This window comes from Entelurus aequoreus, linkage group LG28 (genome assembly GCF_033978785.1).
Source record: "Entelurus aequoreus isolate RoL-2023_Sb linkage group LG28, RoL_Eaeq_v1.1, whole genome shotgun sequence".
Taxonomy (NCBI): Eukaryota; Metazoa; Chordata; class Actinopteri; order Syngnathiformes; family Syngnathidae; genus Entelurus; species Entelurus aequoreus.
Window position 1 is genome coordinate 10,924,430 of NC_084758.1, and position 72,089 is coordinate 10,996,518.

General features: G+C 39.1%; 1 protein-coding gene across 1 annotated transcript; it reads left to right on the forward strand.

Moving 5' to 3' along the window:
* The first annotated feature begins 19,404 nt into the window (after positions 1-19,404).
* Positions 19,405-52,150, forward strand: qdpra (quinoid dihydropteridine reductase a). The gene is made up of 7 exons (XM_062040144.1): positions 19,405-19,592; positions 19,744-19,836; positions 31,793-31,889; positions 35,615-35,755; positions 39,400-39,508; positions 42,810-42,893; positions 51,798-52,150. Exons 1-7 carry the CDS (start codon positions 19,509-19,511, stop codon positions 51,898-51,900), a joined length of 711 nt encoding a protein of 236 aa, XP_061896128.1. The 5' UTR covers positions 19,405-19,508; the 3' UTR covers positions 51,901-52,150.
* Positions 52,151-72,089: the final 19,939 nt, after the last annotated feature.

Sequence of the window (72,089 nt, forward strand, 5' to 3'; positions counted from 1 at the left end):
ATATTTTTTAAAATCATATTTTACAACAGTTGCTTATTTGAGCTTGCTTTTCTGTCTGCGGTAGGTAGATGCGCTTTCTCCATAAGTGATATCGTACCTGCCCAGTCGACTTGATACGCCTCCAAACACACTCAAGCATGATGAACATCTCGTCAGAATGTGTTCTTCAACATTCCTCTTAAAAAGCCATCGGCTTATTATTAGGGACCGAGTCCCTTTGGGACAGAGGACCCTTTTGTATTTCTAGCATTTTATTATTATACCGCCACCTCTTTGAGCTGTAATTTGACCCCCTTAACATGCTTCAAAACTCACCAAATTGGACACACACATCAGGACTCTAATCAAAAAACCAAACCCCAAAACTCAAAATTGTGCTCTAGCGCCCCCTAGGAAGAAAACACAGACAAAACTGCCTGTAACTCCCAGTAGGAATGTCGTAGAGACATGAAACAAAAACATCTATGTAGGTCTCACTTAGACCTATATTTCATACACTGACAACCCCCAGCAAAAATCAACAGGAAGTTTGCAATTCCCCCTTCAAAACAAAAGTTGTGTAAAAACAGTCACCTTTTTTCAAACATGTTCTCCTCTGAGCGCGTTTGTCGTGCCGGCTTCAAATTAGCACAGGAGAGAGATTGAACCCTTCTGATTAAAAGTTGATAAACGAGTTTCAATTACTGCTCCGGTTTGGATTTTATGAGCCCTCAAAGTCGGTCCCGTCCATCGCTGCTTGCAGCTTTAATTGTTTGTACTTTCTTCTAGAAGTCAACTATCGTGACTGGTTTCCATCATGGCCGATGGATGGTCTATGTTCGATCTTTTTTTCATATATAAGGCGCACCGGATTATAAGGCGCATTAAAGGAGTCATATTATTATTTATTTTTTCTAAATATAAAAGACTTCCTTGTGGTCTACATAACATGTGATGGTGGTTCTTTGCTCAAAATGTTGCCTAGATGATGTTTTACACATCATCTTCAAGTCGCTTTCTGACAGTCTCTTCAGGATGCACCGTTTTGTGGGCGGTCTTATTTACGTGCCTCCACTTCGACAGCGTCTTCTTCTCCCCGTCATCTTTGTTGTAGCAGTGTAGCGTGCAAGGACGGGAGTGGAAGAAGTGTCAAAAGATGGCGCTAACTGTTTTAATGACATTCACACTTTACTTCAATCAATAACGGAGCAGCATCACCTCATCCGTGGCTCACTAGTGCAACAACAACGCCCGAAATGTGTCCCGTGGGAAAAAAACGTCCGAGCGGAACTCTCTAATAACTAAAGTTCCTTGGGTGAATAATGTAAACTCACTACAACGGTATGTTTTAGTGCTTTCCTGGTGAGTTTACTGACAGATATAAGTAAGAACTTTACACTACTTTATATTAGAAATGGCAGCAGTGGAGGATGAATGTCACATAACAAGAAGATAGAGAAAAAGAAGAAGCTTATCCACTACGGAATCGGCACGGACTACAAAGGCGGAGGTGCACAAATTTTCAGGGCTTATGCAGATCCCAAATACAGATCAGCAGGTACCAGAAGGAAAGAAAAGTCAGTTTTGCATAATATTGCAAAACAAAACGCCAGATAATATGTCTGCTAATATGTGCCATTTTGCTGTCCTTATACACACACCATAATAATACTTCTATGTTTAATGCGCTGACAATCCATCAAGCGGTGCGGCTTCATAGCCTACCAAAGTCCTACTAAAAACATTTTGACAGATTTTTGAGTGCCGTGAGTAATGTTCTATATTTTCAATGGAACATTTAAAGTTTTGGTGGTTTTTACTACCATCATATTGCAGTCTACACGTATCTCTTATGTGTGACTGCCATCATATTGCAGTCTACACATATCTCTTATGAGTGACTGCCATCATATTGCAGTCTACACATATCTCTTATGTGTGACTGCCATCATATTGCAGTCTACACATATCTCTTATGTGTGACTGCCATCATATTGCAGTCTACACGTATCTCTTATGTGTGACTGCCATCATATTGCAGTCTACACGTATCTCTTATGTGTGACTGCCATCATATTGCAGTCTACACGTATCTCTTATGTGTGACTGTCATCAGATTGCAGTCTACACGTATCTCTTATGTGTGACTGCCATCATATTGCAGTCCACACATATCTCTTATGTGTGACTGCCATCATGTTGCAGTCTACACGTATCTCTTATGTGTGACTGCCATCATATTGCAGTCTACACGTATCTCTTATGTGTGACTGCCATCATATTGCAGTCTACACGTATCTCTTATGTGTGACTGTCATCAGATTGCAGTCTACACGTATCTCTTATGTGTGACTGCCATCATATTGCAGTCCACACATATCTCTTATGTGTGACTGCCATCATATTGCATTCTACACGTATCTCTTATGTGTGACTGTCATCAGATTGCAGTCTACACGTATCTCTTATGTGTGACTGCCATCATATTGCAGTCCACACGTATCTCTTATGTGTGACTGTCATCAGATTGCAGTCTACACGTATCTCTTATGTGTGACTGTCATCATATTGCAGTCTACACGTATCTCTTATGTGTGACTGCCATCATATTGCATTCTACACGTATCTCTTATGTGTGACTGTCATCAGATTGCAGTCTACACGTATCTCTTATGTGTGACTGCCATCATATTGCAGTCCACACATATCTCTTATGTGTGACTGCCATCATGTTGCAGTCTACACGTATCTCTTATGTGTGACTGCCATCATATTGCAGTCTACACGTATCTCTTATGTGTGACTGTCATCAGATTGCAGTCTACACGTATCTCTTATGTGTGACTGCCATCATATTGCAGTCTACACGTATCTCTTATGTGTGACTGTCATCAGATTGCAGTCTACACGTATCTCTTATGTGTGACTGCCATCATATTGCAGTCCACACATATCTCTTATGTGTGACTGCCATCATGTTGCAGTCTACACGTATCCCTTATGTGTGACTGCCATCATATTGCAGTCTACACGTATCTCTTTTGTGTGACTGCCATCATATTGCAGTCTACACGTATCTCTTATGTGTGACTGTCATCAGATTGCAGTCTACACGTATCTCTTATGTGTGACTGCCATCATATTGCAGTCCACACATATCTCTTATGTGTGACTGCCATCATATTGCAGTCTACACGTATCTCTTATGTGTGACTGTCATCAGATTGCAGTCTACACGTATCTCTTATGTGTGACTGCCATCATATTGCAGTCTACACGTATCTCTTATGTGTGACTGTCATCAGATTGCAGTCTACACGTATCTCTTATGTGTGACTGCCATCATATTGCAGTCCACACGTATCTCTTATGTGTGACTGCCATCAGATTGCAGTCTACACGTATCTCTTATGTGTGATTGCCATCATATTGCAGTCTACACGTATCTTTTATGTGTGACTGTCATCAGATTGCAGTCTACACGTATCTCTTATGTGTGACTGCCATCATATTGCAGTCCACACGTATCTCGTATGTGTGACTGCCATCATATTGCAGTCTACATGTATCTCTTATGTGTGACTGCCATCATATTGCAGTCCACACATATCTCTTATGTGTGACAGCCATCATATTGCAGTCTAGACGTATCTGTCATGTGTGACAGCCATCATATTGCAGTCCACACATATCTCTTATGTGTGACAGCCATCATATTGCAGTCTAGACGTATCTGTCATGTGTGACTGCCATCATATTGCAGTCCACACATATCTCTTATGTGTGACAGCCATCATATTGCAGTCTAGACGTATCTGTCATGTGTGACAGCCATCATATTGCAGCCTACACTTATCTCTTATGTGTGACTGCCATCATATTGCAGTCTACACGTATCTCTTATGTGCGACTGCCATCTATTGGTCACACTTATCAACACATTCCACTCATCCTGTATATTCAAACTACCATTTTTCCAAGTTCAAAAAAATTCCAGGAATTCCCAGAATTCACGTTTTTTTCAAACGCTTTTTCTCTCTTTTTTTTTTTTGTCGATTACAACTTCCTTATTTTTCAACCCACTTAAAATAATTTCTCTTAATCAGGACAAAAAACGAAGTTGCTTTTTGAACTGGAAAAATTCCTGGTTTTCCCAAAATTCCAGGAATTCCGTAACACCATTTCTCAATTAAAAATGTTACTACTTCAACATTTCTTGACCGTTTCGAAAAAAAATTCCAACACCAACCATTTCAGCTCATCCAGACCATTAAAGTTTTTTATTTTGTTTACCATTTTCTAAAAAATTCCCTCTTTTCCCAAAATTCACAAATGTTCATGAAATTCCCATTAAAATGAATTGGACAAGTTCCACAATTCCATTTCTTATCCGATGCAAACCGTTCCAACTTCAAAATAATCAGCCTGTTCAGGAATTGTGTGCTCTACTTCAACAATTCTAAAAAAAAATAATCCCGGATTTCCTAGAATTCTTAGTTTTTAGGGACATTTTCCCCATTCAAAAATGAATTATGCATTTTTCAAACTTCCACCATTTCCACATTTTTTTCACCGATTCAAACCATTCCACCTTCAACACATTCAATTCAACCAGAAAATTCAAACAACCAATTTTTCCACATTCAACTCATTTCCAGGAATTCCTGTTTTTTCTAACCTTATTTCCAACCTTTTTTAGTGCGATGACTCATTTCACTATTGTTAATTCAGTTTGCAAATACATCAAAGATGCTATTATAATCCATTTCTAATGGATAAAGCTTTGGCCTGGACAAGAGGTCATCGGGTGGTTCCCAACGTTCACCGAGTGTTTCGACCCTTAACCACAACACTCTCCGGTTGGAGGGTCAGCAGTGATTGGCCAGATCACTGCCCCTCTCATCCAGGCTTCCAGCTATTGTCCTCTCTTTTATGCCAGAGCCAACAGGAGGCTCTCTCTGCCGTTTCTCCCAGCCTACGAACGGCTGTTTTTCTCAAGTGACCTCTCAATCCGACTTTTGTCATCAGATTCCACACAGATTGAGCAGGGAATTCTCGACATCCAACTTCCACTGTCATCAGCCATGCTGTCCAACCCTTGTTCCGGCAGTCCTGGACAAGTTGTTGGTACTTTGTTTTCTTCCTCTCTGCCGCTTCCTCATATCCCTCCTCCCACGGGACAGTAAGTTCCACCAGGATGATTGTCTTTCCCTCTGGGAACCACATAACTATGTCTGGTCTCAGAGTGGTGGACAGTACTGCCTCTGGGAAGAGGAGCTTCCTCCCCAGGTCGACCTCCATCTCCCATCCCTGGGCCAACTGCAGGAGGTTTTGCTTAGCTTGGCTTTAGACAACTGGTCTATGACCCTCTTTCATGAAGGTGATGGTCCTCAGCAGTGGCTTAGTTTTGGCTGGGTGTTTCTTTCTCCTCTCTTGCTCCAAGATATCTGCGAGCATTGCCAACACCTTGTCATGGCGCCACCTGTATCTTCCCTGGGTCAATGTTGTTTTTCACCCAGAAAGAATGTGCACCACAGTTCCTTTACTGCCACACAACCTGCACAGCGGGTCCTCCCTCATTCCCCACCTACGCAGGTTGACTGGGGTCGGCAGGGTGTCGTATACTGCCCGGAGCAGAAACGAGATACGAAACGGCACCAGCCTCCACAGTTCACTCCACGTCACGTTCCTCTCATCCAGGCTTAAAGCTATTGTCCTCTCTTTTATGCCAGAGCCAACAGGAGGCTCTCTCTGCCGCTTCTCCCAGCCTACGAACGGCTGTTTTCCTCAATTGACCGCTCAATCCGACCTTTGTCATCAGATTCCACACAGATTGAGCAGGGAATCCTCGACATCCAACTTCCACTGTCATCAGCCATGCTGTCCACCCCTTGTCCCGGCAGTCCTGGACAAGTTGTTGGTACTTTGTTTTCTTCCTCTCTGCCGCTTCCTCACATCCCTCCCCCCACGGGACAGTAAGTTCCACCAGGATGACTTTCTTTCCCTCTGGGGACCACATAACTATGTCTGGTCTCAGAGTGGTGGACAGTACCACCTCTGGGAAGAGGAGTTTCCTCCCCAGGTCGACTTCCATCTGTAGTGGATTGTCCGAAGCTTAAACAGGCAACAAAAGTAGTTTAGTACGGAGTAAACAAGACACACACAAGCCAAAATCACTGTCGAGTTCCGGTCTTCTGCCATTTTTTATATGTCTCTTGTGTGTCATTGTTTCTTATCGAGTACGTCAATGTCTTTTATCTAGTGCGTCAATGTCTTTGTTTTCCCTATCTGTTCCATAACAACTCGAATCCTTTAGACAGTCAACACATTCTGTAGACAGGTTGGCATGACTTAATATTCACTTTTGTCCCACTGGCACAGAATAGAAGAGAAATTAAATGAGCGTACATTCTTATTAGACATGCAATATAGGTCAAAGGTCAGAAATTCTACTACACATCTCCCGGAGGTTTTGCTTGGCTTGGCCTTGGACAACTGGTCTATGACCATCTTTCACAAAGGTGATGGTCCTCAGCAGTGGCTTAGTTTTGGCTGGATGTTTCTTTCTCCTCTCTTGCTCCAAGATGTCTGCGAGCATTGCCAACACCTTGTCATGGCGCCACCTGTATCTTCCCTGGGTCAATGTTGTTTTGCACCCAGAAAGAATGTGCACCGCAGTTCCTTTACTGCCACACAACCTGCACAGCGGGTCCTCCCTCATTCCCCACCTACGCAGGTTGACTGGGGTCGGCAGGGTGTCGTATACTGCCCGGAGCAGAAACGAGATACGAAACGGCACCAGCCTCCACAGTTCACTCCACGTCACGTTCCTCTCATCCAGGCTTCCAGCTATTGTCCTCTCTTTTATGCCAGAGCCAACAGGAGGCTCTCTCTGCCGCTTCTCCCAGCCTACGAACGGCTGTTTTCCTCAATTGACCGCCCAATCCGACCTTTGTCATCAGATTCCACACAGATTGAGCAGGGAGTCCTCGACATCCAACTTCCACTGTCATCAGCCACGCTGTCCACCCCTTGTCCCGGCAGTCCTGGACAAGTTGTTGGTACTTTGTTTTCTTCCTCTCTGCCGCTTCCTCACAGCCCTCCCCCCACGGGACAGTAAGTTCCACCAGGATGACTTTCTTTCCCTCTGGGGACCACATAACTATGTCTGGTCTCAGAGTGGTGGACAGTACCGCCTCTGGGAAGAGGAGTTTCCTCCCCAGGTCGACTTCCATCTCCCAGAGGTTTTGCTTGGCTTGGCCTTGGACAACTGGTCTATGACCCTCTTTCACACAAGTGATGGTCCTCAGCAGTGGCTTAGTTTTGGCTGGATGTTTCTTTCTCCTCTCTTGCTCCAAGATGTCTGCGAGCATTGCCAACACCTTGTCATGGCGCCACCTGTATCTTCCCTGGGTCAATGTTGTTTTGCACCCAGAAAGAATGTGCGCCACAGTTCCATTACCGCCACACAACCTGCACAGCGGGTCCTCCCTCATTCCCCACCTATGCAGGTTGACTGGGGTCGGCAGGGTGTCGTATACTGCCTGGAGCAGAAATGAGATACGAAACGGCTCCAGCCTCCACAGTTCACTCCACGTCACGTTCCTCTTGGGAAGATTCCACCTTGTCCAGGCACCTTGGGTTGCGAGCTCGATGGCTTTAGCTCTTCTTCCTTCTTCCTCAAGGTTTCGAACGTCATCCTGGATCATGGTCCTCTTTTCCCTGGGAGTGGACTTGGACCACTGCTGGAAATGTGATGTTCCTAGACCCTGTCTTCCAGTGCAGGGGCTTCCGATGGTATCTTTGGTCCTGAGAGATGATTCTGCCTGGATAACAGCAGTGCTGGCGGCCCACTTCCTGCCAGATCTTGTTCTTATTCCAGCTTCCCTGATCAGTCGATCTTGGGAGTCCCTATACGTCAGGGAAAGTCTGCATTTTGCCACTTTAAACTCCTCCAGCACTGAAGACAGGGGGAGCTGTAGCTGACCCGACCTTATGTAGAGCCCCGTAGATGTAAAGCTCGGGAGTATTCCCAACCATTTCCTAAGGAGCTTGTTGAACTTCGTCTCCAATCCTTCAACTGTTGTTATCGCCACTTCGTACACGGTGAGAACCCACATAAGTCTTTGGAGTAGGCCATGCTGGTAGATCCAGCACTTGTATTTCCCAGGCAGACCAGACTTGTCAATCCTTTTCAACCATTCTTCAACTTGCTGGAGATGCGGTTTTTATCCGTCATGGACTCATCATACCACTTTCCAAGGCATTTAATTGGGTTCCCCTGGATGTTCGGGATTGCTTCCCCCTGAACAAGCAGCTTGAACTTTCCCGTTGTTTTCCCCTTTTGGAACAAATTGTTCAGAGAGCTTAGCATTAATTAACCTAAAATTGATTGGTTTTAGCATACTTAATGCACAACATTGAATGGCGGCACCTCCTTGTGGACAGAGAGCCATCAGGAACTCTGTATTAAATATAAAACTCATATTGGAAACACTTACAATGGACATCTGTGTTAGTGGTAATGGTTAAGGTTAAGTGTTGTCATGTAAAATGACAACAACAAACATCTGTGTTGTTGTTGTCGTGTTAACTATGTAAGATGACACAAAGCCAGCATGTATTTGTCACAGTCGTGTGTGTGTGTGTGTGTGTGTGTGTGTGTGTGTGTGTGTGTGTGTGTGTGTGTGTGTGTGTGTGTGTGTGTGTGTGTGTGTGTGTGTGTGTGTGTGTGTGTGTGTGTGTGTGTGTGTGTGTGTCACACACAACACAGCTTGGATACAAATGTGTGTATTATTCACGAGAAGCAAGCAAGGCGCGTTGACACTCGGATCACAACACCTCGCTGTGTCATCAGCATCACGCTGGCATTGTGAGCGCAGACTGAATGCAAATGATAGCATCCAACTGTATTTATAAAACACCTTCAAACAACCACACAGAGCCAAAATGTGCAGGGAATACAGACATACTATACTTTAGTGTAGTATACTATAGTATAGTGTAGTATACAGTATACAGGATTTTACTTGGTTCAGTTTGCTGTCATTGTTTGTGCACAACAGGATCATAATATATTCTAATTTTCTATTTATTCCATTTACATTACAAACCCCAAAAGCAGTGAAGTTGTCACGTTGTGTAAATGGTAAATAAAAAGAGAATACAATGATTTGCAAATCCTTTTCGACTTATATTCAATTGAATGGACTGCAAAGACAAGATATTTCATGTTCACACTGGAAAATTTTATTTTTTTGCAAATATTAGCTCATTTGGAACACACCTGCTCTAATCAGAGACTATTATTTAAGCCTGTTTTTCCAGTTAGTCGTGCTGGCGACATTGCTCTGTACATGTTTTTTTCTTGCTCTGTTGATGATCTTTTCATGCTCTGTTCATGCTGGTATTCTTGCTATTGCTCTTCTCGTGCTTCATGCCGTGCCAAGTAAGTTTTTGTTTATTCATGCCACAGTTAGCGACTTTTGTTTCATGTCCATAGTTCAGTCTAAGTGTTAGTTTTTGTTTCCTGCGTGAAGTTGTGCTTTCGCCTTGTGCGCCTTTTTGTTTTCACCTTTTTTGAGTCAAGATTCATTTGATTTGATTTTGATTTTTATTAAGGATCCCCATTAGCTGGTTGCCTCAACAACCCACTAGTCTTCCTGGGGTCCACAATTCAATACAATTACAAGTAAAAGCATATAATTATAACTACACAATACAGAAAAAAATAACAAATAAAAGCATCAATAAGAAAACAAGCAAACAATTTACAGTCACAGAATAATAATTACCATATAAATATAACTACACAATATAGTGCAGGTAAATCATGTTTTTACCTGCACGCCATGTCCGGAGTAGTCCATTTGCTTCATGGGAAAAAAATCCTCGCAGTAAGCTGCGAAAAACTCCATGTCATGACAGAATGTCGCCAGCAATCCATTTTCCCGCAACGAACATGGATGAGATGGAGGAAGATACGTGGGAGGTGTTACGTGCCATGGAGCATCAGGATCCGATGTGGGGTCATGACAGAATTTAGGGATTTCACCATCTACGGTCTGTAATATCATCAAAAGGTTCAGAGAATCTGGATCGTAAGCGATGATGTTATGGACCTTCGATCCCTCAGGCGGTATTGCATCAAAAAGCGACATCAGTGTGTAAAGGATATCACCACATGGGCTCAGGAACACTTCAGAAAACCACTGTCAGTAACTACAGTTGGTCGCTACATCTGTAAGTGCAAGTTAAAACTCTACTATGCAAAGCCAAAACCATTTATCAACAACACCCAGAGCCGCTTCAGTGGGCCCGAGCTCATCTAAGAGGGACCGATGCAAAGTGGAAAAGTGTTCTCATTGTATTCTGTTTTTATTTACCAATTACACAACGTCCCAACTTCACTGGGTTTGTGTTTCGTATATATTGTTTTAACCTGTATGTATATCCTATTCTATTTAAATCATACCTCATTTTGTGCTTGTGGCCAATTACATGCCATCTCATGTGTGCTGGTATGACAATACATTTCCTTGAATCATTCAATATACTAACAAAACAACTGTAGAAGAAAGAGAATCGTTTTTGAAAAATAAATTAGATATGGATGGATACTAGAATGATCTTTTTAACGTATATTCATGTGGTTTCTATACATTGTGTTACAAAAGGATGTTGTCATTTTCCACAGGCAATTTAGTTGAAATAATCATTCTCACTTCAATGCCGTGATTTGTTTACCTTCATAATCATAATAATAAGTCATGGTTCCTATTCTTTCCCTTCACATCACATGCTTTGCTTGTTTTTTCAACATTTTGAAATCATTCTAAAAAAAAATCAGAGGTGTCCAAAGTGCGGCCCGGGCGCCATTTGCGACATGCAGCTATTTTTTAACGGCCCGCAGACCATTCTAAAAATACTTTAAAAAAATAAAAAAAGTGGGATAAAAAGAGCAAACAGGTGAAATGTAACGAAAAAAAAGTTGCAATGTTGACTCTAATAACCCAAAGCTTCAATGCTGTTTTTTTTTTGTTTTGTTTTCTTTCTTCTTTCTTTCTTTTTATTTTGTCATTGTTAAAAATAATAATGAATCAAAATCAATGTTGTTATGAATGATTGACTTATTCACGGCTCCAATTACTTCACATTAAATATTCCACTTTGAACATTTTTTGGGGAAAATAATGCATATTTTGTGTGTTTTCCATATTAGAAATAAAAAAACAAACTAAAGGGCATAAAGGGCAAAAAGGGCATAAAACATACCAATAAGAAAATCCATGAAAAAAATTATAAAAAATGTATCGTCTACTGATGAATCTGAAGTTAACTTTAGTGTTGAAAGTTTAAAAAAATTAAAAAATGTGTGACTTATTTTCAACAGAGCCCTTTTGGAGCCCCAATCATTTTAGAGGGATTTTTTTTCACCCTGGGTCCCAGAGTCGGGAGTCTGGGTGGACCGCTCGCCTGTGAATTGGTTGGGGACATCTCTGCGCTGCTGACCCGTCTCCGCTTGGGATGGTCTCCTGCTGGCCCCACTATGGACTGGACTCTCACTATTATGTTAGATCCACTATGGACTGGACTCTCACACTATTATGTTAGATCCACTATGGACTGGACTCTCACACTATTATGTTAGATCCACTATGGACTGGACTCTCACTATTATGTTAGATCCACTATGGACTAAACTCTCACTACTATGTTAGATCCTCTATGGACTGGACTCTCACTATTATGTTAGATCCACTGTGGACTGGACTCTCACTATTATGTTAGATCCACTATGGACTATGGACTGGACTCTCACTATTATGTTAGATCCACTATGGACTAGACTCTCACTATTATGTTAGATCCACTATGGACTGGACTCTCACTATTATGTTAGATCCACTATGGACTAAACTCTCACTACTATGTTAGATCCACTATGGACTGGACTCTCACTATTATGTTAGATCCACTATGGACTGGACTCTCACTATTATGTTAGATCCACTATGGACTGGACTTTCACACTATTATGTTAGATCCACTATGGACTGGACTCTCACTATTATGTTAGATCTACTATGGATTGGACTCTCACTATTATGTTAGATCCACTATGGACTGGACTCTCACTATTATGTTAGATCCACTATGGACTGGACTCTCACTATTATGTTAGATCCACTATGGACTAGACTCTCACTATTATGTTAGATCCACTATGGACTAGACTCTCACTATTATGTTAGATCCACTATGGACTGGACTCTCACTATTATGCTGGATCCACTATGGACTGGACTCTCACTATTATGTTAGATCCACTATGGACTGGACTCTCACTGTTATGTTAGATCCACTATGAACTGGACTCTCACTATTATGTTAGATCCACTATAGACTAGACTCTCACTACTATGTTAGATCCACTATGGACTAGACTCTCACTACTATGTTAGATCCACTATGGACTGGACTTTCACTACTATGTTAGATCCACTATGGACTGGACTCTCACTATTATGTTAGATCCACTATGGACTGGACTCTCCCACTATTATGTTAGATCCACTATGGACTGGACTCTCCCAGTATTATGTTAGATCCACTATGGACTGGACTCTCACACTATTATGTTAGATCCACTATGGACTGGAATCTCACTATTATGTTGGATCTACTATGGACTGGACTCTCACTATTATGTTAGATCCACTATGGACTGGACTCTCACTATTATGCTAGATCCACTATGGACTAGACTCTCACTATTATGTTAGATCCACTATGGACTGGGCTCTTACTATTATGTTGGATCCACTATGGACTGGACTCTCACTATTATGTTAGATCTACTATGGACTGGACTCTCACACTATTAATTTTTATCTTTGACAAAAAGGGCATAAAACATAAACAAAAGGTTTTTAAAAGTATATCAACAAATGAACCTGAAGTTGATCTGGAGATTTACTGTAAAGGTTGAAAAAACTATTTAAAAATAATAAAATATGCCTTATTTTTTACATGTTTATGACTGAGACCCTTTGGAGCCCCCGGAACTCGGGGGTAGGTGGGGTGGTTGGGGGCGGGGGCGTGGTTGGTGGCGTGGCTATTTACAGCTAGAATTCACCAACTCGAGTATTATACATACATATATATATATATATATATATATATATATATATATATATATATATATATATATATATATATATATATATATATATATATATATGAAATACTTGACTTTCAGTGAATTCTAGCTCGGGAGTTTGTCGGGAGAAAATCTCTGCCGGGAGGTTGTCAGGAGAGCCGCTGAATACCGGGATTCTCCCGCTAAAAACGGGAGGGTTGGCAAGTATGCCCTAAGAAAAGGCATTGAAGCTTAGGGAAGGCTATGCAGAACTAAACTAAAACAGAACTGGCTACAAAGGGAAAAAAACACAATGGTGGACGACAGCAAAGACTTACTGTGGAGCAAAGACGGCGTCCACAATGTACATCCGAACATGACATGACAATCAACAATGTCCCCACAAAGAAGGATAAAAACAACTGAAATATTCTTGATTGCTAAAACAAAGTAGATGCGGGAAATATCACTCAAAGGAAGACATGAAACTGATTCAGGAAAATACCAACAAAACAGGAAAAGCCACCAAAATAGGAGCGCAAGACAAGAACTAAAACACATGTGCGAGAAAACACCAAAAAACTCTAAATAAGTCACGACAATAGTCATATTGATGCATGGTTGGTTATGATTTAAATTCGCCTTTTTATTGTCTACTTAGTTTCATTTTTTAATGATTTCTGCTGGTGGTGTGCCTCCGCATTTTTTCAAAGGAAAAAAATGCAGTTTTTTTCTACTGATATCATTTCCATAGCTTGTGTATACCAGTCAGAATGAAACTGCATTTAGTTTAGATGATAATGAGTCATATATTGGAATATGGGATCCATTATTTCAATTTGTTTTAACTATTAAATGAACTTAAAATATGTCTTCTTTTTTTTTTAATCTTTGTGTAAAATATTGGACACAATGTGTTGTCAAGCTTATGTGACACTATTGTTCATTTTTTAAATGTTTTTTTTTTTTTTTTTAATGGCTGTGATGAGAATGCCAATGAGGGATTCATAATCACTGCTATGTGGGAATTATTATTAATATTTATACTGTTGTTGATATTATTCATTTTTAGTCCGACCGGTAGGAGGCCACGGGGAAGACCCAGGACACGTTGGGAAGACTATGTCTCCCGGCTGGCCTGGGAACGCCTCGGGATGCCCCGGGAAGAGCTGGACGAAGTGGCTGGGGAGAGGGAAGTCCGGGCTTCCCTGCTTAGGCTGCTGCCCCCGCGACCCGACCTCGGATAAGCGGAAGAAGATGGATGGATGGATACTTTTGGATTGTTTTGTGTCATGTTCAATCATCAATCAATCAATGTTTATTTATATAGCCCTAAATCACAAGTGTCTCAAGTCTGGACGGTCCGATGGGGTATTCATATGGATATTAAAGTCCCCCATTATGATTATATTGTCGGCGTGCGTCACTCGATCAGCAACAAACTCTGAGAATTCACTGATAAAGTCCGAATAGGGCCCTGGGGGGCGGTAGATAACAGCCAGGTAGAGAGGCAGCGGTGTGACAGATCTCATAGTAAGCACCTCAAACGATTGATATTTATTATTTAGGTGAGGGGTAAGGTTAAAGTTTTCATTGTACATTAGTGCGACCCCCCCACCCCTTTTAAGGGGACGGGCAATATGTGTATTCGTATAGTTAGGAGAAGATGCCTCATTTAGCGCAAAAAAATCGTCTGGCTTGAGCCAGGTCTCGGCGAGACCAATGACGTTAAGATTGTTGTCTCTAATGACCTCATTAACTAATAACGTTTTGGGAGACAATGATCTTATGTTTAAAAAGCCCATATTACAGGTATTGGGCTGTTTAGAGGAGTTTTTGTTGAAATTATCCGTAGTAGCAATATTAATAATGTTGCGTTTATTATGCGTAGTGCACTTTAAATAATTTCGACCATATGTTTGGGTGTCCTCTCAACTACTCTGTTGATTGCTATTCGGAATGTTGCTGGGCCGGGTTTGGTTTTGGAATTGGAATTGTATCATTATGGTATTATTGTGTATTATTTTGTTGGATTGACATACTTGCCAACCCTCCCGAATTTTCCGGGAGACTCCCGAAATTCAGCGCCTATTCAGCGCAAATATTCTCCCGAAAATCTTCCGATTTTCAGCCGGAGCTGGAGGCCACGCCCCCTCCAGCTCCATGCGGACCTGAGTGAGGACACCTTTTTTTCACGTCCGCTTTCCCACGATACAAACAGCGTGCCTGCCCAATCATGTTATTCCATACGAGGCGTCCGGTATACTGCCGATGAGCATGGTGCAGATGGAGAAGATCTTTGCAGCGTCCATGTTGGCGCACACGTTGCCAAAGCCGACGCTGGTCAGGCTGCTGAGGGTGAAGTAGAGGGCAGCGATGTACGAGCTGCGCACCGACGGGCCGCCGACCGTGTTGTTGAAGTAGGGCATCTGCAGGCGTTTGCCAAGTTCATGGAGCCATCCTCGGGGAAGATTGATTGATTGATTGAGACTTTTATTAGTAGGTTGCACAGTGAAGTACATATTCCGTACAATTGACCACTAAATGGTAACACCCGAATAAGTTTAAGTCGGGGTCCACTTAAATTGATTCATGATGCAGATATATATTATCAGATATATACTATCATCATAATACAGTCATCACACAAGATAATCACATTGAATTATTTACATTATTTACAATCAGGGGTGTGGAGGGGGGGGGGGGTATGGACAGCAAGTAGTGGACATAGAGAGAGAGAGAGAGAGAGAGAGAGAGAGCGAGAGAGACGGGAGGACAACAGGGTGACAAGAACTAAATCATCCAGACTAGAGATAAATTGTATTATTATGTTTATCTTACCTAGAAATAAATATATTTATTAATTAAAAAAAAAAAAAAAAAAATACATTTTTACTATATTTTGATAAAAACATCAAAATTAATTGTATTTTTATTTGTATTGTTTCTGACTCCTTATTACATCCAGCCTTAGAATTATACATTAAAATAAACATATTTGAAATAATTAATTTTAAATGATCATAATAATTCATTTAAAATGACCATATTTAATTATTAAAATAATTGCTTGTTTATCAACAACTTTAGCATTTTATTCATTACATTTTGAAGCTCTCGGAAGCCAAGTTATGTTATATTCCTTAAGATTTATTCATGCAAGTTTGAAGTATCAATTATCTAAACACAGTTTTGTTTGCATATTTTCAGGATGTAGATATATATATATATATATATATATATATATATATATATATATATATATATATATATATATATATATATATATATATATATATATATATATATATATATATATATATATATATATCAGTGACGTGCAGTCAGGGGAGGCAGGTGAGGCGGGGCCTCACGTGCCATCATGGAAAGAAAAAAAATGTAAAAAGAAAAACATTAATTAAATTGTTATATGTATCCAGTGATTATACTATAAAGTTATTTCCCATTTAACTTCACCAGTTTTAGATTATTTTTTATTCAAAATCACTGAATTTTCACATTTTCCACTCAAATACTGAGAAGAGACTTGCGGTGAGTCAGCAGCCAGTTGAGCCTCGCCATGGATTGCGCAATGACTCGGCTAACTGCTGGCCTGCTGTGCAGTGAGACTGTTTTGCTATATGAATTATATTATACATTTCCATAGTTTAGTTAGCTGAGGTATATAATGTACAGTGTATTTTGTCAACAACTGAATGTGTGTAACGTATTTCTTGTGCTGAGCAATCATAAAACGGCTGCAAACGACGCACTGGGTAATCCCGCCTCCTGGTGGTAGAGGGCGGTAGTGATCCCAGATATCATTCTTGCGACTACTCGGCTGCAGAAGAAGTGACAACAAGCAGCAACAGTTAGCAGAGATCGTTTATTTTTTCGTCTCGCCTGGACTTTTAACATGAAGGATTACATATCTAAAATAAAACAGTTTTCTAAATAGGTAATAATTAAAGGAAAATCTCCATCGAGACAGAGAGACTTTTAAAACTGAAGAAAGATAAGGAAGACTTCTATAAACAAGTTATCGATGCTTTTGTTCAGAAGGAGCGGCGCATGGACTTCATTTATAAGTAAAGGTAAGACCATAATAAAGTTTTTTTTTATTAAATGTGCTTTTTTGTGTGCTACAGTTTGTATGTGTAAAGTTAAAGTTAAGTTAAAGTACCAATGATTGTCACACACACACTAGGTGTGGTGAAATGTGTCCTCTGCATTTGACCCATCCCCTTGCTCACCCCCTGAGAGGTGAGGGGAGCAGTGGGCAGCAGCGGCGCCGCGCCCGGGAATCATTTTTGGTGATTTAACCCCCAATTCCAACCCTTGATGCAGAGTGCCCAGCAGGGAAGAATGCTGGTATGAGCTTTTAAACATTACCCGTTAACTGCTGCCAATCAAATGGTGAATAAGATACTCTTTAGGGTTCATATGTTTGTAAATCTGACTGTGATGAAGTCAGTGCCTCACCAGCCATGAACCTCACCGCACGTCACTGATATATACACTACCGTTCAATAGTTTGGGGTCACCCAAACAATTTTGTGTTATAGCCTTCATTTCTAAGAACAAGAATAGACTGTCGAGTTTCAGATGAAAGTTCTCTTTTTCTGGCCATTTTGAGCGTTTAATTGACCCCACAAATGTGATGCTCCAGAAAGTCAATCTGCTCAAAGGAAGGTCAGTTTTGTAGCTTCTGTAACGAGCTAAACTGTTTTCAGATGTGTGAACATGATTGCACAAGGGTTTTCTAATCATCAATTAGCCTTCTGAGCCAATGAGCAAACACATTGTACCATTAGAACACTGGAGTGATAGTTGCTGGAAATGGGCCTCTATACACCTATGTAGATATTGCACCAAAAAACAGACATTTGCAGCTAGAATAGTCATTTACCACATTAGCAATGTATAGAGTGTATTTCTTTAAAGTTAAGACTAGTTTAAAGTTATCTTCATGGAAAAGTACAGTGCTTTTCCTTCAAAAATAAGGACATTTCAATGTGACCCCAAACTTTTGAACGGTAGTGTATATATATAAATATATATATAGATATATATATATACATATATCAGTGGCGTGCGGTGAGGTTAATGTCTGGTGAGGCACGACTGCATCATCACAGTCAGATTTACAAACATATGAACCTGCAGTGCAGTTGTACCTAATGTTGTGTCCCTGCGGTCGTTCGCGACTCCTGCAGCGCGAGCATTGTTGTTTTTGCACTTTTTGGCTTCTTGTTAAGTGACTTTTTTTGGGTGGATTCGGTCTTGCACGTGGAGGGTTTGGGTGTGGGCTTTGGTTGGTGTGGCGCTCCCGTCGGGCGGTGCATTCTGCTGCGGAGGTGCTTGGCACCAGGAGGCGGGGTTATGAGATGAGCCTCACACAGTGCGTCTTCGCAGCAGTTTTATGAATGCTCAGCACTAAAAATACGTTTCACACATACAGTTGTTGACAAAATACACTGTACATCATATACCTCAGCTAACTAAACTATGGAAATGTATAATATAATTCATATAGCAATACGATCTCACTGCACAGCAGCTCGGCAGTTAGCCTAGTCATTGCGCACAATCCATGTTGAGGCACAAATCAGTGACGTGCCTCAACTGGCTGCTGATCACCGCACCGTCTCTTCTCAGAATTTGAACGGCAAATGTGAAAATAAAAAATAAAAAAATCTAAAACTGGTGAAGTTAAATGGAAAATAACTTTAGTATAATCACTGGATACATATAACAATTTAATTAATTTTTTTTTCTTTTTACTTTTTTTTTCTTTACATGATGGCAGGTGAGGCCCTGCCCCCCCTGCCTCTAGTGACTGCACGCCACTGACATATATATATATATATATATATATATATATATATATATATATATATATATATATATATATATATATATATATATATATATATATATATATATATATATATATATATATATATATATATATATATATATATATATATATATATATGAAATACTTGACTCCCGCACCTCCCGAAATCAGAGGTCTCAAGGTTGGCAAGTATGTGAATTAATTAATAAATAAATACAAAATAAAAACAATGAAAACGAAAAAAATGCGCCTTGGCTCAAAAAAGGTTGAAACACACTGTTTTATTGTATTTAAAACCCAAGAGATAATTATCATGTTGCATCATTTTATTTTCCGTTTTGGTGTGTGCATACAATTGTCAAACATGCGAATGAAAGTCATGTTTTTCCGCGTGTTCTTGAACGCACCACACAACCAGCTCCACCCACCTGTTGCTGTGCCGGGGGAAACGCCTCCTTGCTGCCGCCTTCACTCTCTGCTCAGCAGCCTGTGTCTGTCCTGCCTCGGCTCGTCCCACAAGAAGCAATGTCTGCGAACAAGGTGGTAGTTTACGGCGGAAGAGGAGCGCTGGGCTCCAAGTGTGTCCAGCATTTCAAGTCCAAAGGATGGGTGAGTGTGAACACGTGTTAGCAGCGAGCTAACAGGCTAGCTGGCTAGTTAGCTTCTATTTGAATGTGTTCTTCTGACCTACTACTACCTTCATGAATGACTTTGGAGTCAAAATGTTGAATTAAAGTATGTTTTATTTTGAACCCACCAGTGGGTCGCCAGCATTGACTTGGCTGCCAACGAGGAAGCGAACGAGAACGTGATTGTCAAGTTGACAGACTCCTTCTGCGAGCAGGCCGGTCAGGTGAGTAGTGACAGAAACGCTAATAAAAGCTACTAAGATCAGTAATAATCAGGTGAGTAGTGACAGAAACGCTAATAAAAGCTACTAAGATCAGTAATAATCAGGTGACTAGTGACAGAAACGCTAATAAAAGCTACTAAGATCAGTAATAATCAGGTGAGTAGTGTCAGAAGCGCTAATAAAAGCTACTAAGATCAGTAATAATCAGGTGAGTAGTTACAGAAATGCTAATAAAAGCTACTAAGATCAGTAATAATCAGGTGAGTAGTGACAGAAACGCTAATAAAAGCTACTAAGATCAGTAATAATCAGGTGACTAGTGACAGAAACGCTAATAAAAGCTACTAAGATCAGTAATAATCAGGTGAGTAGTGTCAGAAGCGCTAATAAAAGCTACTAAGATCAGTAATAATCAGGTGAGTAGTTACAGAAATGCTAATAAAAGCTACTAAGATCAGTAATAATCAGGGGAGTAGTGACAGAAACGCTAATAAAAGCTACTAAGATCAGTAATAATCAGGTGAGTAGTGACAGAAACGCTAATAAAAGCTACTAAGATCAGTAATAATCAGGTGAGTAGTGACAGAAACGCTAATAAAAGCTACTAAGATCAGTAATAATCAGGTGAGTAGTGACAGAAACGCTAATAAAAAGTACTAAGATCAGTAATAATCAGGGGAGTAGTGACAGAAACGCTAATAAAAGCTACTAAGATCAGTAATAATCAGGTGAGTAGTGACAGAAACGCTAATAAAAGCTACTAAGATCAGTAATAATCAGGTGAGTAGTGACAGAAACGCTAATAAAAGTTACTAAGATCAGTAATAATCAGGTGAGTAGTGACAGAAACGCTAATAAAAGCTACTAAGATCAGTAATAATCAGGTGAGTAGTGACAGAAACGCTAATAAAAGCAACTAAGATCAGTAATAATCAGGTGAGTAGTGACAGAAACGCTAATAAAAGTTACTAAGATCAGTAATAATCAGGTGAGTAGTGACAGAAACGCTAATAAAAGCTACTAAGATCAGTAATAATCAGGGGAGTAGTGACAGAAACGCTAATAAAAGCTACTAAGATCAGTAATAATCAGGTGAGTAGTGACAGAAACGCTAATAAAAGCTACTAAGATCAGTAATAATCAGGTGAGTAGTGACAGAAACGCTAATAAAAGCTACTAAGATCAGTAATAATCAGGTGAGTAGTGACAGAAACGCTAATAAAAGTTACTAAGATCAGTAATAATCAGTTGTTGATTAAAAAAACATGGCGCTAGTAATGTTTTTCTTCCAAAAAACACGGTTGAGATTGTGTACTTATGACTAGGGATGATGTTTGATAAGAAATTAACGAGTTCGAGCCTATTATCGAATCCTCTTATCGAACCGATTCCTTATCGATTCTCTTATCGATTCTCTTATCGAGTCCAGATAGGTTGTTGTATATGGAAAAAAACACAATATTTGGTTGAACAAATCACTTCACATTCTCTACTGCTCGCTACTATAGTATTACCATATCTGAGTTATTGTGCAGAAATGTGGGGAAATAACTACAAATGTGCGCTACATTCGTTAACCGTGTTACAAAAAAGATCAATTAGACTGATACATAATGTTGGATCAGGGCCGGCCCGTGGCATAGGCCGTATAGGCAAATGCTAAGGGCGCCGTCCATCAGGGGGCGCCACGCCAGTGCCACAAATGTTGGAGAAAAAAAAAGAAAAAAAAAAGTTGGTATTATTATTTCTAAATACAAAAAAACAATCCCACGTTAATTAAAATGCAAAGTAAATCCTATTTAATAGAAATATTATTTGTTACAACGTTACGCCCCCCCCTCCCTCCGCACGGTGCGCCCCCTCCCTTCCCGTATCATGACTCTTTTTGGACGTCACCACATCAAAAAACTACACAAGATGTCAAAACGGCCAAAACTGTCAGGTGCCCAGGGAAGAAAAAAGAGAAAAGAAGAGGACGAGAAACGAGAAAAAGACAGAGGTAGCAGGTAGGTAACGTTAGCCTACATGTAATTATTTGTCTGTTACAGAATGTGATAGTAACCTGGCTTTAAAGGCCCACTACTACCGACCACGCAGTCTGATAGTTTACATATCAATGATGAAATCTTAACATTGCAACACATGCCAATACGGCCGGGTTAACTTATAAAGTGACATTTAAAACTTCCCGGGAAATATCCGGCTGAAACGTCGCGGTATGATGACGTATGCGCGTGACGAAGTCAGAGTAACGGAAGTTATGGTACCCGTAGAATCCTATACAAAAAGCTCTGTTTTCATTTCATAATTCCACAGTATTCTGGACATCTTTTGCAATTTGTTTAATGAACAATGAAGGCTGCAAAGAAGACAGTTGTAGGTGGGATCGGTGTATTAGCAGCGGACTACAGCAACACAACCAGGAGGACTTTGTTGGAGCGCTAGCCGCGCTAGCCGCGCTAGCCGCCGACCTCACCTTGACTTCCTACGTCTCCGGGCCGCCAAACGCATCGGGTGAAGTCCTTCGTCCTTCTGCCGATCGCTGGAACGCAGGTGAGCACGGGTGTTGATGAGTAGATGAGGGCTGGCTGGCGTAGGTGGAGAGCTAATGTTTTTAGCATAGCTCTGTGAGGTCCCGTTGCTAAGTTGCTAAGTTAGCTTCAATGGCGTCGTTAGCACAGCATTGTTAACCTTCGCCACCCCGGAAAGCATTAACCGTGTATTTACATGTCCACGGTTTAATAGTATTGTTGATTTTCTATCTATCCTTGCAGTCAGGGGTTTATTTTTTTGTTTCTATATGCAGTTAAAGCACGATGCTATCACATTAGCTCGTAGCTAAAGCATTTCGCCGATGTATTGTCGTGGAGATAAAAGGCACTGAATGTCCATTTCGCGTTCTCGACTCTCATTTTCAAGAGGATATAGTATCCGAGGTGGTTTAAAATACAAATCCGTGATCCACAATAAAAAAAGGAGAGTGTGGAATCCAATGAGCCAGCTTGTACCTAAGTTACGGTCAGAGCGAAAAAAGATACGTCCATCACTGTCTCTCAAGTCCTTCACTGTAACGTTCCTCATCTACGAATCTTTCATCCTCGCTCAAATTAATGGGGTAATCATCACTTTCTCGGTCCGAATCTCTCTCGCTCCATTGTAAACAACGGGGAATTGTGAGGAATACTAGCTCCTGTGACGTCACGCTACTTCCGGTACAGGCAAGGCTTTTTTTTTATCAGCGAGCAAAAGTTGCGAACTTTATCGTCGATTTTCTCTACTAAATCCTTTCAGCAAAAATATGGCAATATCGCGAAATGATCAAGTATGACACATAGAATGGATCTGCTATTCCCGTTTAAATAAAAAAAAATCATTTCAGTAGGCCTTTAAGCTAATGTTACATGATTCGGCAATTGCTAACCAATAAATAGCTAGTTCTGTTTTAACGTCGGGTTAATATTGTGGAGGGGGCTAAATTGTTATGGAAAATAATAATGTAACGTTAGGTAATTACAGTACTCCCTGGTGTACAGTAATTTGTAAGTCATTCTAGTTAATGCAATGTTAATAAGCACAAATAGAGAACTCTGTAGGATCTCCTTTTTTTGTAATATAGTTGTTAAAGTCATACTGGTTTGATATCTTGTTTTGATCAGTGCCTTATTTATATTGTATTTTTAATTTATTTTATGCAACTTGTTGACACATTTTATTTTGTGTTTATGTATGTAAAAAATATTGTATTTCATATATTTATTTTTTGTATTCATTTATTTATTCATATTTTTTTTAATCTTGTTAACTATTCTGATTGTTAATTTGCTTTCTTTAAGTAAAAAAAAAGGTCAAAGACAAAGCTATTCGGTTTCTTGTGAGTATATACACTTCACTGCCGATGTGGGAGGGGGCGCCACCAAAAATCTTGCCTAGGGCGCCATATTGGTTAGGGCCAGGCCTGTGTTGGATATAGAGAACATATAAACACTTTCTTTATTGAGTCAAAAATATTAAAGTTTGATGATTTGGTAAAATTGCAAACAGCTAAAATGATGTGGAATTAAATGATGGAATGGATTAAGTAAAGAAGTTAAACATTGTACTGATATGATCCAGTTTAAGAGGTTGTTCAAATGAATAGTGCTTACAAAGTACAAAGAAGAAGAATTATGAGAAATACTTTCAACCTTATTGAAAATAAGATATTCTTCATCTCAGTATATTAATAATGACTGAATTAATTAATTACATATTACAAAACTGCTGTATATACTAGGGGTGTAACGGTACGTGTATTTATATTGAACCGTTTCGGTACGGGGGTTTCGGTTCGGTTCGGTTCGGAGGTGTACCGAACGAGTTTCCACACGGACATATTAAGTAGTGCACCGCACGTTGTGTAAACAATGCACACCGAGGCACAACACACGGCATGCTAGCAATGACCGGGCGAGGACAACATGCAAAAGCCAGAGCTAGAAGACCCTCCTGCCTCGTTAAGATCTCCCGTTTGGGAACACTTCGGTGCAATACAACAATGGACGACGGAGGTTTGCCGACATTGTTCAGCAGCAGCAGTTATGCTTCTGACAACACGTCAAACATGCTAACCCATTTGAAGCGTCACCACCGCATTCAAGCAGCCTCTCTTCGGCGAGTCAGGCAGGGCTAAAGCAATAACAAATGTTTTTATAGCAGAAGATTTAAGACCATATTGTATGAAAAACTAGATTTTGACCCACTTCTATGGTGGAAGAACAATGAGCCCATATATCCTCTTACTGCCAAGTTAGGCAGGCTGGGGGGGAAGAAAAGTTAATCTGAGGCTGAGTTGACTTGAAACTGTTTAATGTTGCACTTTTTATATGTAGAAGAAAAATTGTGTCATTTTATTTAATCTGAGCAACAACTTGAGGCAGTTTAATGTTGATTAACGTGGACCCCGACTTAAAAGTTGAAAAATGTATTGGGGTGTTACCATTAAGTGGTCAATTGTACGGAACATGTACTGTACTGTGCAATCTACTAATAAAAGTCTCAATCAATCAATCAAAAAAAGCACTTTATATGTGGAAAGGTTTTGTTAAGAAACCATTCTGAGCCTTATCTTATTTAGTTTTTATTTTATATATGTTGACCACATTAACCCTGGCAATGGACCCTGTGTGTATATGTATGTTATGCCATTGTTTACACATTTGGTAAATAAATAACCAAAAATTTTATATTTTGTTGTTTTCTTACTGTACCGAAAATGAACTGAATCGTGACATCTAAACCAAGGTACGCACCGAACCGAATTTTTTGTGTACCGTTACACCCCTAGTATATACTAATTCACAAATATTTTATTATAAAAAGGTCAGTAAATGATGTATATATTTGACGGATCATGTTTTGTTTAGTTATGTTCTGTTAGTTTTGGACTTCCTTAGTTGTTTTGTGCACTTTGGGGGTTTGTTTTAGTCACCATGGTTACTTATGATTTTCACCTGCCTTGTACGCGCACCTGTTGCTCATCAGAGACTCTATTTAAGCCTGCCTTTTCCGGTCACTCGTCGTGGCTTCATTGTTTGCATTTGCAACAGTTACGTTGGCATTCTGGTTTTCGAGCTCATGATTCCTGTGCTAAGTTACCTTAGCTTCTTGTATTCCTGTGCTAAGTAAGTTTTTGCTTTAGCTTCTCGTGCGAACGGCACGCTTTCCTTTTGTTTCGTTCCTGTCTGTTGTAATGTGTATGATTTATGAGAAATAAATCATCTCCTACCTGCACGCTTTCGTCCGGAGCCGTCAGTTTTGCGTCCCGGGAACGAACCGCAGCACGCTGCACCCCACCGTGACAAATGACTGAGCTACGTGACGTCATTTCTTGTGATGTCTCACGGGGCATTTCTTGTCGGGACGGGATTTGTTCCCAGGGATTCGAATAAAGAACCAACTCTTTTTCTTTACTATAGTGGTCTCGATAACGGGTACCGGTTCTCAAAAAGGGATTCGAGTCCGAGGATTCGGTTCTTTTCTTATCGAACAACCGGGAGCATCATCCCTACTTATGACCGAGTTAGCTTTGGTGGGGTGTTCAAGTGTAACTCAGAGCGCTCGAAACTATTTACCCACTGCGCCTGTTGCGTTCAAGTCACATGCGGAAAAGTCACGTGCTTGCCTTTAGCGAAAAGCTCTATTTATTGTCAAATGTGCGGTGGCCATGTTGACCATCCATCCATCCATCCATCCATTTTCTACCGCTTGTCCCGTTTGGGGTCGCGGGGGGGATGCTGGAGCCTATCTCAGCTGCATTCGGGCGGAAGGCGGGATACGCCCTGGATAAGTCGCCACCTCATCGCTTACACGCCAGAAACAACAATGATCCAAAAACACACAATTGCGTAAATATTGTCACAAAAATGCTGCAAATGACACAAACATACACGTGTAACAGGGTCAATTATCTCATGAAATAAGTTTTAGAAGCCGAGTGCTAAACAGCTGCAGCTTTATTACAAAACTATAGCGTCATACAGCATTATTAGATGCTACACATACAAATGAACCGTAATAAAATAAACACTTATTGCACAATTTCAACTTTCACTGCTGACCGACAGGATTTCGTTTAGATGAAGATTCAATCACAACCCTCACAACGGTTTAAAAAAAAAGTTGCCGCAACAAGGGTATTTGTGTGTTTTTCGCCATCTTGGGGGATATGAAAGTGGACCAGCGTCTCAGTCCATGGCCACGTTTGTCTACTAGCAGGTGAGCGATGCATGAATTATTATCTGTAATTTACTTTTAGCAAGTTGAAGACCAGCAAAAGCAGCCGCCAGTTCAGTGTGTCAACAATAGCAGCATAAACTAGCATTAGCTCACTGCTATCAATGGGCTGCTAAAATAGTCCGTCTGCGTATGCGCTTAAAATAACAATATCACTCAAATGTGGTTAATTTGACATGTAAATGGAGTATTGCGAGCGGTTTCTAGATATTTTTAGAGTGAGTATACTGAGGCCCCTTCATCTGTTGACTCAATTGTTAGCTTTTTATTTACGATTTCTAATGCATAAAAAAGCCAAACATATGTGTTCTTGTCTTACATAAGGATTGTGAATGATAAACAGCACAAATGTCTTTCCAAATAGTTGCATATTTCCAGCATGACTGATCTGATAGTATGGTCAGAGTGCAGAAGTGTTACTATAGTGACGTAGAATCCACGGAAATTGTCAAACACATTCGGAGCCGAATATTCAAAATGGCCGACTGAATTTGTGGCATTTCGTAATGTTTAGACGGTATTTTCACATACTTTGCGGATTTTAAATACAATTGGATATGGTTTAATCCAGGGGTGTCAAACTCATTTTATCCCAGGGGCCGCATGGAGGAAAATCTATTCCAACGCTGGCCGGACTAGTAAACTCATGGCATGATAACTTAAAAATAAAGAAAAACTTCAAAATTGTTTTCTTTGGGCAAAAATTGAACAAGCATATTCGGAAAATGTACACATGACAAAAAATCCTCTTGGCAAAACACTTCAAGTTAGTGGAAAACTCTGAGGAAAAAAATTTTGAATTTTCCAAAACTATGTCTCAATGTTTTTACAAAGCCATTTGACTTTAAGCACGTACTGTTCAGTATTATTATGTTGGCAGTACATTAAAGACCTGTTTGGAATAGTGTTTCCTCAAACAGTCACATTGGTGACATCCACAACTGCCAAAACACATTATTTTACCATCATTCAAATATTACAATTATAATATAATCAAAACAATGATCAAAATGACAACATAATAGCTATATTAAAGGTAACATAACTACAAACTTAACCAATGTGAACATGGTAGATTTAATCATAAAAAAGAACACACAACAAATGTAGAAACACACATTTTTACAATGGAGTTCAGGGTGCACCTCGTGCCGTCAACAAACTGCGAGCACTGCATGGATATCTAACTACAAACCCCGTTTCCATATGAGTTGGGAAATTGTGTTAGATGTAAATATAAACGGAATACAGTGATTTCCAAATCCTTTTCAACCCATATTCAGTTGAATATGCTACAAAGACAACATATTTGATGTTCAAACTGATAAACATTTTTTTTTTTGCAAAGAATCATTTAACTTTAGAATTTGATGCCAGCAACACGTGACAAAGAAGTTGGGAAAGGTGGCAATAAATACTGATAAAGTTGAGGAATGCTCATCAAACACTTATTTGGAACATCCCACAGGTGTGCAGGCTAATTGGGAACAGGTGGGTGCCATGATTGGGTATAAAAGTAGATTCCATGAAATGCTCAGTCATTCACAAACAAGGATGGGGCAAGGGTCACCACTTTGTCAACAAATGGTGAGCAAATTGTTGAACAGTTTAAGAAAAACCTTTCTCAACCAGCTTTTGCAGAGAATTTAGGGATTTCAACAACAGCGGCATGGCCGGAAACCATCATTGAATGACCGTGACCACTGTATCAAAAACCGACATCAATCTCTAAAGGATATCACCACATGGGCTCAGGAACACTTCAGAAAACCACTGTCACTAAATACAGTTGGTCGCTACACCTGTAAGTGCAAGTTAAAGCTCTACTATGCAAAGCGAAAGCCATTTATCAACAACATCCAGAAACGCCGCCGGCTTCTCTGGGCCCGAGATCATCTAAGATGGACTCGTGGAAAAGTGTTCTGTGGTCTGACGAGTCCACATTTCAATTTGTTTTTGGAAATATTCGACATTGTGTCATCCGGACCAAAGGGGAAGCGAACCATCCAGACTGTTATCGACGCAAAGTGTAAAGCCAGCATGTGTGATGGTATGGGGGTGTATTAGTGCCCAAGACATGGGTAACTTACACATCTGTGAAAGCACCATTAATGCTGAAAGGTACATACAGCTTTTGGAACAACATATGATGCCATCTAAGCGCCGTCTTTTTCATGGACGCCCCTGCTTATTTCAGCAAGACAATGCCAAGCCACATTCAGCACGTGTTACAACAGCGTGGCTTCGTAAAAAAAGAGTGCGGGTACTTTCCTGGCCCGCCTGCAGTCCAGACCTGTCTCCCATCGAAAATGTGTGGCGCATTATGAAGCCTAAAATACGACAGCGGAGACCCCGGACTGTTGAACAACTGAAGCTCTACATAAAACAAGAATGGGAAAGAATTCCACTTTCAAAGCTTCAACAATTAGTTTCCTCAGTTCCCAAACGTTTACTGAGTGTTGTTAAAAGGAAAGGCCATGTAACACAGTGGTGAACATGCCCTTTCCCAACTACTTTGGCACGTGTTGCAGCCATGAAATTATAAGTTAATTATTATTTGCAACAAAAAAAAAGAAATTTATGAGTTTGAACATCAAATATCTTGTTTTTGTATCAATCAATCAATCAATGTTTATTTATATAGCCCTAAATCACAAAAGTCTCAAAGGGCTGCACAAGCCACAACGACATCCTCGGCACAGAGCCCACACAAGGGACGTCGATGTGAATGACTATGAGAAACCTTGGAGGGGACCGCATATGTGGGTAACCCCCCCTCTAAGTACAGTCCCTAGTGGATCCACATAACAGTGAGAGTCCAGTCCATAGTGGGGCCAGCAGGAGACCATCTCGAGCGGAGACAGGTCAGTAGCGCAGAGACGTCCCCAACCGATGCACAGACGAGTGGTCCACCCCGGGTCCCAACTCTGGACAGCCAGCATCTCATCCATGGTCACCGGAACCGGAAATAACCCGGCGAGGGGGCAAAGGAGAAAAGAAAACAGCAGATCAACTGGTCTAAAAAAGGGGGGTCTATTTAAAGGCTAGAGTATACAAATGAGTTTTAAGATGGGACTTAAATGCTTCTACTGAGGTGGCATCTCTAACTTTTACCGGGAGGGCATTCCATAGTACTGGAGCCCCAATAGAAAACGCTCTATAGCCCGCAGACTTTTTTTGGGCTCTGGGAATCACTAATAAGCCGGAGTTCTTTGAACGCAGATTTCTTGCCGGGACATATGGTACAATACAGTCAGCAAGATAGGCTGGAGCTAAACCGTGTAGTATTTTATACGTAAGTATTAAAACCTTAAAGTCGCATCTTAAGTGCACAGGAAGCCAGTGCAGGTGAGCCAGTATAGGTATATGTATATATGTATATAAAGGTATATACAGTATAGGTGTAATATGATCAAACTTTCTTGTTCTTGTCTAAAGTCTAGCAGCTGCATTTTGTACCAACTGTAATCTTTTAATGCTAGACATAGGGAGACCCGAAAATAATACGTTACAGTAATCGAGACGAGACGTGACGAACGCATGAATAATGATCTCAGCGTCGCTTGTGGACAAAATGGAACGAATTTTAGCGATATTACGGAGATGAAAGAAGGCCGTTTTAGTAACACTCTTAATGTGTGACTCAAACGAGAGAGTTGTTTTAGTAACACTCTTAATGTATGACTCAAACGAGAGAGTTGTTTTAGTAACACTCTTAATGTGTGACTCAAACGAGAGAGTTGTTTTAGTAACACTCTTAATGTGTGACTCAAACGAGAGAGTTGTTTTAGTAACACTCTTAATGTGTGACTCAAACGAGAGAGTTGGGTCGAAAATAATACCCAGATTCTTTACCGAGTCGGCTTGTGTAATTGTTTGGTTGTCAAATGTTAAAGTGGTATTATTAAATAGATGTCGGTGTTGAGCAGGACCGATAATCAGCATTTCCGTTTTCTTAGCGTTGAGTTGCAAAAATTTAGCGGACATCCATTGTTTAATTTCATTAAGACACGCCTCCAGCTGACTACAATCCGGCGTGTTGGTCAGCTTTAGGGGCATGTAGAGTTGGGTGTCATCAGCATAACAGTGAAAGCTAACACCGTATTTGCGTATGATGTCACCTAGCGGCAGCATGTAAATATTATAAACATAAATATAAATAATATATATTATACATTTTGTAGTGCATTCAATTGAATATGGGTTGAAAAGGATTTGCAAATCATTGTATTCCGTTTATATTTACATCTAACACATTTTCCCAACTCATGGAAACGGGGTTTGTACAAAGATGTTGACTTTGCATTTTACTGTTTCGTTATTTTTATCTGTTGAGTGGATAATTTACAAAAGAAAATGGTGCGTCGCTACAGCATTAGTCTGTCGGCAGCCACAATCGACGCTGATTGGAGTAACGGCAGCCAATCCAGAGGGTGCTTAAAGTCAGCAGATACGTCACCTTTAAACAGTGCCATGTGTGACGTGGCTTACACTTGAATTGCTATTGCGACATCCAGTGGACAAATTTTAGAACAACAGTTTCTTTCATCATAAAATTGCAGCTGATGTTATACTTCAACTTATTTTGCAGGCCGTGGGCCGGATTAAACCTATTCGCGGGTGTGATACGGCCCCCGGTTCGTACGTTTGACATCACCGGTTTAATGGATACAATGACACATAATTGACCATATAAAGTCAACTTGTTTTTCCATTTCACTGCTACTTTAACACTCTTGTATATATATATATATTTTTTTTAAACATACTTGCTGCTCTCTAACAAGATGAACGACAAAATCCACACAGATTATAATTTTCATTCTTTGACTCTTTCTGTTGCAACTCAAAAGTCCCTAAATTAAAAGTCGTGACAAACTGAATACAAATATGACATGAAAAGACAACACAAGTAATAATATTTTTGTTATCGGTCCATTGATGCTCTAACATTTTTACTAATGTCAACACGAGCTGATTAAGATGCCGTGTGACCGCAGACATCAGCTGATGCAGATTATCCTTTCATAAGGGAAAATAAGGGACTAATCCTATGTTTATCACTAGAGGACATGACGTGTTTTTCCAGTGCCCTCTAATTGTAATTGCATTTGCTCATCATTGATAATATTTACTACTACAACTATGTGATGTACCGATTAACAAGGCTTCTGGCTTCTTGTAGGTCACAACAGACATCGGCCAGCTGCTCGGGGAGCAGAAAGTTGACGCCATTCTGTGTGTGGCGGGTGGATGGGCAGGAGGAAACTGCAGTTCTAAAGGTTAGATGCCCACCTAAGTTTGCTTTAAGATGCAGTATTTCTTTCACTTTCCAGAAATAAACAGTGATAGTGATTGTTTTTGTTTTCCAGATATTTTGATTTACCGATATATTGTATTTATGATAAAATACGCTTGAACATTCGACATCTAAACACAATTTGCTCTGCAAATAGTTTGACTTTCTTTTGCGTCCGAAGGTAATAATGGAAATTGTCTGTTCCAGGGTAAAACAGATGATAAATAAATGATAAATGGGTTATACTTGTATAGCGCTTTTCTACCTTCAAGGTACTCAAAGCGCTTTGACAGTATTTCCACATTTACCCATTCACACACACATTCACACACTGATGGCGGGAGCTGCCATGCAAGGCGCTAACCAGCAGCCATCAGAGGCAAAGGGTGAAGTGTCTTGCCCAAGGACACAACGGACGTGACTAGGAAGGTAGAAGGTGGGGATTGAACCCCAGTAACCAGCAACACTCCGATTGCTGGCACAGCCACTCTACCAACTTCGCCACGCCGCCCCTTGCCATCATTAAAGTTTTATTAACTGTACAGGCAATGTCAGAGTCATTAAATGGAATTTACGAAAATTAAGGCTTTAAATGGCATTAAATACAATGTACTGGGGCTTTTAACACATTTTATAAAAGTGGGCTTGAAAATGTGATGTAGTGAACGCAATGCATTGTGGTTCTTGCGGGCCTCTGAATAGTTGTTTTTATACGGTTGAAAGACAGACTTTGTGCCAAAGTTGTGTTCTTTTCTTTAACAAGTTCAAAACATGGCGCGAAGGTGCCGCATCATTAACTGTCACAATCAATTCAGGAAAAAAAAAAGATTTGGTGAGATTTGTCTCATTCCAGCGTGAAAGCCAAGCAAAGGAACTCGAATAGTCTGGATAGCAGCTGTGAGATGATCAAACATGACTTGTAACGCTATCACCTGGCACATGTTGGTGTGATCACTGCATTTTCACACTGGTAAGTTTCAATAAAAGCATACGCTAGACTGTTTCACACATAGCATTAAGTAGGCTGTTAGCGGTAGCTGCAGGCTACAAACATCCATCCATCTACATCCGCTTATCCGAGGTCGGGTCGCGGGGGGCAGCAGCCTATGCAGGGAAGCCCAGACTTTCCTCTCCCCAGCCACTTCGTTCCCAGGCCAGCCGGGAGAGATAGTCTTCCCAACGTGTCCTGGGTCTTCCCCGTGGCCTCCTACCGGTCGGTTGTACCCTAAACACCTCCCTCGGGAGGCGTTCTGGTGGCATCCTGAGCAGATGCCCGAACCACCTCATCTGGCTCCTCTCCATGTGGAGGAGCAGCGGCTTTACTTTGAGTTCCTCCCGGATGGCAGAGCTTCTCACCCTATCTCTAAGGGAGAGCCCCGCCACCCGGCGGAGGAAACTCATTTGGGACGCTTGTACCCGTGATCTTGTCCTTTCGGTCATAACCCAAAGCTCATGACCATAGGTGAGGATGGGAACGTAGATCGACCGGTAAATTGAGAGCTTTGCCTTCCGGCTCAGCTCCTTCTTCACCACAACGGATGGATACAGCGTCCGCATTACTGAAGATGCGGCACCGATCCGCCTGTCGATCTCACCATCGACTCTTCCCTCACTCGTGAACAAGACTCCGAGGTACTTGAACTCCTCCACTTGGGGAAGGGTCTCCTCCCCAACCCGGAGATGGCACTCCACCCTTCTCCGGGCGAGAACCATGGACTCGGACTTGGAGGTGCTGAATCTCAGCCCAGTCGAACGGGCATTACATTTGTTTTAAGTTGCATTCAAACCATTAAATTTGATTAAACCCTAAATGTTTTTAACGTTCTTTACTGCCATGCAAGTGTCAAAATAAGTTGAATCATCTATAAGTTATAAAATTAAACAACTTAAAACATGTCATCCCCAATTAAAATGAACTTTTATTGACTTCCCAAAAAAGCCAGAAACATTTTGTTTTGAAATTGCAGATAAAAAACTTTTGCAGAAGTACAGTAATTAGAAGTTGTTTACTTTTATATTTGACTTACACTGACCCCCTCAAAAAATAATTGGGCTACATAAATATTAGGGCTGCGAATCTTTGGGTGTCCCACGATTCGATTCAATATCGATTCCTGGGGTCACGATTCGATTCAACGCGATTCTCGATTCAAAAACGATATTTTCCCGATTCAAAAGTATTCTCTATTCATTCAATACATAGGATTTCAGCAGGATCTACCCGTCTGCTGACATGCAAGCAGAGTAGTAGATTTTTGTAAAAAGCTTTTATAATTGTAAAGGACAATGTTTTATCAACTGATTTCAATAATGTAAATTTGTTTGAACTATTAAATGAACCAAAAATATGACTTCAGTGTTTCCCATAAACTGCCAAGATACCTGTGGCGGTGGGGGTGTGGCTATTAGCGTGGCTATGGGCGTGGTCATCATGACATCATCGAGTAATTTGCATAATTTACTACAATGATATGATTTTCTCTAAAAAGGCTCAAAAAATGTATACTTACTAATTAATAATAACAGTTTTGTTTTAAACGTCCATCCATCCATCCATTTTACAATATAATTACAACACTTAATGTACATATTTATATACAGATTTGAACAATAAGTTATTCACTGAAATATATGTATTAATTGTGGTTCTTACAAAAAATATATCTTATAAAATATAAAAGCTAAAATGTCTCTTAAAGCTCTGACCCTTTAATTAGTGCATACTAAATAATTTAACTTTAGCCTACTACTACAACCATATTATTTACCAGCAACATAAAGTGAAACAGAGGCAGAGGTGTCCTGCCACAGTCAGTAACAAATAAACAGAAAACCGTAGTGGTCAAATACAAATAAGGCAACAAGAGAAGTATCCTACACTTCTCTTTTGTAAAGTAAATCTGAACAGCCTATATGGGCATCTACATCAACTATATGATTTGCCTGAGAAGCTGGACAGGACAAGAAAAATAAATAAATACATTAAAAAATGTATATATATATTTGTGGCGGACGTAATTCTTTCGTGGCGCCACAAATAAATGAATGTGTGGGAAACACTGGACTTATTTTATCATTGTGAAAATATTGGACACAGTGTGTTGTCAAGCTTATGAGATGCGATGCAAGTGTAAGCCACTGTGACACTATTGTTCTTTTTTTTAAATTTTTTTATAAATGTCTAATGATAATGTCAATGAGGGATTTTTAATCACTGATAAATTGAAATTGTAACTAATATTGATGCTGTTGTTGATAATATTCATTTTTGTTTCACTACTTTTGGTTTGTTCTGTGTCGTGTTTGTGTCTCCCCTCAATTGCTCTGTTTATTGCAGTTCTGAGTGTTGCTGGGTCGGCTTTGATTTTGGAATTGGATTGCATTGTTATGGTATTGCTGTGTATTGTTTTGTTGGATTGATTAATTAAAAATAAAATAAATAATCGATTTAAAAAAAATGAGAATCGATTCTGAATCGCACAACGTGACAATCGCGATTCGAATTTGAATCGTTTTTTTTCCCACACCCCTAATAAATATTGCATTTGTATAACCAAGAAATGTATTGATAATGAAAGTTTTAGGTGGAAAAAATGAATAGGTTTGTATTTTGTGTGTAGAGTCAAGAATATTTAACTGTTTAAATGTTCAAGGTACAAGAGAAGTATAACGATATCTGAAAAGGTGACGTGTGTTTTTCCCTGTTAGATTTGTACAAAAACTCAGATCTGTTGTGGAAACAAAGCGTGTGGACCTCCACCATCTCCAGCCACCTGGCAGCTCTGCACCTGAAACCAGGCGGTCTGTTGACTTTGGCAGGGGCCAAACCCGCTCTGTCAGGGACCGGAGGTGAGACCTTTGTTTACCCCTGCGTCCGTGTGACCTGTCGTCACGGTAACAGCCATCGATCCATTTAAGGGGCGGGAAAGAGAAAGTCAGTGTTTGTTGTCCAGCTTGTCAATACAGATTATGTGTGCAATAGAAAGCGCTGCAGGCCATCATTGAGAGAATCAAGGCTCTTATCGGAGGCTCACAACAGCGAGGGCAGAAGGGTGTCGATAAAATGGATCCGAGCCACAAACAGAAACGAAGAATTGCGAAAGGATTCTCTGGTAGCGCTTTACGAGCGGGCCTCATAAGCAGAAAGTCGATGCTTTGATGGGCCTGTTTGTCCATCAGATGCTCGTTTGACCTCGCCACGAACCGATCGCCTTTTCTCCCGCACTCACCAAATGAGGCCGAGTAAATATTTAAAAAGTAGCAAAGACTTCATGCGGGGAGACTCCGAAAGTTCAAACGTGCCAAATAAATCAACTGTTAGATTAACTTTGAACTCCACCTTTTAACAGAGGTGTCCGAACTTTATCAACTGTGTTTTGTGCATTAAAGATGATAAATTTAATCTAATGTAGCTTAAATTTTAACTTTAGCTTAACTTTAAAATATGCTAAACTATCTGAACAAAACATCTAGATCTTAGCTTTGTGTTATAAGTTTAGTTTAGTTTAGTTGATTATTTCTTCGGTCAGTGGAAACGGAAACGGGGTTTGTATATATACATATACATATATATCTATTAGGGCTGTTAGTCTTTGGGCACCACTCGATTGGATTCGATCATTTGGGGGTAACGATTCGATTTAGAATTCATTCTCGATTTAAAATCTATATTTTTTAATAATATTGGATGCAAGTTCTATGATTAACTACATTCCTCCATAAAATTGATAAACTGCTCTGATCATTTTCTGTATTATTTAAAAGAAAACTGGTTTTGTTTAATAAAAATGCTTCCCAAACATTTAATAAAGTCTAATACAAATAAGGCACCAAGAGAAATATCCAGCACTTCTCTTTTGTAAATTAAATCTGTACAGCATATATAGATCATCTACATCAACAATATGTTTTGCCTGAACAGGAGAGAATAAAACATATCTAAATTTGTTTTAATCGGTTTAGAATCGTTATAAGTAAGAATTGCGATGATCTGATTTTTTTTTAACACCCCTAATATCTGTGTGTATATTTAGATAGCTACTATAGATAAAGAAATCAACATACGTATTTATTAAAATTAATATATATGTACTTATATATATTTGTTCTTTAAATTTTTTTAGATAAATGTAAAATATATATTATATAAATAAAGGAATAAAATATATAATTATTGTATGTATTATATATTTTTTTAATGCATACGTAAATTAAAAATACATAATCTATATGTATATTATTATGTGTTTTCTTTTGTTTATATATATATATATATATATATATATATATATATATATATATATATATATATATATATATATATATATATATATATATATATATATATATATATATATATATATATATATTTAAGTTGATTCATTATTTTTGTTAGAAAATGTTTGGCTGCCAAAGTCCACCTGATGTTGCGTGACCTCCACAAATCATTATTTTTACGTTGCCATGACAACCCCTTTATCCCATTACTTACAAGTTTGGACACTGGTATGGACCGACGACACTACAAAAACAAACGATGCAATTAGCTCCGCCAGTGACAGTGCGCAGGGATCGAACCCGAGGCCATTGTGCTCCCAGACGTCTGCATCCTCAGGCTAACCTCCTGCTTCATGTTTGACTAAATCAGCTCTCGCAGGGAACACAAACATCAGAGGGAAGTGGCACCAACTCCCCTTGTTGCCATTGGCTCATTTTATGAGCGTGTCATGGGACGGCACCAGGCGGAATTCTTGAGATTCTTTGGAAATGGGGAGGTACTTACTTACTGGATCCAGCTGCTGAAGCTACAGAACATTCCGTGGGCCTCATCATCACTGCCAGAGTCTCGTATAAAGACACTTTATGTAAAAACCCCGTTTCCATATGAGTTGGGAAATTGTGTTAGATGTAAATATAAACGGAATACAATGATTTGCAAATCCTTTTCAAGCCATATTCAGTTGAATGCACTACAAAGACAATATATTTGATGTTCAAACTCATAAACTTTATTTTTTTTTTGCAAATAATAATTAACTTAGAATTTCATGGCTGCAACACGTGCCAAAGTAGTTGGGAAAGGGCATGTTCACCACTGTGTTACATGGCCTTTCCTTTTAACAACACTCAGTAAAGGTTTGGGAACTGAGGAGACACAGTTTTGAAGCTTCTCAGGTGGAATTCTTTCCCATTCTTGCTTGATGTACAGCTTAAGTTGGTCAACAGTCCGGGGGTCTCCCTTGTGCTATTTTAGGCTTCATTATGCACCACACATTTTCAATGGGAGACAGGTCTGGACTACAGGCAGGCCAGTCTAGTACCTGCACTCTTTTACTATGAAGCCATGTGATGTAACACGTGGCATGGCATTGTCTTGCTGAAATAAGCAGGGGCGTCCATGGTAACGTTGCTTGGATGGCAACATATGTTGCTCCAAAAGCTGTATGTACCTTTCGGCATTAATGGCGCCTTCACAGATGTGTAAGTTACCCATGTCTTGGGCACTAATACACCCCCATACCATCACAGTTGCTGGCTTTTCAACTTTGCGCCTATAACAATCCGGATGGTTCTTTTCCTCTTTGGTCCGGAGGACACTACATCCACAGTTTCCAAAAACAATTTGAAATGTGGACTCGTCAGACAACAGAACACTTTTCCACTTTGTATCAGTCCATGTTAGATGAACTCAGGCCCAGCGAAGCCGACGGCGTTCCTGGGTGTTGTTGATAAACGGTTTTCGCCTTGCATAGGAGAGTTTTAACTTGCACTTACAGATGTAGTGACCAACTGTAGTTACTGACTGTGGGTTTTTGAAGTGTTCATGAGTCCATGTGGTGATATCCTTTACACACTGATGTCGCTTGTTGATGCAGTACAGCCTGAGGGATGGAAGGTCACGGGCTTAGCTGCTTACGTGCAGTGATTTCTCCAGATTCTCTGAACCCTTTGATGATATTACGGAGCGTAGATGGTGAAATCCCTAAATTCCTTGCAATAGCTGGTTGAGAAAGGTTTTTCTTAAACTGTTCAACAATATGCTCACGCATTTGTTGACAAAGTGGTGACCCTCGCCCCATCCTTTTTTGTGAATGACTGAGCATTTCATGGAATCTACTTTTATACCCAATCATGGCACCCACCTGTTCCCAATTAGCCTGTTTACCTGTGGGATGTTCCAAATAAGTGTTTGATGAGCATTCCTCAACTTTATCAGTATTTATTGCCGCCTTTCCCAACTTCTTTGGCACGTGTTGCTGGCATCAAATTCTAAAGTTAATTATTATTTGCCAAAAAAAAAAAAATGTTTATCAGTTTGAACATCAAATATGTTGTCTTTGTAGCATATTCAACTGAATATGGGTTGAAAATGATTTGCAAATCATTGTATTCCGTTTATATTTACATCTAACACAATTTCCCAACTCATATGGAAACGGGGTTTGTAAAATGAACTGAGTGCGCTAAGTTAAGTTTCATTTGTTCCCCCTCAGGCATGGTGGGGTATGGGATGGCCAAGGCCGCCGTGCACCAGCTGTGTCAAAGTCTGGCCACCAAAAACAGCGGGATGCCTTCAGGGGCCGTGACGGTCGCCATCTTGCCGTAAGTGCTCATACCTCCATGTCCATCAGCCCATCATGCACTCACAAACCTTAAATAATAGCATTATTTATTTAAGTGCTGAACACAACTGGCATATATGTAAGGAAATGCCAACAAAGTCAGGTTGTAGCATACCAAATCAAACCATATGTCACGGTAGCGCATAGCGGCTTGTAGTGTGACCAGTGAATGCAGAGACGATAGGCATGTGCCTGTAAAAATAACATTGATTAACATAAACCCAAGGAGCACAAGCGTGGCTGCAACAGTGGATCCCGGGTGACGAGAACTTGGTCAGGAAAGGCAAAAACACAGAAAGCACACCGCGAACATAAAACAACAAACCAGCGCTGTCTGTAAAGCAACGCTGGCAGGTAAACCCTCCTGGTTGGCTACCAGGGACAGGTGAGCCTGCTGTTTGCCAACCAGAAGCAGGTGGGGAGAACAGCGCTCTGAAGCAGAGATAAGACACTGCAGAACATACAAGACCAGGAGTTGGGTATAACAAAATAAAAGCACAGGACAGGTAATTACAAACAAAAGTCCAACATATAAAAATGAGGGCTGTTAAAAATTACAAGTTAACTCATGTGATTGATCCCCAAATATATCCTATTAATTAGATTAGTCGCGCAATTTATTTTGGTTTATTTGAAATTATTGCTTTACACTATTTTGAGCTCCTTTACAATGACAGTGAATGGTTTATCTAAAACACGGCGTGGGTTGTTATAAGGCCAGTGATTAGGTCGACACATATACAACATTTAAATAGGACTATAGATCATATTTTTCCCAGCATATGAGCAAATAGATTACGTACATTAAAAAAATCTTTGTGTGTGACATTCTAATTTTGCATTTGTGTCAAAATATTAAGGGTCTTTTTTCAGGTTAATTAAAATGGTGTTGGCAAGTAATTCACTATGATTAATCATGAATAATCCAAATTCAAAAGAGTGATTAATCTGATAAAAAAAAAGAATGCACCATTTATCAGCACTAATTAAAATATATCAAAACAGTCATGACGTTGTTAATGTATAGAAACATTGGCACAGCCAACTTGTGACACCACTTTTTCTTTTTCTTTGTGGCGTCCAAAAAAAGAGACCTATTTGAGGTGAGGTGTTTGATGTGTTCATATGTGGATGACTGAGACATGGGTAGGGATGATACTCGAAACCGGTTTTCACGGTTGTTCGATAAGAAAAGAACCGAGTCCTCGGACTCGAATCCCTTTTTGAGAACCGGTACCCGTTATCAAGACCACTATAGTAAAGAAAAAGAGTAGGTTCTTTATTCGAATCCCTTGGAACGAATCCCGTCCCGACCAGAAATGCCCCGTGAGACATCACAAGAAATGACGTCACGTAGCTCAGTCATTAGGCGCAGATAGGGAAAGCAGGAAAAACAATGGACCGGAAAATGCACTCCAAGGTGTAATGAAGTTCAAAACAAAAGGTATAATCCAATGAATAACTTTACTGAGAGATTTGAGCAGGGTACAAACACATGACCAACACTTTTACTACCAACCGGAAACATAGCAACCAGGCTAGCAACGCACCTCCTTTACGGCAGCTGTCGCAACGTTCTTAAAGCAACCGCAGCACATACATATATATACAACACATCTCCCTTTTTTAACTTTTGTTTTTCTTTCCTTGTAAGCAAAACAAAATCACACTGTATATGTGTTGTCTGTCTAATTATAAATAATGCAGACGAGGCGTGTTGGCTGAGTTCTTGACGTTTACTTTCACATCGTGCTCATAACCTCATTCTTAGCTGCCGGGTGACGACATGCAACAACACTTTTCGGGGGTACCGCGCATGCTCGTCACTCCCGTTGCATTCTGGGTAGTGTAGTTGTTATATTCCCCAGCCGAGCTAATAACATCACATCTTTCCCCCTATAAAGAAATAATGTTAACTCAATAAAGTGTATTTCTTTTTTTAGCTTTAACTTTTCATTTTTTAGCATTGTAACCACATTTGCAAACAACTTTTCTCTTCATGGAAATAAAGTGCAAAAATGTCAAAGCATCATAACAAACAGTTATGTCAAATAGCAGCAGAAGTGCACTTTTTGGAGAGCTGTATTATTTTCAGTTTTGTGCCCAAGGGACTGATTTTATTTAACACTATATTATTATTTATACACCTATAGTGATCACAGAGACAGGTTGTTTTTGTGTTACTGTATATATTTGTTTTTCTGAAAAATCCCACTTAATATACTTTGGCTAACAACAGTCAATATTTATTTATTTTATTTTATTTTTTTAGGGGGGTAACAGTCAATATTTATTTATTAGATTTTATTTTTTTCTTATATAATAAAAGTGAGCTTTTGTTAAACCAAATATTGTGTGTTTTTTTCCATATTCAAAAACCTATCTGGACTCGATAAGAGAATCGATAAGAAATCGGTTCGATAAGAGGATTCGATAATAGGCTCGAACTCGATAATTTCTTATCAAACATCATCCCTAGACATGGGCATCGATTTTGATGTGATCAATAATCATCATTGCAACGATGATAACAATCATCCCAAGAGGCTGTGTTTAGAAATTCCTACTACACTTGAATGCCACATTCCATGAACCCAGCGAATGAGCTGATGAACTCAGTGGCACTAATGTGTGACATATTGTTGTTTTAGCTGCCTTTTGTGTATCAATGCAAGTCAAATGTGTGTATTATTTATACTGTAGAAAATGATGTCTTTCTAGTATTCACCAGAGATACTTCTCTTGAAAGGTTGCTTAAAGATAAATAAATAATAAAGAGGGCTGCAGACAAAATATTGTTGTTTTGCAAATATTTTGCTGTCCTGGTTTGTGCATAATCATTATGACAGTTTATAATGTTGTTGTTTTTTTTAGAAAAAAATGTCAAGAGGGGTGTATCTGGTCGGTGCCTTCTCTGTGGCTGCATGCTGCACCAACAGCAGCAGCAGCAGCCTGGAGGGCGGCTGTCACATCTGTTTTGTATTAGCCCAATGACTTGCATTTCTGCTTTTCATCGCCAACTGTGGGTCACACAACTCATGCTGAATGAGCGGCTTCTTTTGTCGGCAGCTTTAATGTGCGCCCGCCTCGTGATGCTTAAATACGCTCGCAGGACACAGCATTAGGTACACTTGCACAGTCTAATAAGAGGCTTGTCAAAAAATGTGGCATGAGATGAATAAATGTTGGTATTAAATGAGCTGTGTTTGAAAAAAAATACACAGATGATGGTGTGTCACAGCCAGCTGCTTACACTGATTGTCATCTGCCTCCTTTTCCAGCGTTTCCTTGGATACGCCCATGAGCAGGAAGTCCATGCCCGACGCCGACTTCGGCGCGTGGACACCGCTAGAGTACATTACTGAGTGAGTGCTTTTTTACTCTCTACTTCTGCAAATGTGACTTATTTCTTAAGCTGTAAGTCTTTGGAAAGGAAACGTGTGCATCATTTCTGAAGGAGTGGATTTGCATCCTAATTTGTGATATTTAGCTTCAGTCAAAACAATTGTTTTATATCTGTCGATATTGATAATTATTTAGATTTTTTATAACCTACCTACCTATGTGATTTCTTACTTTTTCATTTTTAATAAGCTTGCCACCATTTCCTTAAAAAAAAAAAAAAAACTTTTCATACTGTCATTGGGCCGAGGTGTCAAAGTGCTTTTCACTGAGGGCCACATCACAGTTACGTTTGACCCCAGAGGGCCGATTCTAACAGTGAATACTATTATTACACCCTTTTTTTAATGCATTTTATTAGTAGATTTTTTTTAAACTAAAATGTAAAAAAAACATGGTAAGTTGCAACAATGTCACCTCAAAATGTAGTGTATATTACTGTAAATAAAAAAACAGTACTGCTGTTTTTATGGTAGAAAAAGGCAGCTCAGTTGCCAGAATTTTACTGTAAAATTTACATTTGTTTTTTTACTGTAAATAAAAAAACCTGCAATTTTACAGTAAAATGTTGGCACCTGAGCTGACAGTTGTTTTTTTTTACCGCAAATCAACAAGTGTAGATTTTTCGGTGTATTACTGTAAATGCCACAACGGCACCACAGTTTATTACAGTAAAAAAAGTACAGTTTTTTCATTTAGAGAAAAATGCTGTAAAAACCACAGTAAATTTCACAATTTGACCATGAAATGTATTTCTACTTTTACATTGCACAATTTGATGGATAACTTGCTTTAAAATTATTATTATTAGTATTTATTTCTATTTAAAAAATGGTTTGAATGTTTGATCATATATGTTTGCATAATTAGACAATATTTAAGTTAAGATAATTTGCGATTACATTTAGTACATACATATTTGTTTCCCCAAAATATAAAGAAAGAATACATTTAGTAAGAAAAGTTACAGTACTTTATTGATACATATTATTTCCAGGCTTTCCAGGGCCCAAAAAAATGGAGTGGCGGGGCTTTGTTATAGGGTATCGTGTGTAGAATTTTGAGGAAAAAAATAAATGTATTCCATTGTGGAATAAGGTTGTAACACAGGTGGAAAAAGTGAAGCGTTTTGAATGCTTTCCGGATGCCCTGTATCAAACAAACATAATAAAGGGTGATGGATCAACTTTGTATTCATGAACAAGCTGATCTGTGCTGTATGAGCTGCTCTAGCAACACGCTCACACACACACAGAAGCTACTACGGTGCCCTCACAAATGATCAAAACACAAAACTCCTTATTTTAAACAACCTTACTGCTACATTAATAATCATTTAAGAAAGTGTGTGTGCTCTTGTGCTTCTGTAAGAGAGGTACAGCACCTGTAGTGTCTTTCACCCCCCGTTCGCTTTACAATTGAAACTTTCTGCCTGTCAATCCTTGCCAGCACCATTAGTGTGCAATACTCCTAACAAAAAGTATTTTTTAACTGCACAGGTGTTCCCTCTTTTTTCCCACGCTGGTTTGTTGGCTTTGTTGGACTCATATTGAGTTAGCAAAATGGACAAAACTTATCTAAAGGAGAAAACTGAACTGAATAAAGCACTGACTAGGAAGAAAATAAAAGTTTTGTCTAGCAGGTGGGATTGAATGAATCCTTCATACACAGAGACATGGTTTGCACACGGAAGCATACTTGGCTCTATCTAAAATAAGGCTGCAGCTAACGATTATTTTTTTATCGATTAATCTAAAGTTTATTTTTTTTCGATTAATCGGTTAATCTATAGATTATTTTTTTCGATTAATCTATAGATTTATTTTTTTATTTAAAATGAAGATGAAAAAATAAATGTAGGCCAGTTTTTTCAAAAGGCATGGCTTTTATTTACAAAAAAAAAAGTATGGCCACTCAGTCAACATTGACAACAACATGACAAAATATTCTGTAACAATGTAAACATTTAAAACTTTTAACATTTAACAAAATTAAAAGTAGCTTATTTGCTTTTTAATGTGCAAATATAAAAAGTAAACATCCAGTGCAAATCTTAATATTCTGCAATAGTATAAGCATTTCAAAAGTAAAAGTATTGCTTATTTTGCTTTAAAATGTGCAAAAATAAAGATAAACATCCAATTCAAAAAAGTGCAAAAAGAAATATTCTGTAACAACAGTGTAAACATTTCAACAAAAGTGAAAGTATTGCTTATTTGCTAAAATGTGCAAAAATAAAGATAAACATCCAATACAAAAAAGTGCCAATCCAAATATTCTGGAGCACTGTAAACATTAAGTATTGCTTTTAAAATGTGCAAAATAAACATCCAGTCCAACACAGTACACAATAACCAATTCTACTCATTCCAGTGAGTGACTAACAGTTGTAATGAAGAAATTTTAGCATGTCTACATGCTCTGGGGTGAGGCTGGTTCTTTTCTTGTTTACAATATTCCCAGCAGCTGAAAATAGGCGCTCAGAAGGGGTCGATGTGGCTGGAACTGAGAGGTAATTAGCCTTCACCTCAAGCCAGGACTGCGAGTGAGCTGAGCTGCAGTTTAAGTTTCTAGAAGGTCAACGGGCTCATAGTGATGTTACTAGTAGTTGACTGGGAGGTGTTTATTATCATTTGGGGAGAGTCCGCTGCCTGATGCTCACCTGCTAAACACCTATCTGCTCCACGCTGAAGCGCTGACTACATGTGCTCTGAATACGCACTGCTGATTGGCTGTTAACGCTTTGTGTGTACCAATCAGATGGTTGTGTGAGTGGGACAATACTGGGTGCTGAGACAGAGGCAAAAGCAGCTTGTTAAGACTTTAACTTAGAAACTCGTTCGGTACACCCCCGTACCGAACTGAAAGCCCCGTACCGAAACGGTTCAATACAAAACACGTACCGTTACACCCCTAGCAGATACAAATGACACATTCATGTTTTTGTGTAATAATGACACTCACGCAGACGATTGACTAGTTGATGGTTGATGGTTTTCTTTTCAAATGTTCGTTCATAGACGTTGTGCTGCTATGATAGGCCATTTCCGCTCGACACAGTGTGCATACAACAACATTATTAGGCCGTGTATTGAAATACTCCCACACTTTTAACGACTTTTGGCGTGCTTTTTCCCCCTCGCTCGCATCGTCTGCTTTGCGCTCTGCCATGACGGTAGTGTGACGTAAATATGCGACGCGTCGACGCACAAAAACGGCGTCGACATATTTACGTAACCGACTAAGTCGACACGTCGTTTCTGCCTTAATCGAAAAGCATACTGGCACCATACTTATTTTGATTATTGTTTCTCAGCTGTTTGTAAATGTTGCAGTTTATAAATACAAATGTATTTTTTTTAAAAAGCCTCTGCGCATGCGCATAACATAAATCCAACGAATCGATGACTAAATTAATCGGCAACTATTTGTATAATCGATTTTAATCGATTTAATCGATTAGTTGTTGCAGCCCTAAACTCAATACATACCCAGTTGATTTAATTAATAATTTCTGACGTAAAAGGCAAATACGTCACCCCATTAAAAAAAAGCTGAATGAAATAAATGGACATTGGGGATGCAGCATACACCAATAATAACACAGAAATGTAACTCATCAGAACAGAACTGATCCGATATTGTACACGTTTCTGTTGTGAATAACAAAGGATTCATTTTAGGCTGCCTCTGAATAATAGCATGAAATATTCCAGCACCTTCATAACGTTTAGTTATACTAAAGCGTCACTCAAATCTAAATATATTTATATAGCTTTATCGGGCCGGCTACATTGATCCATTATGAAACCAACCTGAGATATTTCTGTCCGTTACGTTTATTTCCAAATTGGTAACCGTGCGTTTTCTCTCTCAAAACGTAGTCAAATGTGCCAGAGACACGCCCCGCGTTGCAACAAAGGGATAACGTTAACGTTACTCGCAAAAAAGCTGAACTCATGAATGCCTGATGCCACTCAAAACAACACAGAAAATGAAGTCGTCGCACTATCCAAAAAGTTCCTAACACGCTGAAAGTTAATACACAACAGTTGCTGCTGCGCTTCCTTAAAACAAATCTCCTCGTTAACAAAATATTAAAAACACACAGACGGACACAACGGATCAATGTACCCGGACTATGGACTTGAAAGGTTACGTACCGTGAGTTCCCTTCATCCATGGCTCCAACATGTTTCCTCTTCAGGTGCTCCAGAAGCAATGTTGTCCTTCTGCACATTTTGCAGGAAACGGTCTTCTTTGAAGTCTTTAAAGTAAAGTGTTCCCACACTTTTGACGACTTAGGTCGTACACTTTTCTCCATTGAAGCAATAACCTCAAGATGTTTCTCTGCTGAACTATCCGTACTGTTTTCCTCCGCCATTTTTCGAATGTTTCCAGGCAAAGGAGACGTGAGCTGCACGTGACACATCATTGGCTGGCTTACTGCCACCTCATGAGACGTAGCCGCAGCGCATGCGCATAGCATACATCCAACGAATCGATGACTAAATTAATCGCCAACTATTTTTATAATCTATATTAATCGATTTAATCGATTAGTTGTTGCAACCCTAAAATACAGTAAAGACATTTTTAAGATGAACAAACACAGAGATGATGTCTGTAACTTGTGGACGACTGAGCTGACCGCTGACAATAAGGAAGCCTTTGGTGGTATTTTCTCTTGTAATTATAATTCATGACAACTATTATTAGCTATAATGAATCAAAGTACAGTAAGTTGACAATCTGCCAATCATCAATGCAGAATTTGTATTCCAATTTTTTGTTGGAATCCTGTTCTTTTCAAAGATTACGTTTACAAGGAACACTTAAAGGCCTACTGAAAGCCACTACTACCGACCACGCAGTCTGATAGTTTATATATCAATGATGAAATCTTAACATTGCAACACATGCCAATATGGCCGGGTTAACTTATAAAGTGCAATTTTAAATTTCCCGCAAAACTTCCGTATGAAAACGTCTATGTATGATGACGTATGCGTGTGACGTCAGTGGTTGACACGGAAGTATTCGGACCCCATTGGATCCAATACAAAAATCTCTGATTTCATCGCAAAATTCCACAGTATTCTGGACATCTGTGTTGGTGAATCTTTTGCAATTTGTTTAATGAACAATGAAGACTGCAAAGAAGAAAGCTGTAGGTGGGATCGGTGTATTAGCGGCGGACTACAGCAACACAACCAGGAGGACTTTGAGATGGATAGCAGACGCGCTATCCGATGCTAGCCGCCGACCGCATCTATGATTGGGTGAAGTCCTTCGTCGCTCCGTCGATCGCTGGAATGCAGGTGAGCACGGGTGTTGATGAGCAGATGAGGGCTGGCGTAGGTGGAGCGCTAATGTTTTTATCATAGCTCTGACGAGGTCCCGTAGCTAAGTTAGCTTCAATGGCGTCGTTAGCAACAGCATTGTTAAGCTTCGCCAGGCTGGAAAGCATTAACCGTGTAGTTACATGTCCATGGTTTAATAGTATTGTTGATCTTCTGTCTATCCTTCCAGTCAGGGGTTTATTTATTTTGTTTCCATCTGCATTTAAGCCCGATGCTATCACGTTGTTCATGAGTGAGGGAAGAGTGGATCGTGAGATCGACAGGCGGATCGGTGCGGCATCTTCAGTAATGCGGACGCTGTATCGATCCGTTGTGGTGAAGAAGGAGCTGAGCCGGAAGGCAAAGCTCTCAATTTACCGGTCGATCTACGTTCCCATCCTCACCTATGGTCATGAGCTTTGGGTTATGACCGAAAGGACAAGATCACGGGTACAAGCGGCCGAAATGAGTTTCCTCCGCCGGGTGGCGGGGCTCTCCCTTAGAGATAGGGTGAGAAGCTCTGCCATCCGGGGGGAGCTCAAAGTAAAGCTGCTGCTCCTCCACATGGAGAGGAGCCAGATGAGGTGGTTCGGGCATCTGGTCAGGATGCCACCCGAACGCCTCCCTAGGGAGGTGTTTAGGGCACGTCCGACCGGTAGGAGGCCACGGGGAAGACCCAGGACACGTTGGGAAGACTATGTCTCCCGGCTGGCCTGGGAACGCCTCGGGATCCCCCGGGAGGAGCTGGACCAAGTGGCTGGGGAGAGGGAAGTCTGGGCTTCCCTGCTTAAGCTGCTGCCCCCGCGACCCGACCTCGGATAAGCGGAAGAAGATGGATGGATGGATGGGCTATCACGTTAGCTCCATAGCTAAAGAGCTTCGCCGATGTATTGTTGTGGAGATAAAAGTCACTGTGAATGTCCATTTGGCGTTCTCGACTCTCGTTTTCAAGAGGATATAGTATCCGAGGTGGTTTAAAATACAAATCTGTGATCCACAACAGAAAAAGGAGAAAGTGTGGAATCCAATGAACCCTTGTACCTAAGTTACGGTCAGAGCGAAAAAAGATGCGTCCTGCACTGCACTCTAGTCCTTCACTCTTACGTTCCTCATCCATGAATCTTTCATCCTGGCTCAAATTAATGGGGTAATCGTCGCTTTCTCGGTCCGAATCTCTCTCACTGCTGGTGTGGGGAAATGTGAGGAGCCCTTCAACCTGTGGCGTCACGCTACTTCCGGTACAGGCAAGGCTTTTTTATCAGCGACCAAAACTTTATCGTCGATGTTCTCTACTAAATCCTTTCAGCAAAAATATGGCAATATCGCGAAATGATCAAGTATGACACATAGAATGGATCTGCTATCCCCGTTTAAATAAAAAAAAATCATTTCAGTAGGCCTTTAAAACGCTGACAGCCCATTCATGAGATCACAAGTTGATTCAATGTTATTGGAAAGAAACTCAAAACATTGCAACTTTGTGAAAAAGCTGCCGTTGATTCGGGCATTTTAGGTTGCACCATCACAAAAAATGCTAGCGAAATCTTGGAGGGACTAAACTCCAAGAAAAAGCATATTTAATGACATTGTCTGGAAGTTTGTGACATGATGAATAGAAATGTTGGTGTTGTTTAAAACAATGAGGTAAGAACAAGACAATAAACCATGAATTGATTAACGTGGACCCCGACTTAAACAAGTTGACAAACTTATTGGGGTGTTACCATTTAGTGGTCAATTGTACGGAATATGTACTGTACTGTGCAATCTACTAATAAAAGTCTCAATCAATCAAAATATCTTATTTCATGAATTAAATACAGATTTGTGCATCAATAAATGTGTCTAATTGTGCAAGGGCTGGGCCCGCCTTTCAGACATGTGATTAGATGGGATCAGCGTCTGTGACTGAGGAGACACAAATAGAAACTGCATCTGCATGGCGGGAAATGAAAGGCGGCTACTATCATTCCATCATTTTCCTTTTTATTGCCTCTCTGACCCTGGCACGTGACGAATGTTAGTCGTAAAAACTTCTGCTGTGAGTCGCTGGTGTGGAAAAAAACAAGTGGATGTCATTTGTCAGGAAAAGACGGGAATAATCACTTCTTCCCTCAACAAGAAGCCATCAATACTTTCTGTTTGGTGACGCTGTGGCTGCTTTGGGTGTGGTCTGCATCCGCCAGGGACCATTCATCTGTCCAATAAATTCATTTTAAATCACTGCAAATTCAATATGCTTTGTAGATAACAGCCCTTCAATGTAGCTGATTGCTATCAGACACCACTAATGCTTTAATTGTGGCTGACATCAGAGGCCTGATGCCACATTTGCACTCATGTTTATAATCTTGTTCTACAAAACCCAAAACCAGTGAAGTTGGTACGTTGTGTAATTCGTAAATAAAAACAGAATACAATGATTTGCAAATCCTTTTCAACTTAGATGAGCTCGGGCCCAGCGAAGCCGGCTGTGTTTCTGGATGTTGTTGATAAATTAAAGTTAAAGTACCAATGATTGTCACACACACACTAGGTGTGGTGAAATTATTCTCTGCATTTGACTCATCGCCCTCGATCACCCTCTGGGAGGTGAGGGGAGCAGTGAGCAGCAGTGGGGGCCGCACCCGGGAATAATTTTTGGTGATTTAACCCCCAATTCCAACCCTTGATGCTGAGTGCCAAGCAGGGAGGTAAAGAGTCCCAATTAATTAGTAAGTATACATTTTTTGAGCCTTTTTAGAGAAAATCATATCATTGTAGTAAATTAAGCAAATTACTCGATGATGTCATGGTGACCACGCCCCCACCGCCACAGGTATCTTGGCAGTTTATGGGAAACACTGATGTTATGTACATCAGTAGTCCCCAACCTTTTTGTAGCTGCGGACCGGTCAACGTTTGAAAATTTGTCCCACAGACCGGGGTTTTTTTGTTGTTGTTTTTTTCATAAAGAAATGCTTACGGACTGTATCCATGCAGACTGTATTGAATTATATTGATATATAATCTATATATTGTGTTTTTTATGTTGATTTAATAATTTTATTTATTTATTTATTTTTTTTAATTTCTTGTGCGGCTCGGTACCAATCGGTCCGCGGACCGGTACCGGACTGCGGCCCGGTGGTTGGGGACCACTGATGTAGACCACAAGGAAGTCTTTTACATTTAGAAAACATAAAAAGAGTCCTTTTAATGCACCTTATAATCCGGTGCGCCTTATATATGAAAAATTATCGAAAATAGACCATTCATCGGCAGTGCGCCCTATGGTCCAGAAAATATGGTAATCAAAACAGTTGGAGCCAATAACGTCGTCACTTGTGAAAGTTTGATGTTTTTATGTCTAACTTATTTTTACACTTGTATGACACCTAACAAGATCACAGGTGTGTTATTCATATTAATGAAGCATCACATTTTATCATTTTACACTTGTGTGACAGCCAAGTGCCCTCGAGCAAGGCACCTTTTTTAAAGGGCTCCGCCGCCCTGTTTGATCTTCTCTTGGTGTGGTTGCAGAATGTTCTTCAAGTGGGCCTCGGGCGCCGACAGGCCGGCGTCTGGAAGCCTGATGCAGCTGCTCACCTCCGGAGGGGAAACCCGTGCCGTGGTTGCGCCGTAGAGGACGGCCGAGAGCGCCGCTGTGGCGACAGCAGCCCCAGGACGGCGAGGAGATAGCAATGACGGGGATCATGCAGGTGGTCAGGTGGGTGGGGGCAGGTACATGGAGGACAACGGCGCCATCTAGCTGTGAGTCATAAAAACACATTACCTTGTGACGTCCTTGTCAAATAAAATGAGCAAAATGGGGTTTTGCTGTACTGGGCCACAACATTAGGTACCCAAATAAAAATGTGCATTTTCCAAAGTCATCTTTTGAGAGGGTTTTAATTTGTTTATTATTGTGACTGCAATCTAAACTAAACTCCGGAGTGTAGTTAATTCACTTCCATACACTAGAACTGTCATTTATGGCTCTTTAAAGGTAGCCCATCTCCAGGAGCCCTCAAAAGACCGGCTGGTTATTATTTTATCTTTTTTGTTTTTTCTTAGCTATACACCAAGATATAGATCTAAATAATTAAGTGTGCACAAATGTTTCTCTGTTGGTGGGAATTATTCTGAAATATTGGATATAATATAAGTTTTTTTGTTTTTTTCATCATGAATATTACATAAGGCGCGCCATATTTCAATGCTTTGGCAGTGACATTAGTTTGAATTTTTTTCTCTCTTAAAAAAAAATATGTATCATTTTACCAATATAAAAAAAAACCACAAATACAAACCCCGTTTCCATATGAGTTGGGAAATTGTGTTAGATGTAAATATAAACGGAATACAATGATTTGCAAATCCTTTTCAACCCATATTCAATTGAATGCACTACAAAGACAACATATTTTATGTTCAAACTCATAAACTTTATTTTTTTTTTGCAAATAATAATTAACTTAGAATTTCATGGCTGCAACACGTGCCAAAGTAGTTGGGAAAGGGCATGTTCACCACTGTGTTACATGGCCTTTTCTTTTAACAACACCAGGCATGTGATTTTTCCGTCTAAAGTCGGAATTCCCTCTTTTTTAATCTCGGGAAGAAAAAAAAATTATCTCCCGTTTTTCCGTTTTTTTTCCCGACCCTAAATCAAGATTCGAGGCGTAGTTTATATTACGCCGTAGTTGATTGGTCGACATGTTCCTTGTGACCAATAAGGACATCTGTTATGAATGATGACGTTAATAACGTTATCATTCATAATGGCTATTACCGGCATTTTCCATATGTAAACGATGTTGGTTCTCGAGAGAAAGGACGCTTTACGAGTAAAAGAAATTGATAAACATGTCAAAAATAAGTCTCGATGGGACTGAATGGAAAGGGAAATCACTGATACCGTTCGAGAAGAAGGAAGTTACGACTTTAATCGATCGTCCCGGAAAGGTTTTGTGCACGTGGTGTCATGATAATATTGACTATGGATCACGAGGTTTCAAGGCTTTGGAAGGACATTCGAAACGCCAAAAACATATGAAACAACTAGAAGCAAGGAAAACAAACTTTTCACTAGCTGGTACTTTTGGATGTCAACCGAAAGTGAGCAAACCTTACGGACTTCATCCTTTGTTTTGTCAGTGGTGTAACAATCTTGAAGGTAAATATTTTCACGCTTGTTTTATGCAATATGTCAGTGTCCTCACATTATTATTATTTCCTATTTTCAAATATGAGTAAACAATACTAAACATGTTTAATTATTTTCATACATTTATATCCTATTTTGGCAGAAAAAAATGAAATGTTTACATTTCGTATTTTGTTATATTTATCCAAAAATCCAAAAAAGAAGCTACAAAAGCAGAGACCAAAAGGAAAATGCAGGCTGCTCAGAAATTTGCAAGGAAAGCTCATGTTAGGGCTGGGCTCTCCGAGGAAGCTAATGTGTGAAGTGAACTGAAGTAATACTGTAGATAATAACACTGATCAATGTGACACCTGTGGATGTGAAATGAACACAAGATGTAAATATTAGTGACTAAATACTGTTGGGACTGAACCACATACAGTGATTCATTAGGATAATTGTGTTATGTATGTTCTATTAATGATGTTTTCATGTCTTTAAACACTAAAATATTTTCTCCAAATGGTGCTGTCTTTGTTAATTTTAGCATGTTAAATTGGTGAAAAACCAGGAGCTTCGGGGGGCGTTGCCCCCCTTGTCCCCCAGACCCCCGGAAATGTTTTCAGTCTTTTTCATTGTGGTCAAATCACATGCCTGCAACACTCAATAAACGATTGGGAACTGAGGAAACTAATTGTTGAAGCTTTGAAAGTGGAATTATTTCCAATTCTTGTTTTATGTAGAGCTTCAGTCGTTCAACAGTCCGGGGTCTCCGCTGTCGTATTTTACGCTTCATAATGCGCTACACATTTCCGATGGGAGACAGGTCTGGGGCCGTACTTATCAAGCTTCTTAGAGTGCCATTTTACACTTAAGTCCTGAGAATTTGTGAAATTTAGTCCTACTCTCAAACTTAAGAATAAAAGCTTTTTATCAACGTTCTTAAGTCTAAGAATCACTCCTACTCTCCACGATATTTAAGAGACCTTCAGAGGTGTCTTAAGTGGTTAGGAGTTGCCAGCAGGGGATGGCACTGAGGCGAGAGAGACGTGCGCAAATATTCAGGGAGCGGAACGATGTTCTGGATTTGTTTGATGACGAGCAGCTGATCAAACGGTATCGTTTAGACAGAGCGGGTATTATTTTTGTTACAGATTTAATACTTTTCGATTCCATGTTGATTTCTGCATGTGGCTGCAGTGGGCTAGTATATATAGAGCCACCCACACCAGTTTCAAATTAGTTGCCTAATTAATGAATTGGAAAGAAAATGTTATGACAGTAGCGTATGTGTGTGGCCGTGAGGTGAGTGACGTCAGTGAGTGTGTGGGCGACAGAAGAGAGGGAGCGGTAGCGTGAGTGCCGGCGGGGACTAGTTTGTTTTGTATTATTTTGTAGTTTGTTGTCAAAATATACAGTCCCATTGTCCACTTAAATATTTCCAAGATATTTCTTTATTCTTAGACAACGGATTCCCTTCCGTGATTGGTCATTTCTATGGACACAGAAATGACGTCACCTAAAATTCCGTTTACGGCACATAGTAATGTCGTAATTCAGCTCTGAGTGTGACACTTAAGATTCAGTCCTACACTTCGCTGAAAGTGTGAGTAAGACGCTTGATAACTAACTTTTAAGTGCAGCTTTCAGCGAAGAATTTATTTACTCTTAAGTCAACTCTTAGCAGACTTCTTAGGAGTAATTCTGAGAAGCTTGATAAGTATGGCCCCTGGACTGCAGGCGGGCCAGGAAAGTACACGCACTCTTTTTTTACGAAGCCACGCTGTTGTAACCTGTGTTATTGCCACCTTTCCCAACTTCTTTGTCACGTGTTGCTGGCATCAAATTCTAAAGTTAATGATTATTTGCAAAAAAAATTTTTTTTTATCAGTTTGAACATCAAATATGTTGTCTTTGTAGCATATTCAACTGAATATGGGTTGAAAATGATTTGCAAATCATTGTATTCCGTTTATATTTACATCTAACACAATTTCCCAACTCATTTGGAAACGGGGTTTGTAAGTAAGAATACAATGCATTATTGGATATAAAAAGTATGACTAAAAATAGGCAATTATAAGAATGTGCGTACACAATTGTACTAGCATACCTGGTGTGTGTACACCTGAACACAGATGTAAACCCTTTTCCATTGAGGGACACTTCTAATAGTGATTAATATATAACATTACGAAATTGCCTATGCATTTCAATCTTATTTATATTTTTACGTACACTCTAAAAAACAACTTGCCAGCACAATTGCCAGATATTTACTGTAAAATGCATGTTTTTAGGGACCGAGTCCCTTTGGGACAGAGGACCCTATTGTATTTTTAGCGTTTTATTATTATACCGCCGCCTCTTTGAGCTGTAATGTGACCCCCTTAACATGCTTCAAAACTCACCAAATTGGACACACACATCAGGACTGGCGAAAATTGCGATCTAATCAAAAAAACCAAACCCCAAAACTCAAAATTGCGCTCTAGCGCCCCCTAGGAAGAAAACACAGACAAAACTGCCTGTAACTCCCAGTAGGAATGTCGTAGAGACATGAAACAAAAGCCTCTATGTAGGTCTCACTTAGACCAAGATTTCATACACTGACAACCCCCAGCAACAATCAACAGGAAGTTTGCAATTCCCCCTTCAAAACAAAAGTTGTGTAAAAACAGTCACCTTTTTTCAAACATTATCTCCCCTAAGCGCTTTTGTCGTGTTGGATTCAAATTAGCACAAGAGAGAGATTGAACCCCTCTGATTAAAAGTTGATGAAAGAGTTTTAATTACTGGTCCGGTTTGGATTTTATGAACCCTCAAAGTCGGTCCTGTCCATCGCTGCTTGCAGCTTTAATTATTGTTTGTTTTTTTACGACATATTACTGTAAATGGAAAAAACGGTACCACTCTTCTTACGTTAAAATCTGTTGTCATTTTTACCGTGTACAATTTGATAGATGACTTGCTTTGAAATTATAGATCAAGCAGATATTTTAAGTATTTGTATTTTACCAAAACATGTTTGGAATGTATAATATTTGTTGCATTATTAGATAATATATTAAATAAATTCATGTATTTTTTCTGTCGAAACGGAAAAAAACAAATACATTTAATTATACCAGATAAGGTACTTTATTGACGCGTATTATTTCAAAGCTTTTATGAGCCATATAAAATGATGTGGCCTTGAATAGCAAACCCCAAAAAGTGAATCTAAATGGCTAAAGTAGAAAATCCATCCATTTTCCTAGCGCGTTTCCCTCTCAAGGTCGCGGGGGTGCTGGAGCCTATCCCAGCTGCATGCGGGCGGAAGGCAGTGTGCACCCTGTTGAAGTCTGTTGCATTTTTTCTTTACTCCCGACTCATTTCTAGTCCAGTTGTAGGCTGGCACACGTGCAGCGTGGGCAATTGCCGACGCTAAATTTGCGTGTGCAATAACAGTGACTTACAACTGGGAATCAAACCTACAAACCCCAAAAGCAGTGAAGTTGGCACGTTGTGTAAATGGTAAATAAAATGTGTCTCCTCAGTTCCCAAACCTTTATTGAGTGTTGTTAAAAGGAAAGGCCATGTAACACAGTGGTAATCATGTAAAAACATGACATATCTTGTCTTTGCAGTCTATTCAATTGAATATAAGTTGAAAAGGATTTGCAAATCATTGTATTCTATTTTTATTTACCATTTAGGCAACGTGACAACTTCATTAGTTTTTGGGTTTTGTAATTGTTCACTTAAAGGACTTGGTTGACGTCCAATCTCTACTTGGTTTGGTTTGTTGACCGCAGGGGCACCAACACAGAACATGCAGTATATTGCTGTCCACCGGATGGCAGTGTTGCACAAGCCAAAGTGTGCATGTGTGCTGGGCATAAAAATAATTTACCTTCCTCCTCCTCACCTTGCTGGATGCAAATGTGAGCTGCTTCAATTTGAGAACTTGTGTTATGACCAATAGATTATTTCACGGCGCCTCTTTTCTCTCTGCAGCGTGTTTGTAGTCCGAGCAGCTCGTATATTCCGCAGCGGGCGGCGTGGAGAGGAACGCTCATAAATGCTGGGCTGGCATAGTGTGGGGGTGGGGGGGGGTTCTGTTAAACTCTGCTATTTCTTGTAGCCAGCCAATGGCTGCCTTGGGAGCGCGTGGCTGTCGACAAGCACGCCGCAATAAATCACCGCGCCCAGGATTAATAGGAAGGACTACAGCGGCCTGGCTCCATGGCGCTGATATGTATTTATTCTAGGTGGCGTAAACATTCATTACGTGCAGCATGCGCCGCCGTCCAAGGCCCCCCCGGGGTGCCTCCATGCATAACACGGCCTCCCATGATGCCTCGCTGCACTAGGGATGCGTTTAAGGGCAGTCAAAGATTCCCAATGAATGCCCTAGTCCAGGGGTGTCCAAACTTTTTCCACTGAGGGCCGCACATTGAAAAATCAAAGCTAGCAGGGGCCATTTTGATATTTTTTATTTTAAAAACCAATAAAATATATGTATAAAAAATATACATATATTCTACTCAGGCTTGATCCCGGGGACCCCAAAGGGTTTTGGTCCAAAAAATGTGTCATTATTCAGTATTATTATTTGTGTTATTATTCAAGTTTTTAAATCTCTAGATCAACATTAGGTCTGTCAATATAACATTTTTTAAAGATTTAAATTGTATGTTCTTTTTGTCAAAGAAAACCCTTTTTGTAAATGAAAAAAAAAACACAAAATATGCAATATTTTCACCCAATAACATTATTAAGTGGGATATTTGAGATTATATAATAAAAAAACATAAACAACAATAAAACGTATAATTGACGGATAGATCTGAAGTTGATCTCGAGATTATTGTGTTAAAAGTAAACAGTAAAAAAATATATATAATTTATTTTTCAACACTATAATTATTTGGATCCCCAATAATTTTAGTGTGATTTGTTTTTAAGTGTCATTGCTCAAAAAATAATAATGAATTAAAATCAATGTTGTCATGAGTTATTGACCTTTTTAAGGCTCCAATTATTATATAATCTCAAATATTCCACTTAAAAATTTTATTGTGTGAAAATATTGCATATTTTGTATTTTTTCCATAAAAAAACAGGGTTTCCTTTGACAACAAGAGCATACAACTTAAATCTTTAAAAACCGTTATATTGACAGATAGACCTAATGTTGATCTAGAGATTTAAAACATTAATAATAATAAAAACTAGAGCGCAATTTTGAGTTTTGGCGTTCGGTTTTTTCATTAGATCGCAAGTTCCACCAGTCCTGATGTGTGTGTAGAGTTTGGTGAGTTTTGAAGCATGTTAAGGGGGTCAAATTACAGGTCAAAGAAGCAAAAGTGACTGTTTTTAGTCATTTTTTGTCTTGAAAGGGGAATTGCCAACTTCCTGTTGGTTTTTGCCCGAGGATGTCAAATTATGAAATGTAGGTCTAAGTGAGACCTAGATAGAGGTTTTTGTTTCATGTCTCTCCGACCTTCTTAGTGGGAGTTACAGGCAGTTTTTTTTTTTTTCCTAGGGGATGCTAGAGCGCAATTTTGAGTTTTGGGGTTGTTTTTTTTTATTAGATGGTGTTAAAAAGGTCAATAACTCATAACAATATTGATTTTAATTCATTATTATTTTTTGAGCAATGACACTTAAAAACTAATCACACTAAAATTGTAGGGGATCCAAAAGGGTCCTACTCATTAAAGTGTTAAAAAATAAATTATAATTTTTTATTTTTTTTACTGTTTACTTTTAACACAATAATCTCGAGATCAACTTCAGATCTGTCAATTATAAGTTTTATTGTTGTTATGTTTTTTGTTTGTTCGTTTTAGGCCCTTTTAAAAAAAAACAGCTCGTTTTTTTACATGGCAAACACAAAATATGCAACAGTTTTCCCAAAAAATATCTCAAAATATTTAATGTGACGTAATTGGAGCCTTGAATAGGTCAATAATTCATAATGACTTTGATTTAGATTCATTATTATGTTTTAAAGAAAGAAACCGCCTACATGGTAGCTTTGTGTGATTAGAGTAAACATTGCTACATTTTCTTCTTACATTTCAGCTGTTTGCTCTTTAAATACCACTTTTAATGTTTTTTATTTTTTTCAATCGTATTTTTAAAATGTGCCGTGGGGCCATTAAAAAATGACCTGCGGACCGCAAATGGCCGCACTTTGGACACCCTTGCCCTAGTCCAAACGGTTCCATTTGTTTGAGTCCAGAAACTAAACTAATCCAAGGTTCTTAACCTTTTAAGATATCTTTAAGATATCCACCCGGACAGCTGCTGCAACAATTGGTTTGCATGACCAAATAAACTCCTTGATTTTAATGTTACGACATTCAATAATTATTGCGTTACAGTTTAACCGCTCATATGTCACGAACGCTTCCTAATGGCAAAGATGATGAAATATTTCACATAAACCAGCGAAAAGGCTTAGAGTACACAAATACATACTTGTCAAAATATACTGCAAAAGAAGAGACTCGTAAAAAACTAATTATGGAAAAAAAAACAATTATGCACTGCTAAAATGAATACATTTGAGCTGCATAATTAATGTTTAGTTCAAATACATTTTTATTTTAAAAACACCTTCAGAAACTTCTCCATGAAAAGTGCATTGCCGTGCAGTACCGCTGCAGCCCTGCGGGAGGCGCTCGTGGCCCAACATTATGAAACTGAACTCATGGAAATATCTGTTCCGGGTCACAACATGTATATTCACTCGACATGTGAATATACCTACATATATACATGTGTTTGTGTATGTAACTTTCATACAAGTTTTTCTTTTTACTAGAAACTATTTTTGTAAATTATATGTTCCAGGGTCAAACTGTCCCTAACATGAAACCTCTAAAGCAGGGGTGTCCAAAGTGCGGCCCGCAGGTCATTTTTTAACGGCCCCACGGCACATTTTAAAAATACGATTGAAAACAATTAAAAACATGATAAGTGGTATAAAAGAGCAAACAGGTGAAATGTAACAAGAAAATGTCGCAATGCAGTGTTTCCCATAAACTGCCAAGATACCTGTGGAGGTGGGGGCGTGGCCATGGGCGTGGTCACCATGACATCATCGAGTAATTTGCATAATTTTCTACAATGATATGATTTTCTCTAAAAAGGCTCAAAAAATGTATACTTACTAATTAATAATAACAGTTTTGTTTTAAACGTCCATCCATCCATCCATTTTACAATATAATTACAACACTTTATGTACATATTTATATACAGATTTGAACAATAAGTTATTCACTGAAATATATTTATTAATTGTGGTTCTTACAAAAAATATATCTTATAAAATATAAAAGCTAAAATGTCTCTTAAAGCTCTGCCCCTTTAATTAGTGCATACTAAATAATTTAACTTTAGCCTACTACTACAACCATATTATTTACCAGCAACATAAAGTGAAACAGAGGCAGAGGTGTCCTGCCACAGTCAGTAACAAATAAACAGAAAACAGTAGTGGTCAAATACAAATAAGGCAACAAGAGAAGTATCCTACACTTCTCTTTTGTAAAGTAAATCTGAACAGCCTATATGGGCATCTACATCAACTATATGATTTGCCTGAGAAGCTGGACAGGACAAAAAAATTTATATATATATATTTTTATGTTTTTATTTGTGGCGGACGTAATTCTTTCGTGGCGGGCCGCCACAAATAAATGAATGTGTGGGAAACACTGCAATGTATACACTAATAACACAAAGCTGCCATGCAGGCTGTTTCTTTCTTCAATGTCATTATGAATTATTGACCTATTCAAGGCTCCAATTACGTCACATCTGAGATATTTTGGGGGAAAATGTTGCATATTTTGTGTTTGCCATATAAAAAACTGAGCTGTTTTTTTTATAAAGAAGGGCCTAAAACGAACAAACGAAAAACATAAACAACAATAAAACGTATAATTGACGGATAGATCTGAAGTTGATCTCGAGATTATTATGTTAGAAGTAAACAGTAAAAAAAATATATATATTTTTTTTAACACTATAATTATTTGGATCCCCAATAATTTTAGTGTGATTTGTTTTTAAGTGTCATTGCTCAAAAAATAATAATGAATTAAAATCAATGTTGTCATGAGTTATTGACCTTTTTAAGGCTCCAATTATTATATAATCTCAAATATTCCATTTAAAAAGATCTCGAGATTATTGTGTTAAAAGTAAACAGTAAAAAATATATATAGTTTATTTTTTAACACTATAATTATTTGGATCCCCAATAATTTTAGTGTGATTTGTTTTAAGTGTCATTGCTCAAAAAATAATAATGAATTAAAATCAATGTTGTCATGAGTTATTGACCTTTTTAAGGCTCCAATTATCATATAATCTCAAATATTCCACTTGAAATTTTATTGTGTGAAAATATTGCATATTTTGTATTTTTTCCATAAAAAAACAGGGTTTTCTTTGACAACAAGAGCATACAACTTAAATCTTTAAAACCGTTATATTGACAGATAGACCTAATGTTGATCTAGAGTTTTAAAACTTGAATAATAATAAAAACTAGAGCGCAATTTTGAGTTTTGGGGTTCGTTTTTTTTTATTAGATCGCAAATTCCACCAGTCCTGATGTGTGTGTAAAGTTTGGTGAGTTTTGAAGCATGTTAAGGGGGTCAAATTACAGGCCAAAGAGGCAAAAGTGACTGTTTTTAGTCATTGTTTGTCTTGAAAGGGGAATTGCCAACTTCCTGTTGGTTTTTGCCCGAGGATGTCAAATTATGAAATGTAGGTCTAAGTGAGACCTAGATAGAGGTTTTTGTTTCATGTCTCTCCGACCTTCCTAGTGGGAGTTACAGGCAGTTTTTTTTTTCCTAGGGGGCGCTAGAGCGCAATTTTGAGTTTTGGGGTTTGTTTTTTTTATTAGATGGCAATTTTCGCAGGTCCTGATGTGTGTGTCAAATATGGTGAGTTTTGAAGCATGCTAAGTGGGTCAAATTAGAGTTTAATGTGGCGGCGGAATAATAATAATAAAACCTTGCAATTTCAATTTGCAAGGTTTAAATAATAAAATAATAATACTGAATAATAATGACACATTTTTAATATTTTTTTGACCAAAACCCTTTGGGGTCCCTGGGATCAAGCCTGAGTGGAGGCCTAAATGTATATTTTTTATACATATATTGTATTGGTTTTTAAAATAAAAAATATCAAAATGGCCCCCGCTTGCTTTGATTTTTCAGAGTGCGGCCCTCAGTGGAAAAAGTTTGGACACCCCTGCTCTAAAGCTACAGTATGTCATTTATACTCGGTACAGTACACCTATGAACCGATTCGGTACCAATTCGCAGTATGTGGGAATTGATACCGGTACTCAATGGTATCAATTTTCATTACTTTTGTGAGTGTTAATAAATACTAATTGTTTTTGATAGTAAAATCTATTTTTTTTTATTGAAACCAGTTGTTATACCTCGTTTTATTATAATCAAATGAACATTTGCCGGTTTGTTTTACAGTTGCAAGTCCGAGAAGTTGGATGGCAGCAGTGTATAGTTGTTTAGTTATTTTGTTGCGCCTTAAGAAGTGTTAATACTGTAAGTATTGTGCTTATTAGGCACCAGCTTTTTGATTGTAACGTGCATCTTGGTTGTAGTTTTTATTCATCACCGAATGATTCCCGGGCGCGGCCACCGCTGCTGCTCACTGCTCCCCTCTGGGGATGGGTCAAATGCAGAGGAGCATGTCTTCTGCTGACTGCAGGAATGTCCACCGGAGCTGTTGCCCTTGAATTGAATGTTCATTTCTATACAATAAGGCGTATCAGAGAATTTGGCAATACATCCAACCGGCCTCACAACCGCAGACCACGTGTAACCACACCAGCCCATGGCCTCCACATCCAGCAGGTGCACCTCCGTGATCGTCTCAGACCAGCCACCCGGACAGCTGCTGCAATAATTGGTTTGCATGCCACATTCAGCACGTGTTACAACAGCGTGGCTTCGTAAAAAAAAAGAGTGCGGGTACTTTCCTGGCCCGCCTGCAGTCCAGACCTGTCTCCCATCCAAAATGTGTGGCGCATTATGAAGCGTAAAATACGACAGCGGACTGTTGAACGACTTAAGCTCTACATAAAACAAGAATGGGAAATAATTCCACTTTCAAAGCTTCAATAATTAGTTTCCTCAGTTCCCAATCGTTTATTGAGTGCTGTTAAAAGGAAAGGCCATGTAACACAGTGGTGAACATGCCCTTTCCCAACTACTTTGGCACGTGTTGCAGCCATGAAATTCTAAGTTAATGCATACTTGCCAACCCTCCCGTTTTTAGCGGGAGACTCCCGGTATTCAGCGCCTCTCCCGATAACCTCCCGGCAGAAATGTTCTCCCGACAAACTCCCGGTATTCAGCCGGAGCTGGAGGCCACGCCCCCTCCATCTCAATGCAGACCTGAGTGGAGACAGCCTGTTCTCACGTCCGCTTTCCCACAATATAAACAGCTTGCCTGCCCAATGACGTCATAACTGTAGAATGATCGAGGGCGAGTTCTTGGATTCTTATGCGGGTTTATTGTTAGGCAGTTTCATTAACGTCCTCCCAGCGCGGTAACAACACACAACAACAGCAGTCACGTTTAGTCTACCGTAAAGCAGTTCGTCTGCCGTAAACTGCAATGTTGTGACACTCTTAAACAGGACAATACTGCCATCTACTGGATAGCCTCCAGAACACTGAAATTCAAGTATTTCTTTTATTTATATGTATAATAAAATAAATATATATATATATAGCTAGATTTCACTGAAAGTCAAGTATTTCATACATATATATATATATATATATATATATATATATATATATATATATATATATATATATATATATATATATATATATTAGGGATGTCAGATAATGGCTTTTTGCCGATATTCCGATATTGTCCAACTCTTTAATTACCGATACCGATATCAACCGATATATACAGTCGTGGAATTAACACATTATTATGCCTAATTTGGACAACCAGGTATGGTGAAGATAAGGTACTTTTAAAAAAAAATTATAAAATAAAATAAGATAAATAAATTAAAAACATTTTCTTGAATAAAAAACAAAGTAAAACAATACAAAAACAGTTACATAGAAACTAGTAATTAATGAACATTTGTAAAATTAACTGTTAAAGGTTAGTATTATTAGTGGAGCAGCAGCACGCACAATCATGTGTGCTTACGGACTGTATCCCTTGCAGACTGTATTGATATATATTGATGTATAATGTAGGAAGCAGAATATTAATAACAGAAAGAAACAACCCTTTTGTGTGAATGAGTGTGAATGGGGGAGGGAGGTTTTTTGGGTTGGTGCACTAATTGTAAGTGTATCTTGTGTTTTTTATGTGGATTTAATTAAAAAAAAAAAAAAAAAGATACTTATAATAAAAAAAAACGATACCGATAATTTCCGATATTACATTTTAACGCATTTATCGGCCGATAATATCGGCAGACCGATATTATCGGACATCTCTAATATATATACATAAGTATGAAATACTTGAGTTGGTGAATTCTATCTTAAATATATTCCCCTCTTAACCACGCCCCCAACCACGCCCCCCCACCTCCCGGTATCGGAGGTCTCAATGTTGGCAAGTATGAGTTAATGATTATTTGCAAAAAAATAATAAAGTTTATGAGTTTTAACATCAAATATGTTGTCTTTGTAGTGCATTACGATTGAATATGGGTTGAAAATGATTTGCAAATCATTGTATTCCGTTTATATTTACATCTAACACAATTTCCCAACTCATATGGAAACGGGGTTTGTATACATTAAAAGTTTTAGATCTTTGAGTTCAACTCGTGAAAAATGGGAGCAAAAACACAATTTTTGTTCAGTATACAATATTTTACCTAAACAAGTGACAATTTTAGTCCAAAACAACATTTTACACTAAAAAAATTGAATGTACAAATTGAATATTACACCTGTGTTAATTGTGATGTTTCTAATTGTCCTACAACTTGATAATTTCAGTTAGAAACCACATTTTCCATAAGAAATAATTCCTGACTGTTTGGTTATTTGGGGTTTTCCTGTGTTTAGTATCACTTCCTGTCCCGGTGCTCTTGTTTTGTCACCGTTTCCTGTTTTGGTCTCTGTGTTTTACAGCACCTTTTACTTTCTGTTCCATGTCCTGTCAGCACACCTGTTCCTCGTTTTAATTACTTCTGTTCGGTTCCACCTGGGCCCCTCGCATCATTCTTGCTCGTTCCTTCTGAGACCGACGCTTCATCTGCTCTTTTGGGTTCCACACCTCTCTGTGAGTAATCAATTGTATTTTACTTGCGTTCCACCTGACGTTCTCTGCATCCTGGGGTCACCCCCGAGCAACTAGTGTTGTACTAAAATGTATTTCGATACTTTTCGGTACTTTTTGATACTTTTCTAAATAAAGAGGACCACAAAAAATGTAATTATTTTCTTCATTTGAACAGAAAATGTTAGGGTACATGAAACATATGTTTATTATTGTAATTAAGTCCTTAAATAAAATAGTGAACATACTAGACAACTTGTCTTTTAGTAGTAAGTAAACAAACAAAGACTCCTAATTAGTCTGCAGTAACATTGTGTCATTTATACACCTATTATTTTGTACGCATTATGAGGGACAAACTGTAAAAATTGATTATTAATCCACTTGTTCATTTACTGCTAATATCTGCTTATTTTCTGTTTTATCATGTTCTATCTACACTTCTGTTCAAATGTAATAATCACTTATTCTTTTCTTTGATGCTTTACATTAGTTTTGGATGATACCACACATTTAGGTATCGATCCGATACCAAGTAGTTACAGGATCATACATTGGTCATGTTCAAAGTCCAGGGACGTATTTCCTGAGTTTATAAACAATATAATATGAATTTGAAAAAAACGAAAAAATATTTTGTGATGCTAAAAAATATCGATGTAATCATAGTAGTATCGACTAGATACGCTCCTGTACTTGGTATGATGTCAGGTGTAGATCCACTCATGGCGTTTGTTTACATTGTGACGCCGGTGAGCTATGTGTAGCATGTAGTGAAGCGTGTTTAGCTATTCCTCGTCCTCCAGTGATAATGATAGTTGTAAGAAACGTACTTTATTTGTCGCCATGGAGACCAGGATGGATGTTAGCTAGCCATGTCTTAAAGCAGCTCTTCCTGAGGGTGTTTCAGTGTTATAACTTCACCTTTATCTTGACTTTTTACACCAAAATGCGTCCGTCCTCCCTTTTCTGTCTACACACTGTGTCTGCTTGTAAGTACTCCGTGTGTGTGCGCTGCCGAACATGCTCCTCTGCTCGTAAAACCAGCAATGTCATGACGTGACGACACGGGGTGGGGGCCGGTACTTTTTAGAGGCGGTTTAGTACCAAATATGATTCATTAGTATCGCGGTACTATATTAGTACCGAACATCTTTCTGTCCTTCTAATTTCGGCGGTTCTTGAACTCACCATAGTGTGGACTGTGACGCAACAGTATGTTTACATGTAAAATCTTCCACTCCTTTTTTGTCTCATTTTGTCCACCACATGTTTTATACTGTGCGTGGATGCATAAAGGTGAGCTTTGTTGATGTTATTGACTTAGTATGTTTTTTGTTTGAGGACAAACATGACACAAACCTTCCCAATTGTTAGAACTACCACTGTTTAGTATGTTTGTCCACTGATGGTGAACATCCTTTTGTCCTACTATTTTCGGCGGTTCTTGAACCCACCATAGTGTGGACTGTGACGCAACAGTATGTTTACATGTAAAATCTTCCACTCCTTCTTTGTCTCATTTTGTCCACCAAATGTTTTATGCTGTGCGTGAATGCACAAAGGTGATCTTTGTTGACATTATTGACTTGTCTGAGTTCTAATCGGGCATATTTGGTCAGTGCATGACTGCAAGCTAATCGATGCTAACATGCTATTTAGGCTAGCTGTATGTACATATTGCATCATCATGCCTCATTTGTATATTTAAACTCATTTAATATCCTTTACTTTTATCCTCTTTGTATATAATTTATATTTGCATGTTTCATGACACTATCTGTAGGTACTATTGGCTGCATTTCTGATTGCTTGTGTGCCATGTTGTTCCAGACCACAGCAAACATTACTTAGTTTGCCAAAGATTGTAATAAATCCATTAGATTGGCCAGTAATTTCCATGAATTATGTCACCTTCTGAATAGCCTCTGATTTACGAATGGCTTCTAATGTTGTAAAAATGTGTAGAATAAATATTTACATTTCAACATTTCGGTCAACAAAAATTTGCTTCAGCCTGCGACACAAAGTCATTTTGATAGTAGGCTAATATAGACACTTACATCATGTTGTCTTCATTATAACACTTATATAAGCGTTTTAAAGTAATTGCGATAGTAGGTTATTATAGCTCCTATAGACACTTGCATCATGTGTTCCCCTCATTATTATGTACAGGAGGAGTAGACGGCACAGACACAAGGGGGCATAGTATTTAACTGTATGATTTATTATATATATATATATGTATGTATGTATATATACATATGTATGTATGTATATATATATATATATATATATATATATATATATATATATATATATATATATATATATATATATATATATATATATATAAACTAAACAAGGGAATGGCGTGTGTGAACTAGATCCAAAAGTGTGTGTGTGTGTGTGACTATGTGTATGAAATAACTGTTGAGTGTTACCGTTAATGTTGAGCGAGAGGCAAGTCCTAAAGGGGCAGGGCAGGCTCAGATCCGTGAATCAAGCAGGAAGTCGGGCGGTCTATAGCGGGATGTAGGAGGTCCGTGTCCAAGCGGGAGGTCGAGATCAAGAGGCAGTCCGGGAAGCAGAGGAACAAGGAATGACGAGACACACAGCTCAACAACGCGGGAACGGAGGTTGTACGCAAACAAAATATTATGTTCTGGCCCGGGATAGCAGGTTGAGCAGGCTTATAAAGGCCGGTCTGATCATCAGCTCCAGGTGTGCTGATTGCAGCCGCCAGGGTGACGCGTGCAGGAGGTGAGCGGCCGTGGGCGTGTCCCGTGATGCGCTCCGCGGGGCCTATTGATGAATGCGCGGTTTGTGACAATTATAACACTTTTATAAAAGACTTTTAATTTTTTGCAGCTCCAGACGGATTATTTTTTTGTATTTTTGGTGCGGTATGGCTCTTTCAAGGTTTTGGGTTGCCCACCCCTGCAATGGACTCAATAAAAAAATCAAAAACTAAAAATATCTAATATATATATATATATGTAAACATTTAAAAAAATCTAAAATATATGTAAAAACACAATAGACCAAACATCTGGGTAAATTAAGACCCGGGGCCACATGCGGCCCGTTTTCAATCTGGACCGCTGGACATTCCCAAATAATTGTTTTAGTTCTTTAAGATGTTAAGTGTAGCTGCCATTGTGATGTGCACTCATCTCTTCTAATGACCTTCAACTATACTAAGTCTTTCAATGCTTGGAATCTGCATCATATACTAGTTAATATTGTCATCTAATGAGTTACTATGGTCATCCAATTAGTTACTATGGTCATCTAATGAGTTACTATGGTCATCTAAATAGTTACTAGGGTAATGTAATTAGCTACTATGATCATCTAATTAGTTACTATGGTCATCTAATTAGTTACTATGGTCATCTAAATAGTTACTTGGGTAATGTAATTAGCTACTATGGTCATCTAATGAGTTACTATGGTCATCTAATGAGTTACTAGGGTAATGTAATTAGCAACTATGGTCATCTAATGAGTTACTATGGTCATCTAATGAGTTACTATGGTCATCTAAATAGTTACTAGGGTAATGTAATTAGCTACTATGGTCATCTAATGAGTTACTATGGTCATCTAATGAGTTACTATGGTCATCTAAATAGTTACTAGGGTAATGTAATTAGCTACTATGGTCATCTAATGAGTTACTATGGTCATCTAATGAGTTACTATGGTCATCTAAATAGTTACTCTGGTCATTTAATTAGTTACTATGGTCATCTAATTAGTTACTATGGTCATCTAAATAGTTACTAGGGTAATGTAATTAGCTACTATGGTCATATAATGAGTTACTATAGTCATCTAATGAGTTACTATGGTCATCTAAATAGTTACTCTGGTCATTTAATTAGTTACTATGGTCATCTAATGAGTTACTAGGGTAATGTAATTAGCAACTATGGTCATCTAATGAGTTACTATGGTCATCTAATGAGTTACTATGGTCATCTAAATAGTTACTAGGGTAATGTAATTAGCAACTATGATCATCTAATGAGTTACTATGGTCATCTAATGAGTTACTAGGGTAATGTAATTAGCAACTATGATCATCTAATGAGTTACTATGGTCATCTAATGAGTTACTCTGGTCATCTAATTAGTTACTATGGTCATCTAAATAGTTACTATGGTCATCTAAATAGTTACTCTGGTCATTTAATGAGTTACTATGGTCATCTAATGAGTTACCATGGTCATCTAAATAGTTACTATGGTCATCTAAATAGTTACTACGGTCATCTAATTAGCTACTATGGTCATCTAAATAGTTACTATGGTCATATAATTAGTTACTATGGTCATCTAAATAGTTACTAGGGTAATGTACTTAGCTACTATGGTCATCTAATTAGTTACTATGGTCATCTAAATAGTTACTAGGGTAATGTAATTAGCTGCTATGGTCATCTAGTTACTATGGTCATCTAATTAGTTACTATGGTCATATAATTAGTTACTATGGTCATCTAAATAGTTACTAGGGTAATGTAATTAGCTACTATGGTCATCTAATTAGTTACTATGGTCATATAATTAGTTACTATGGTAATGTAATGATATGGTAATGTAATGAGTTACTACGGTAATGTAATGAGTTACTATGGTAATGTAAGTCACAGCAGCTCAGAGGAGGTACCAAGCAGTGTGGGTGGGGAGTGTTTCCACAGAGTGTTTCCACAGTGAAATGTGGGTGTCAGGGACAGACGTGGAAGGAGATTTGTACCACAAAGTTCTAAAACTTAGTGATCAGATACATCAGATTGTAGGTGTGTTGTTTTTTTAACCCTTCATGTTCCTATTTCACTGTGTTTGTTGCATTTTTCTTGCGTTTCACTTGATTGTAAAATATGTGGATGGAGGGGGGGGGGGTGACCTTCACATGTTGTCAATATTCACTGTTGTATCCTTCATAGTTAATATTGTAACATTCTTTATTTTCACCTACATTCTGGGTGTCTCATTCTGTAAAAAAAAAAAAAAAAAGTAAAATTCCATTCCGTTTTTTAAGGCGGTCTGTTTTTAGCTGTCAATCAGACATTATTGTGAGTGTTTATACAAATAGATATAGCGGCCCCCAGACACATTGTTTTTTCTCTAAATGTGGCCCCTGAGCCAAAATAATTGCCAAGGCCCGCAATGGACTGCCTAGGCGTCATGTGACCTTTCGTGTAAAACTGTAAGTCGATCTTGTGACCCCTTCTAGTAAACACCGCCTTCACTCTTTTGTTAGCAGTCATATATTTGACTCCCACCCCCCAAATATTGCTGCTCTGCGTGTCCAATCAGCCATGCTTCTTTTCTTCCGCACACCTTTTCTCCACGCAGGGCGGACCAGAGCGCGTCTAAGAGATTGCGTTTCACACACTTAGCGTTATTGGCGGCCGGGTCCAGCCTATCCCGCTCTGCGGTGATTCATTGTGCACCGCTGCCACCACAACAGCGGGCCGCTCGCCTGGAGACCTCCGGAGGTGAATTTGTTGATTAAAGCCCCTCTGGCTTCCTCCACAGTAGATATTTGTATGTGTGTGTGTGTGTGTGTGTGTGTGTGTGTGTGTGTGTGTGTGTGTGTGTGTGTGTGTGTGTGTGTGTGTGTGTGTGTGTGTGTGTGTGTGTGTGTGTGTGTGTGTGTGTGTGTGTGTGTGTGTGTGTGTGTTTCTACCCTCCTTGAGACATCAACAAGGAAAAGTAGCGTCCATATGAGGACCGGTGAACAAGTTAGGACCAAAATCCTGGTCCCAATACGGACAACCATTGCATCTAATAGAGAGTCAACTACTAGAGTCTGTGAACATTGCTCCAAAGTCAGGATTTTTTTTAAAATTGATTTAATGTGCATACGAAAGTAAACATTGACAGGTGCAAAGGCAGCAATATGTGATCAAACAAGATGGAAGCTAAAGAAGGACTTCCCTAGTCATCCCCTGAAAAAACCCGCCAGTTTTAGTAGTAACAGTTAGCTGCTACAGCTGGGTTGCCCAAAGTGCGGCACAGGGGCCATCTGTGGTCCCTGACTCCTTTTGTCATCGGCCATAATTAAGCACATTACAAAAAACAACAAAAATAGAGATCTCATTTGCACCCCCTGGTGGTGAAGTCCATCAAAATGAGGGTGGTCCCAAAAAGGAGGGATTTTTCAAAATGACTGTGTGTCGCTTTTAAAAGTGCTCCCCCTCTCGTCAACATATGAAATAACAAGTGTGTGTAAGAAAGCGAAATGTGCTCCCTTTGGCCAAAATTAATTTAAAAAATGAATATATATATATATATATATATATATATATATATATATATATATATATATATATATATATATATATATATAT

What these genes read in the sequence shown, in the direction of transcription:
- qdpra (XM_062040144.1), top strand. Translation starts at nt 19,509, where the DNA reads ATGTCTGCGAACAAGGTGGTAGTTTACGGCGGAAGAGGAGCGCTGGGC. An exon ending in TCTGCGAGCAGGCCGGTCAG is followed by an intron (nt 19,837 to 31,792) that starts GTGAGTAGTGAC and finishes GGCTTCTTGTAG; the next exon opens with GTCACAACAGACATCGGCCA. An exon ending in AGGAAACTGCAGTTCTAAAG is followed by an intron (nt 31,890 to 35,614) that starts GTTAGATGCCCA and finishes TTTCCCTGTTAG; the next exon opens with ATTTGTACAAAAACTCAGAT.